Source organism: Equus przewalskii, chromosome 9 (assembly GCF_037783145.1).
Source record: "Equus przewalskii isolate Varuska chromosome 9, EquPr2, whole genome shotgun sequence".
Taxonomy (NCBI): domain Eukaryota; kingdom Metazoa; phylum Chordata; class Mammalia; order Perissodactyla; family Equidae; genus Equus; species Equus przewalskii.
The window spans coordinates 11,509,252-11,581,340 of NC_091839.1; the positions used below are offsets into that span (position 1 = coordinate 11,509,252).

The 72,089-nt window shown below is 40.8% G+C and overlaps 1 protein-coding gene and 1 pseudogene across 1 annotated transcript; both read right to left on the minus strand.

The window, feature by feature from the left end:
- Positions 1 to 1,412: 1,412 nt before the first annotated feature.
- LOC103562354 (cytochrome P450 2G1-like) lies at positions 1,413 to 23,585 on the minus strand (annotated as a pseudogene).
- A 1,226-nt stretch (positions 23,586 to 24,811) lies between these two features.
- On the minus strand, positions 24,812 to 33,740 carry LOC103562355 (cytochrome P450 2G1). The gene is made up of 9 exons (XM_008537384.2): positions 33,561 to 33,740; positions 32,811 to 32,973; positions 31,324 to 31,473; positions 29,964 to 30,124; positions 29,540 to 29,716; positions 28,640 to 28,781; positions 26,787 to 26,974; positions 26,523 to 26,664; positions 24,812 to 25,412 (listed from the first exon to the last, which is right to left on the minus strand). The coding sequence occupies exons 1-9, from the start codon at positions 33,738 to 33,740 to the stop codon at positions 25,231 to 25,233; spliced, it is 1,485 nt and encodes a 494-aa protein (XP_008535606.2). The 3' UTR covers positions 24,812 to 25,230.
- Between the last annotated feature and the right edge of the window lie 38,349 nt (positions 33,741 to 72,089).

Below are 72,089 nucleotides of genomic sequence, written 5' to 3' on the forward strand. Positions count from 1 at the left end.
ATTAGATGAACCTGCAATTTAACACGCTTCCAGGTACCCTAAGGCTGTAATATTTGACTAATTCAATAGTCCTGCCGGAACTTTGAATCTTGAGGAAGTAACACAAAATGCAAATACAATTAGGAAGTTGTCAAGAGTGGCAGCAAAGAGTCAAGTGCCCCATGGCAGTGGTGGTCAATGCCCAAGGTTGTGGAGTAAGGGGCAGCGGCAGTAGCAGTGAGCTACTAGATAGCCCTTGGCTGATACATTCTGGTTGTTACCTTGTCTGGGCTTCTCTTCTTTTCCTACTCATATTCTGAGCCTGGGTCTCTAGAAATCACAAAATAATATGAACTTACCGATGACTTTAGTAACCAGTACCCTTATATACTTAAGTAGCCATGGTCAGTTCCTGTCTCCTAAAATTACAAATCCATTTATTATGGGAGCTCATGTACCCAGGAGATGTGAGGTTAAGAGAGAGATTCTGAAGGATGAGGTCTCATGCATGACCCTCTTTCTCTCCCACCCCACATCTAATTCATCAGCAAACACTGCTGACTCTCTCTTCATAGCAGATTCCTAATCCACACGCTTCTCCCCTCCCTGCCTACATAATTGGTATCTGCTACAACCTCCCTCCTATCTATTCTCCATGTAGCAACTAGACTTTGCCTTTTCAAATATGTCACAATATGTCACCCTATGCTCACCAGGAAACACACATCTCACTCAGGATAAAAGCAAAAGTCCTGACTGAGACCCACAAGGCCCCATGCAATCTGTTCGTTTAACACCCTGCCCTCATCCCATTCACTCCTGCACTCTTCCTTCCTCCTCCACTCAAGCCGCACACATCTCCTTGTGGATTTTTGAACACACACACAGAGCCTCCTGCCTTATAACTCTGCTGTTTTTCATCTCTTTGCCAGAAACACTGTCTTCCCAGATATCCGCATGACTTGCTGCTCCACCACCTTGTGAGACCTACGCTGACCATCCACTTAAAATGTCAATCCTGGAATCTTCACTGTTCTAACATACTATATTATCTACTTATTTATTATGTTTATTTTTCATTGTCTCTCTCTCCCACTAGAATGAAACTCCTCAAGGGTGGAATTTTTGTCCGTTTTGTTCACTGATGGATCCTGAGTACCTCAAGAGTGTGCTGTCACATGTTGGGTATTCGATAAATATTTGTTGGGTAAAATAAAATATGAGGTAAGGCTTTCATTAGCTGAGCAAATGGATGGAGCGGGGAAAATTTTGAATTGGAAGTTGTGATAGAAGTTCGGTCTAAACCAGGAAGGTAGGTTTACAAGGGGAGATGACTGATGGAAGGGAGGGGAAATGGGCCAGCAGGATGGTTGAGAATAGAGTGTTACATGGGGTGGGCCGCCAGGTGGGGAATCTGTGGTGGTGGACTGATAGGAAGGCTATTTCATAACAGGAATGTCTAAAGAGTCATTTTAAGTTGTTTTCTAGGCCCTTCAGTGATGTTACATATAACACACAATAAACCTGCTATGCGCAAAGGTCTTGATATCCTGGCTGCTTTTATTTTATTTTATGTGGGAGATAATAATAAGGGAAAAGAATCATAAAGTACATTTGGGTCAATATGAGTGTGGAAGCACAAAGGGACAACATAAAGACATAGAATCTACGACAAGAATTTGCTGGAAACACAAAGCCAGGGCAGAGGTGATGATGAGAGCAAGTCCTCCAGGTTGTTGTTGAAATCTTGGACAGGGCATTGCTTTTCTACTGGACGTAGAAGACATACAGCTCTATATTTTCAGGTGACTCCTGCTGATCTGTAGTCACATGACAATAGCAATAGTGCCTTCTCTTAGGCCTGTTGTTAGAATTTAGGGATATGAGGAGGGGGGGGTGCAACTGCCCATGTGGGCAGAGCTCTGTTCTCAATGGTTCCTTCCGTGACTGGTAGCAGGCACACAGTGGGACAGGAGGCATAACTCATAGGTGAGTGGGATGATGGCAAAGTCTGAGACCTGGACTTGATGTGTATGTTTGTGGGTGACACCAGCAGGTATAGGGATAAGTTCTGAAGGATGGAGATAAGGTAGAGGAAGAGTTCCATGTGGGCCATGGCCTTGCCCGTGCAGCTGCACTTTCCTGTGAGCATAGGGGAGTGCAAGAGTGTCACACTTGCACAGGGTAATAGAGGCATGGGAAGCGTTCTGGCCCCATCACTCCTCTTAACTTCAGCTGCCTCCTCAGCATCTCTGGGGTCATGATAATATACACTTTATAGTGTCATTATAAAGACTCAGTGGGTTCCTATATTTAATCCTTAGGTAGGATCTGCTGCTTAAAGGGACTCTACAGGTGGCACCTACTTCTCTGAGGGCTCTGATTCCATCGGATTCCAAGATGGAATAGGTCTAAAGTATCCACAGATTTGAAGGTTCTGTTCATTTCAATTTCTTAAATGTTTATAAAGTGCCTAATTTGTACCAGATACTGGTGAAGAGTAAAAAAGAAAGCTCACACTTAAACAGTACTTACGTAGTCACCCTTCCAATGGTTTGGAGAGATCAATCTCCATTTTACAGCAGGCAGCTGAAATAACTCACCCATGGCCTACAGTTTGTAAGTGGTGGGGTGGGGTCCTGGTTCCTAACCACTGCACTGACTCCCGTTGCCACAGGATTACAGTTAAATTACCACTGTACTGAGATTTTATCCCATGGGTGCAAACCATGCTCACGGGGAAGGTATACCTTGCTACTTGTGCTTGTATGGCTTGCATACTTGAAATGCTTTTAATGTTTTAAAATGGTTGAAAAATATGACAAGAAAAATAATATTTTGTGACACATGAAAATTAAATTCAAATTTCAGTGTCTACTGAAAAAAGGCCTTCTGGGAACCCGGAGTGTCTCCATTTAAGTTTTGTCTTTGGCCACTTTTGTGCTATACAGCAGCAGAAGTGAGTGGTTACAACAAAGTATACCCTGCAAAACCTAAAACAGTTATTATATGGTCCTTTACATAAAAGTTTGCTGACTCTGATTAATGCTTTCATTGTTGCAATTTTGTTTTCCTAGTGAGCCAAGTCAATGATTCTAATATCCTATGATTCCAAGATTCAAAAGTTTATGATTTTTCTATAGCTTATGATGCTATGAGTCAATTCCTATTCAGACCTGGACGTCAAATACAGACATGGTTCTGGGGACATAACTAGCATATTCCTGGAGGAAACTCAGACCATAGAGACCTACCAGAGCAAAAAAGCACAAAGGCTTCAGTCTTCTTGAGGTGACCTTGCCTGTCCAGGGAGTGTTGGGGATAGACGGCACCTGGGCAGCGGAAGTATTTTGGGTCTTTGAGGACGGAGGCAAGCAGGGGAAACACATTGGCGTCCTGGGGTGAAGAAGGGGGCAGTTAGAAGAAACCAGTGTTAGAGTATGAAGTAGGGAAACAGGAGGAGAGAGAGGTGATTGGAGAAAGAGGGGGTGACACTGAAAGTGCAACTCCAACTTAGGAAGAAAGTAGCCTCAGAAATTAGTGTCCTCGGAGACACTGTGGGGAACTCCCATGGGTGCAATGTTGGTCACTCTCTGTATCTCATGGATCACAGCTTCTCTGAAGACACCTTGATGCAGTCACCCACACTTTGGGCACAATGTGGTCCAGTAGCCTGGTCAATCTCTTCAAGGATCTTGGCTGGAAGAGGTCAGAATTCATAGGACAGAAGGTCACAGTGATTATACAAAATCCATTATGCAATAACCAGGACACTTCCTGGCACAAGGAAAGCTTCCAGTAAATATCTGATTATTGAAAATAGTAAATTCAGACTGGATAATGAAGATGAGGCTAGCATAGTTGAGTGGATATGGGTTAGTCTCTCCCATCATCTCTAGCAGGAGAAATCTAACAGCTTGCTTTTAACTATGTTGGAAGGTAGACAAGTTAAAATTGGAGTTTTTTATTTAGCAAGATATTGAGTTTCCTCATTAATAGTTACTCAACAGACCAGACTATCACGTGTTGGAAATGGATTTTATGTGAATCTGACACCAAGTAGAAGGTTATATTAAATAGCCTTACTGTGCTGAGAATCCAAAATTCTGTATTCACTACATCTTGAGGTCCTAAAGTTGAAAGAGTCTAAGGCAGTGGGTTTCTAAGTTTTCTATAGTATGTCTTCCTTCCCGTTGGGAGTGGGAGACATTGGGGAGCGTCTCAAGAGCAGATCCTAAGATTCTGCCTCAGGATGCTTCCCCAGCAGCAGGAATCCATAGTAGAGGGTTGAGCTCACTGATTTTGTGTCACCAAAGGAGAAGTTGAAAGTGGTGAGGACCAGGTTCTTGAGGTTTAATTCAGTGCAGGGATTATTATTATCGTGAAAATGAAGAGGATAGTAAACATTTTCTTTATTTGTCTTCTTATGCCCTCCCTATGTTCAAGGAAGTACTTTATGAAAAGAAAACAGGTGGGTAAACCAACTTAGTGTCTGGGAAAGGATGTTCCAGGTAGAGGAGATAACCAGAGCAAACATCCTGAAGCAGGAGGATATCTGCTGTGTGAGAGGAACAGAGAGGAGGAGGCAAGTGGTTGGAGTGAAGTGAACAATAGGGAGAATAGTGAACAATAGGGAGAAGAGTGGAGTAGAAAGCAAAGTGCCTTGGAAAATTTGGAAGTTGTAGGACATGAGGGTATATAATTCTAAACTTCCAAGTGTTAAAGTTGTCTTACATAAAAATATAAATTTCTAAAATTTGAATATTCTAAAGTTCTATGAGTATAAGTATTAAGCTTCTACATTTCTAAATTCTTAAACATAAAATTTCTCAAATTCTATGACACTAATGTTATTATTCTAGTTTTCTTCAGTTTTAAGTCTCTGGTATATATAATTATAAAGTTTTAACAATGGAACAGAATAGAGAGCGCAAAAATAAACCCACACATATTATTTATGACTGATGAGTCAAAAATATACAATAAGGAATGGATAGTTTCTTCAATAAATAGTGTCTAGAAAACTGGTCAGTAACATGCAAAAGAATGAAACTGGACCACTATCTTACAACATACACAAAAATAACTCAAAATAGATTAAAGACTTTAATGTAAGACTTGAAACCCTAAAATTTCTAGAATAAAACATAGGTAGTAAGCTCCCTGACATCAGTCTTGATGATGATTTTTTTGGATTGACACCAAACGCAAAGACAACAAAAACAGAAATAAACAAGTCGAACTACATCAAACTAAAAAACTTCTGCACAGCAAAGGAATCCATCAACAAAATGATCGTGCAACCTATGGGATGTGAAAAAATATTTGGAAATCATATATTTGACATGGGTTAATATCCAAAATATATAATGAGCTCATATATCTCGATAGTGAAAAGCAAAACAATCCAATTAAAAAATGGGCAGGGGGTTTGAATAGAACTTTTACAAGAAGACATACACATGGCCAACAGGTACATGAAAAGGTGCTCATCGCTGAACACGAGGGTAGCGCAAATCAAGGCCACAATGAGGTATCACCTCACACATGTTCGAATGGCTATTATCAAAAAGACAAGAAATAACAAGTGTTGGTGACAATGTGGAGAAAAGGGAATCCTTGTACACTTCTGGCGGGGATATAAATTGCTGCAGCCACTAGAGAAAATACGTAGATTCCTGAAAAAATTAAAAATAGAACTATAGTATAATCTAGCAATTCTACTTCTGGTTATTTATCTGAAGGAAATGAAAACAGTAACTCAAAACAATTTTCATCCTCATGTTCATTGTAGCATTATTTACAATAGCCAAGACATGGAAAAAATCTAAGTGTCCATCATTGGATGAATAGATAAGAAATGAAATATATATATAGGGATATTATTCAGCCATCAAAAAGAAGGAAATCTTGCCATTTGAGACAACATGATTGGATCTTGAAGGCATTATGTGAAGTGAAATGTGTCAAACAGAGAAAGACAAATACCATATGATCTCACTTATTTGTGGAATCTAAAAACCAAACAAAAGCAGAGCACAGAGGTGCAGGGAAACAGATTCATGGTTGCCAGTGGCTGGGGGTGGGAGGTGAGCAAAATGAGTGATGGGGTCAAAAGCTACAAATTTCAGTTATAAAATAAATAAGCCATGTGGGTATAATGTACAGCATGATGAATATGGTTAATAATACTCCATTGTATATTTCTTCTTTTTTTTTTTCCTAAAGATTGGCACCTGGGCTAACAACCATTGCCAATCTTTTTTTTTTTTTTTTTTTTTGCTTTATCTCACCAACCCTGTCCCCCCGTACACAGTTGTATATCTTAGTTGCAGGTCCTTCTAGTTGTGGGATGTGGGACACTGCCTCAACGTGGCCTGATGAGCAGTGCCATGTCCGTGCCCAGGATCCGAACCCTGGGCTGCCACAGCAGAGCACACGAACTTAACCACTAGGCCACGGAGCTGGCCCCATGTTTCAAAGTTACTAAGCGAGTAGATCTTAAAAGAATTTATCACAAGAAAAAAATTTCTGTAACTCTGTATGGTGATGAATGTGAACTAGACTTATTGTAGTGGTCATTTCACAATACGTACGAATATTGAATAATTATTTTGTACTCCTGAAATGAATATAATGTTATATGTCAGTTATATCTCAATAAAAAAAATTGCAGGATGAAAAAAATTTTAAGATTTGATAGTGACATCAATAAGACATAGGAAGAATAGGAATAGAAAGCCTTGGACTCCTCTTTTCCCACAGATACATCAATTCAACACCAACCCAGGGATCAATTCAATTTATGAGAAATCCAGAAACTAGCCGAGAGACTCCTGTACCTGGATGAGTGCAACACCAGTCACTGATAAGAAATTGAAAGGAAAATTGGAAACACTCTCTTGCCACAATCTCCCCTCCTGGCACATCACCACATGATCAAGAGGGAACCCTTAGTTCTCAGACTCTCCCTGAGAATAGAAGGAGTTGGACTGCACACTTAGTGCCCCAAATTTTCTGGGTGCTACCTGAGGAGCTGGCTTCTGTGTCACCCGCATCAGAACACCATCAGGGCTTGGCATTTGCTAGTTCCTTGGGGGCCACAGAGAACAATGCGGTAGTTTGAAGTAGCATGCAAGTACTCACCACAGCGCCCCCTGTCTCAACGAAGAGTGAGTGGGAGAAGAAACAAACTCCAGCTCCCAGCTTCTCCCTGCAGATGGAAAGAGTTGGACTACAGATCTGAGGCCCCACATTTTCTGGTGCTGCTGAGGAACTGCCTTCTATCTCATCTGTCTTGGAGCACTGACAGAGCCTGAGATACACTAGTCCCCTAGCAGCTACAGAAAACAAACTGGTGGCTTGAATTAGCATGCAAGCCCTCAGCACAACTCCTCCTTCCTGCTCAGCATAGAATGAGCAGTTGATAAATCCCAGCTCCAAGCTTCTTTTAGAGGAGGGAAAGAGTTGGACTGCACATATAACATCCCAACTTTTCTTGGAACTACTCAAGACTGACTTTTGTCTCATCTGTCTTGGATTGCTGAGAGGACTCAGTATAAAATAGACCCCTGGGGGCCACAGCGAACAAAGTGGTAGTTTGAACAAACATGTGGGCACTTGTTACAGTTCCTCTCTCTGGCTCAACACAGAGTGAGTGGGTGAAAAAAACACAGCTCCCAGCTTATCCCTGGAGAGTGAAAGAGTTGGATTGCTCTTCCAGCATTCCAACTTCTTGGGGAGCTCCCCAAAGGAGTGGCTCCTGTCCCATCTGTCTCAGAGTGCTGAGGGTACTCTAGAGGCCTGAGGTCTTCTAAAAACAAAGACAGTGGTTTGGAGTAGCATGAAGGTTTGAGAGAACCACAGAAACTCTAGCCAGGTTGATTGGGGAAGATCTCTGTATCTAGCCAATCCATAAACACTGGGAGAGGTGGCGTTTTTTCCTAATGCATAGATACCAACACAAAGAGTCAAGGAAAGTGAAGAAAAATGATCCAAACAAAGGCACAAGAGAAAACTCCAGAAACTGAACACAATGAAACAGAGATATATGTATTACCTGACAGAGAATTCAAAACAACCATCACAAAAATGCTCAAAATGTGTACAATGCTCAAGTTGTACACAAAGTTACAATTTCAACAAAGAGAACATTTTTAAAACAACCAGGCAGAAATATTGGAACTACAGAATATAAAAACTGAACTGAAAAATTCAATAGAGGAGGTCAACAGCAGAGAGTCAGCAGAACGAATCTGAATTAGTGACCTCAAAATCAAATCATTTTAAATTACCCAGTTGGAGGAGAAAAAGAAAAAAAAATGCATGGAAAAGTGGGAAGTTAGCTTGTGGGATTTCGGGGAACCTATACAGTGTACAATATATGCATTATGGGAGTCTCAGAAGGAGAAGAGAGAGAGAAAAATGCAGAAAAGTTGTTCAAAGAAATAATGGCTGAAAACTTCCCAAATCTGTAGATGGAAATGGACATACAAATCCAGGAAGATCAAAGAACATTGAATAAGACAAACTGAAAGAAATCCACACTGAGACACCTTATAGTCACACTGTCACAAGTCAAATACAAAGAGAAATTGGAAAGTAGCAAAACAAAATTGAATTGTCATATGCAAGGGTACCTCCATTAGACTATCGTGTGGATTTTTCAGCAGAATCTTTGAATGCTTGAAGGCAGTGGGATAATGCAGTCAAAGTCGTGACAGAAAAACTACCAACCAAGAATACTATACTCAGCAAAATTGTCTTTCAAAAATGATAAAAATTTTTCCATGACAAACGAAAGCTGAGGGATTTCATCACCACTAGATCTGCCTTAAATGAAGTGCTTGAGGGTGTTCTTCAAGTTGAAATGAAAGGACGCTAAACAACAATACAACAGCATAAGAAAGTATAAAATTTGTAGGTAAAGGTAAATATATATACAAATACAGAAGACTGCATTGCTGTAATGGTGATGAGTAAAGCATTTTTAATTTTAGTATAAAGTTACAAGACAAAAGTATTACTAATAAATAACTAAAATACTTTAATAGATACACAATATAAAAAATGGAAACTGAGAAATCAATAACATGAATTGTGGGAGGGGGAGAAGTAAAACTGTCAAGTTTTTGTATGCAACCGAAGTTAAGATGTTACCAGATTATCATGGATTGTTATAAGGTATTTTATGTACACCCCATGATAACCACAAAGAAAATGCCTATAGCAGTTAGAGGCAAAATGAGAGAGAGAGAGAAACATGTCAAAGCATATCAATATGATAAAAAGGAAAACAATGAAACACAAAGGAAGACAGTAAAAGAGGAAAAGAGGGGCAAAAGAACTACAAAACAAACAGTATACAAATAACAGAATGCAATAGTAAATCCTTCCCAATCAATAATTATTTACAATATATATGAATTAAACTCCCCAATCAAAAGATATAGATTAGCTCAATGGATAATGAAAACAAGACCCAACTACACACTGTCTACAAGAGACTCACTTTAGATTTAAGGACGCGTATACGGTGAAAATGAAGGGACAGAAAAAGATATTCCATGAAATGATAACCAAAAGAGAGTAGGAATGGCCATACGTATATCAGAAAAAAAAAAGACATTAACTCAAAAACTGTCACAAGAAACAAACAAAGACATTATATAATGATAAAAGAGTCAATCTACCAAGAAAATATAACAATTAGAAATAAAAACGTGCCTGACATCACAGCACCTAAATATGTAAAGCAAACATTGAAAGAATTGAAGTGAGAAATAGATGGCAGTATGAAGTATGAGACTTCAATATCCCTCTTTCTATAATACATAGAACAACCAGACAGAAAATTAGCAGTGTATGTGAACAACACTATAGACAAAATGAACCTAACAGACATATACAACGTTCAACCCAACAACAGCAGAATTTACATTCTCTCAAGTGCACATGAAACATTTGCCAGGATAGAGCCTAGGTTAGGTCACAAAACAAGCCTTAAAACTTACGATTGAAATAATACTAAGCATCTTTTCAAACGAAGATGGAATGAAAGTAGAAATCAATAACAGAAGGAAAATTGGAAACTTCACTAAGAGGGGCAATTAAACAACACACTTTTGAACAACCAATGAGTCAAAGAAGAAACCAAAAATAAATTAGAAAATATCTTAAGATAAATGAAAGTGAAAACACAACATACCAAAATTTATGGGATGCAGCAAAAGCTGAATGAAGAGGGAAGTTTTTAGCACAAATGCCTACATTTACAAAGAAGAATAACTTCAAATAAATGACCTAACTTTACACATCAATGAACTAGAAAACGAAGAAAAAGTTAAATACAAAGTGAACACAAAGGAGGAAAAGATAAAAAAAAAATTAGAGCAGAAATAAGCAAAATAGGGAGTAGGAAAACAAGAGCAAAAATCAACAAACTAAGTTGGGTTTCTTTTTGAAAGATAGACAAAACTGACAAACCTTTAGAAAGATTAAATAAAAAAAGAGATAAGACTCACATAAATACAATCAGAAATGAAAGAGACATTACAACCGATAACAGGAATAAAAATGATTGTGTGACTACTGTGAACAATTATATATCAAGGAAATGGATAACCTAGGAGAAATGGATAAATTCCTAGAAACATATAGTCTAGTAAGACTGAATCATGAAGAAATAGAAAATTAAACAGATGTAAAATTAGTAAGATTAAAAATCTCAAAACAAAGAAAATCATAGGACCAAATGTCTTCACTGTTGAGTTCTACCAAAGATTTAAGGAAAAATTAATGCCAATCTTTGTCAAACTCTTCCAAAATATTTTAAAAGGCACACCTCCAAATTCATTTTATGAGACCACTATTACCCTGATACCAAAGCAAGACAAAGATATCACAAGAAAAGAAAAATGCAAGTCAATACCCATGATGAACATAGATGCAAAAATCCTCAGCACAATACTACCAAGGTGAATTCAACAGCCCATCAAAAGGCTTATACTCTATGATGAAATTGGATCTATCCCTGGGATGCAAGCGTGGTGCAACATATGAAAATCAAATAATGTGATACATCACATAAACAGATGAAGGATAAAAATCATGTGATCATTTCAATAGATGCAGAAAAGTGTTCGGTAAAATTTATCATTTTATGATAAAAAGTCTCAACAAACTAGGAATAGAGAGATATAACCTGAAAATTATAAAGGCAATATTTGAAAAGCCTGCAGCTAACAGCATACTTGATGGTGTAAAACTGAAAGCTTTTCCACTAAGATGAGGAAGAAGGCAAGGATGCCCACTCTCATCACTTCCTTTCAACATAGTATTGGAAATCCTAGCAAGAGCAATTAGGCAAGAAAAAGAAATAAAATCATTCAAGTCAGAAAATAAATTAAAATATTCTCTGTTTGCAGATGACATGATCTTATATATAGAAAACCTTAAAGACCCCACAAACAAGCTATTAAAATGAGTACATTTAGTAAAGATGCAGGATATAAAATCAACATACAAAGATCAACTGTGTTTCCATATACTAATAACAAACTATCCAGAAGGAAATTAAGAAAACTATGCTATATACAATCGTATCAAAAAGAATAAAATACCTAGGAATAAACTTAAGAAGTGAAAGACTTGTACATTGAAAAATAAAGTACAAAACATTGGTTACAAAATTAGAGGACACAAACAAATGGGAAGATATCTTGTGTTCAAGGATTGGAAAACTTCATATCATTAAACTATCCATACTACCCAAAGCTGTCTACAGATTTAAATCAATCCCTAAGACAACCTCAAGGACATTCTTTACAGAAATAAAAAAAAAATTCTGAAATTTATGTGGAACCAAAAAAGATCCCAAACAGCCAAACGAATCTTATTGAAAAAGAACAAAGGTGGAGGCATCACCCTTCATGATTTCAAAATATATTACAAAGCTGCAGCAAATAAAACAGTATGGTATTGGCATAATGAAAGAAATATAGATCAATGGAAGAGAATAGAGAACTCAGAAATAAATCTACTCACATATGGTCGACTGATCTTCAAAATGGTGCCAAGAATAGACAATGAGGAAAAGATAATCTTTTCAACAAATGGTGTTGAGAAAACTGGATATCTATGTGCAAAAGAATGAAATTGAACCTTTACCTTACAACATACACAAAAGTCAACTTAAAATGGATTAAAGACCTAAAAATAAGATCTGAAACTGTGAACTGCTACAAGAAAACATTGTGGAAATGCTTTATGAAATTGGTCTTGGCAATGATTTCATGAACATGACACCAAAAACACAGGCAACAAAAGCAAAAATAGACTAGTGGGACTACATCAAACTAAAAAGCTTCTGCAGAGTAAAGGAAACAACCAACAAAATGAAAAGGTAACCTACAGAACGGGAGGGAATATTTACAAACCATGTATCTGAGAAGGAGATAACGTGCAAAATGTATAAGAAAAACCTACAACTCAATGTAAAAAGCTGATGAACTGATTTTAAAAGGAGCTAATGTCTTGAATAGATATTTCTACAAAGAAGACAAACAAATGGCTAACAAGTATGTGAAAACATACTCAATATCATTAATCTTTGGGTAAATGCAAAGCAAACCACAATGAGGTAGCATCTCACATCTGTTAGGATGACTATTCTCAGAAAAACAAAAGACAGGTGTTGAACTTGTGAAGAAACTGGAACACTTGTACACAGTTGGTGGGAAAGCAAAATGTTGCAGCCAGAATTGAAACAGTATGGAGGATCTGGAAAAATTTAAAAATAGAACTGCCATATGATCCAGCAATCCCACTTTTGGGTACATAGCCAAAAGAAAGGAAATCAGGAACTCAACGAGATATTAGCACTCCTATGTCATTGGAGCACTATTCATTTTTTGAGATTCAAAGTTTTACCTAAAAATATTCCAAGAGTTTAGACTTTTACAGTTTCTATATTTTATCTCTAGCTGTAAGCAACCATGTAAAACTATAATTACTATTTTATCCCAAACAGGTTTACAAATAGTGTTAGAGTGGCAGGCATCATGAGATGAGAGGAAAGGATTGGGAAAGGAGAGTAGCACCTGCTAAATCTTGATGAGGAAGCAGTCAATGAAGTCCCAAGGGTTTTGGGGGTCAAGGGATGTTTCTTTGATCTTTACCTCAGAGGCAATGACGTCCTTGAGCTCCTCTATCAAGTAGTAGACACGATGTGCCATCCTGGCAAATATTGCACAATTCCAGAATACATGCCACAGAGCTGTGGGAACTAGGCAAAGGGAATTTGTCAGTGATGGGCACCAGGGGCCAGCATGGGTTGAGCCTGGAGGCAGACAGCTAGTCTAAAAGTCCAGCACTGAGTTTGAGAATTAGGTGAGTCCATTTGCTTCTTAGAGACTCAGGACTTATTTGTACTTTCCTCTAAATGTTTTGGGGAGGATTAAGTCAGGTATAGGCAGACGCTTAGTTAACTGAGGTTGGGGGTGAACTGAGAGGTAACCGGTGGGCACCTGTGGCCAGGGTGTGCTCATCTCAAGGAAACTCTTATTGGTCATCCACAGTAGCTTCAGGAATTTCTTGTCTTCACAGTTGAAGTGGCTTCCAAAGATGACAGAACTGATGCTGTTGCTGACAATAAAGCTCAGGAAGAAGCCTTATTGGGCCCCAGGTGATAGAAATTTTCTATGTTGGAAGCAATGATGAGCAGCATGGGATGTGGAATCATTTAGTTGTGGCTATGAGTCATGGCTTGGCTGCTTAGAAGAATGTGAGTCATTTCAATTTTGTGTGCTGAGTCTAGATTTCCCACAATGCAAGTTGGTTTAATAAACACTTCATTGGTTGATAAGGACTCAAAATCATTATGTGTGTTAAATATTTAGCATGGTGTCTGGCATGTGGTAAGCACTCAACATGGGCTAGCGAGGCTTATTGCTATTTTTTGTTATTCTTTCTATGCGTTTGTAGGAAGAGTTACATACTTGGGAAAGAAGTTCTGGTAAGGGACATAAAAAAACGAATGCTTGATTTCTGAGTCCAGCTCTACCACTGATGCCATTTGGTCTATTAAGAAAATTCCTCCCTAGGCGTCGGTTGCACCATTTGCAAAACACGATGCTGGTCTTAGCTCAAGGCATTTGGGACAATTTCTCCCACATAACTCAAACACTGACAAATATACAATTTTACAAATGACTATTGTGGGTATAAAGACATTCAAAACTTTCATGTAGATTTTCTTAAGCCATCCACAGAGCTCAGGTGAGAAGTCTCTGATTTAGAGAAATTTGTCCCTCTTTCACTCATTTATTTATTTTTGTATTTCTCAACCTCGGCATCTTTTCTATGTATACCTCAGTGTTTTCTAAACTTATCATTGGGCAGAGAGTGGACTTCTTTAAAAATGTAGTGAAACTTTGATTTTATCTGCACAAAAAGGCAGAAACTCATGCTTTGGCAAATTCTGCATGCAATTTCAGGGGCTCACAGACTCCCTGCCATGCAATGATTAAACTTTCTGGACACAAGGATCTTTAAGGGTCTTTCATCTTAACTTTTAAAATGGACCCTGACTGGGAAAATCTGTGAATGCTAAATTAATCTTTTCTCATCCTCTCCCAATCCAGAGCTTTCTCCCGCCAACACCTCTCCTTTGGAGACTGAACTCACTACAACCACCCAGTATGCTTGTAGCGCTCCACTTGTTGGCATCCATACCACTGGTGTTATGAAATTCTTCAAGCAGAAATCCAACCTCCTCCTGGATCCACTCCTCAATGCTCAGCTTTCCCATCTTGAAGTCTCAAAGGAAGGTCAGGGAGAAGTGTCAGAGAATCATCCATTGTTCTCTTTTAGCCAGACCTACACCTGCCAGAATCTCAGTTTTAGGCTCCTGCCTTCCCTTCTGTTTATGCCCAACCTTATGCTGGACGGGGAGGGTGCCAGAATAAGAAAGCTCTAGACTCTATTCTCAGTGAAGCCCCTTCCAACCTCCCCAGGCTCAATGGGGAGACCAAGTCATAGACTGAGGTTGGAGGATAGGGAATCAGGCAAGGAATGTTTCAGTGAAATCAAGGAGAGCTTCTCAGAGGACGTATTTGCAACTGGATAAATAATGGGCTAGATGCATTAGAAGGTAAAGGGAGGGATAAGTGCTATGTGAAGTACTCTGAAATGGAGAGACTTTTCTCAATACCACTTGGATTTTCTAGACATGCACATTTATGTACAGTTAAAATCACACTTGGATATCAATGTATCTACACTAAAGAAATTACCATGTAGTCAGAAACTTCCAGGTATGGAAGGATGGTTGAGTTGATATTTGTAAATTAATCAAAAGAGTGGGAGGAATGACCAATGTAAGTAAGAGTTTATGACTGGATTAAGGGACAGATGGGTGAGTGAAAGAGTAAATGGATGAGTAGAGGGGAAATAAGTGGACTGTTTGAGAATCAGATGGATAAAAGTTTGGAAGAATAGATGTATGGAAACATTAAGAGATTTATTAATGAATGAATATATGGACTAACTATGGATGGATTAATGGATGGATGGATGGATGGAAGAATGGAGAGAATGATGTGAGAGTATTTGGAATTGAAGGGTGTGGGCAGTTAGAGATGTATGCATAGGTAACACTAGACCAGGATCTACCTAAATGAAGGAGGCAGGTGCCTATGTGTAGTGGGTATGTGTGTGTTTGTGGAGGAAGGTTAGAAGTAACCTTGGCTGTGAGGATTTGATTGGGTACATAAATCATGTAGTTAATCTATTAAAAATGAGAACGGACATAACACAGCAGGTATTCCAGAGCCAGATGGTTTGGGTTCAATCCTGGTTCTCCCACTTACTCACTGTGTGATATTATCAAAACTTTCCTACTCTAAACTTCCTTATTTGAAATTCTATGATGCTGTTAATAGTTCCCTTGAAGGTGTCAATGTGCTAGTGAATGTTTAGTACTTATGAAAAATCTGAGACACAAGAAAGTGCATTACAAACATTTCATTTTTTATTTTTTTTGCTGTTGTTATCTACCATGACATTGGGACTTTTGCTCTATTGAAGGCAATTCTCCAGGACCACTGAGCTCATCTGCTCGGTATACCATGGCCTCCTTCACTGCTTCATGTCCACATAGAATAACTACTGGCTGGGGACCTATGTACATGGTGAAGACTGGGCCATATTTCACCCTGAGCTGGGTGCAAAGGAAGACAGAACAAGAGGAGGATTATTGACCAACCAAGAATTTTAGGGTGGAGACTCAGGGGGACACAGATGAGGAAAGGGGGATAAAGGGTAAGTCCTGATGTTGGAAGGACTATTGAAAAAGAAAAGCAGAGGAGCCTTGGCTCCTGTGATCCTGGGTGAGCCCTTTCCTTCCCAACATTTTCCCAAGCTTTAGTTTTCTCATCTGTAAAATTACAGACTTGGGTTAGACAAACTCCAAAGTCCATTCTTCTCTCTCTGAAATGCTAACCATCTAGAATCCTAAGATTTCATGTTACTGAATCTCAAAGTTCAACCTGAGTGTAAGAGGCCTTGTGTTTAAGAATTTAAGGTGCTGTAGTTCTAAAGTTGTGAGATTGTGAGAGTGTGAAGTTCAATTATACTAGAAGTCTACATTTCAAAGATTTTAATATTCTGGGACTCCATACTCTAGTTTGGCATGTCTGTGTTTCAAGGAGTCTGTGGTTTAGAAGTGACAAGCTTTTAAGTGTATCTGGCTGTAAACTAGTTTTTCTTCGGCCTGCCTGAGAGGAGAAGAGAGACTCAACCTGGTGCCGGTCAAGAGGTGTGTCCAGGGCATCATGTTCTGCCTGAACGGATTCTGGGAAATCAGCTTATACTGAAATCTGAACACCCCGGGATTAAAATTTTCTGGGTATGGACACCATCAGGGAAGAGATTGCGCTATCCAGGGGATGGTTATATAACCAACAATCACCATAAAAGGCAGATTGCATTCACCCAAGAAAACACCTTGCCCTTTCCCTTTTCTTCATATTTCTAGTCCTCAGGTCTAGACCTCTAAACTCTGAGGTGAGGTCAACTCCCAGTTTGAACATCTCTTTGTTAGTGCAGAGACAGTGGAACATCATTGTAGCTTAGTGCAATTAAGAGTCAAGCAGGGTTCAAGTCTCTGCCCTATCGTTTCCTCATTGAGTGAGTCACCTAATTCATCTCTGGGCCTCAGTCTTCCCATTTATCAAATAGGATAACCATACTGTCTTCCAAAGGCTTGCTAGGGAACAAGGATGACTCCTTTGCCTTTGCCAGACCTAACTCATCTGTTTTTTTTTTAAATATAAAAAAGGGAGACAAAGATTCAGAACACCAAGAGAAATATATCATTAGACAGCCCCTCCTTTTTCTACTCAAGATAATATTAAGTAATAATAAACCAAGATCACCTGTATTGGTTTATCTGACCTTTGCTGTTGAATCTGTGGAGGTGTGTGCATTTGTTTCCAAAATCTAAGATGTAGAGACCACTTCCCAGCCCTAATCTCAGGAGAGAAATCCAACCTGGCAGTTTGTGAAATGATGTGTTAATTACACAGATGTTCATTTTATTTTCTTTGAAGAGTTTGTTAATATATTGTACATTCATTTGTACATATTACAGGCTTCAAAAGAAATTAAGCATTGTATTCCTGGACCATAGGGGATATACTTAAACATCTATAATAAATCTGTAATAAACATCCATAATAAATAAACATTTCTATGAGAGGCTAAAATGATACACATTTGTTATACATAATTTAAACAACACAGTAAAGGATAAAGAAGTAAAAATAACTTCTATGGTAGATTAAATTATTGTTCAGAAATATTTGTTCCTTCTTTCCCACCATCCCGATGAACAGAGTGTATGTCCTCACACCTTGATTTGGGGATGGCCTTGTGACTTTCTTTGAGTAGCAAACGTAGAGTGATCACAGACTTGAAAAGCACCTGAGCGACTTCTGGTTTCTGGTCTGGCGTGTAAGGATCTCGAAAGTCATCACTCCATCCTAACAATGAATAAAAAGCTGAACAAAGTAAAAAAGCAACAAGTCTTCTTAGATCCAAGAAGTGAGGTCACAGCACAAAGTGTTGTCCCCAAAATTGGAGAGACTGACAGGCCAATATAGAAGATCACAACCCACCAGACTACAAGTCTCTATGGGCATCAGTGCCGGGGTAGGAGAATCTAGCTGTAACTGACAGCTAGGTATGAGAGGTTCATGGTGGGCCAATCTGAGAGATAAAAATTCCAGGGAGACTCGGTCATTGGGGGCCCCCAAACCATTGTGAGTTTTATCTCTGGAAGCTCTACCATGTTCTCACATTGAATATCAGGAAAATATCTTCATCCTTCTGGCAGAAAGACAGGGAAAGGAACTATTTTGAAATCCAACTGAGAATTCTGTTCTTAACAAATTCTGCCCTCAGAAGAAACTATTTAACCAGAGCCTAACCAGCTAGATTTTCTTTATCAGAGCCTAACTGACATAGGGAAGGGGAAATACCCAACACCAGCCCATTCTAGCCATCCTGTCCCACCTAAGTGGGAAGACAAAACCTGAAAAACACTTGTGAAGCTTGCAGTCCAGACACAGGCTCAATAAAGAACTGAGACCTAATCATAGGATCATAAAATGCCTCCCCCCTCCTCACACCTCACCACTACTTTACTAAAGGCCTATTTACAGCAGTTCTTTGACTGAGTCATCAAGTCTGGCTATCAAGAAAAAACTTCAGGATGTACCAAAATGCAAAAAGTAGTTTGAAAACACAGAACAAGCATCAAAACCAGATTCATACATGGCAAACATTGGAATTATCAGACCAGGAATTTAAAGCAACTATGATTATCATGTTGAGGCTTCTAATGGATAAAGTAGACAGCATGCAAGAACAGATGGGCAATGTCAGCAGAGAGATAAATGCTGTAAGAAAGAACCAAAAAGAAATGCTAGAGATCAAAGGCCTTGCAACATAAATGAAAAATGTCTTTGATGGACTTATTGGTACACTGGACGTGGCTGAAAAAAAGAATCTCTGGCAACAAAGGAGCAGAGGGCCTACAATGGAGAAAAGAAAGTCTCTTCAACAAATGGTGCTGGGAAAACTGGACAGCCACATGCAAAAGATTGAAAATTGACCATTCTTTTTCACCACACACGAAAATAAACTCAAAATGGATCAAAGACCTAAATATTAGGCCTGAGACAATAAGTCTTTTGGAAGAGAATATAGGCAGTACACTCTTTGACATCAGTTTCAAAAGAATCTTTTTGGACATTGTAACTCCTCAGTTGAGGGAAACAATAGAAAGAATAAACAAATGGGACTTCATCAGACTAAAGAGCTTCTTCAAGGCAAGGGAAAACAGGATTGAAACAAAAAAACAGCTCACTAATTGGGAAAAAATATTCACAAGCCACTTATCCGACAAAGGGTTAATCTCCATAATATACAAAGAACTCACACGGCTTAACAGCAAAAAAACAAACAACCCGATCAAAAAATGGGCAGAGGACATGAACAGACATTTCTCAAAAGAAGATATGAATATGGCCAATAGACACATGAAAAGATGTTCATCATCGCTAATCATCAGGGAAATGCAAATCAAAACTACACTAAGATATCACCTTACACCCGTTAGATCAGCAAAAACATCCAAAACCAAGAGTGACAAATGTTGGAGAGGTTGTGGAGAAAAAGGAACCCTCATACACTGTTGGTGGGAATGCAAACTGGTACAACCACTATGGAAAACAGTATGGAGATTTCTCAAAAAGTTAAAAATAGAAATACCCTATGACCCAGCCATCCCATTACTGGGTATCTATCCTAAGAACCTGATATCAGAAATCTCAAGAGTCCGTTGCACCCCTATGTTAATCGCAGCATTATTTACAATAGCCAAGACGTGGAACCAGCCTACATGCCCAGAAACTGATGATTGAATAAAGAAGATGTGGTATATATACACAATGGAATACTACTCAGCCATAAAAAAAGACAAAATTGGCCCATTCACAACAACGTGGATGGACCTCGAGGGTATTATGTTAAGCGAAATAAGCCAGTCAGACAAAGACGAACTCTATATGACTCCACTCATAGGTGGAATTTAGTATATTGATAAGGAGATCTGATCGGTGGTTACCAGGGAAAAGGGGGGGTGGGGGGAGGGCACAGAGGGGGAAGTGGTGTACCCACAACATGACTAACAAAAATGTACAACTGAAATCTCACAAGGTTGTAATCTATCATAACATTAATAAAAAAAAAATACCTTTCAAAAGTTTCTTTAGTCACCAACAAAATGAAAGTACCTTCACATTTTACTACAGAAATGCAAGATCTTTTGCTCAGTGCAGAGATAAATCTTAGACAGAATTAAGTCCACCATCACCATATATATGCCACAACAGCAATATTTAAATAAGAGTACACCACAAAAGAACGCATAATCTTTAGAATAATCCAAAGAATGGGATTTCAAAATAACCTTTGTAATTTAAAGCACGGTTGACAAAGTTGTTTTAAGATAGTTATAGAACAGCTGGTCTAATTATTGTGTCAAGTTTCAAACCTGGATTGGTCGGTAGAAGAGCTGCTCTAAATAAGGCTGTTGAATTCTGTGGAAATTCTCTATGGGGCTGCAGTACAAACTTCTTAGATATACGTTCCTACAGATATTTGCCACCTTCTCAAAATTCACTCCTGCTACCAACATGAAAAGGACAGAGAAAGCCAAAACCTCCAATAAGTATATATCACTTGTCACATGGTCATCTACACCTTACCTACTTGAAAAGCTTCTTTCAAGCACCCCAATTCTGCCTTTCAAGCACCAGCCCTTAAGTTCATCAGCATCTTGAACTTCACTGAGCTGAGTCGCGTGCCATGGCTGAAGCTTCCATTGTTTTTAAGCCACCTAGTTTGTGATGCTTTGTTATGGTATCTAGGAAGGTAACAGCCCTAGGAAGCTAATACATCCATCAACAGATGTATGGGTAAACAAAATGCGGTATATCCATACAATGGAATTTTATTCAGCCATAAAAAGGAATGATAGCATGAACCTTAAAAACATTATGCTAGATGAAATAAGCTAGACATGAAGACCATATATTATATGATTCCAATAATATGGAAGTCAAAAATAGAGAATATATAGAGACAGAAAATAGATTAGTTATTGCTTAGAGTGGGAGTAGGGTGACAGGGCAGGGGAGAGATACCTAAAAGGTATGAGGTTTATTTTTGTGGTGATGAAAATGTTCTAAAGTTGACTATGGTGATACTTGCATCACCTATCTATGAATATACCAAAAGCCACTTAACTGTATACTTTAAACTTTTTTAAAGAAAAAAAAATCCACTGCAAAGAAAATGGCCTGTCTGACTCCTATATCCTGATTGGTTCTTCCTACTAGTGACAGTATAAAGATGACTGACTCACCTAATTTCTGAGAAGAATTTACTCCAATAAAACAAATTATTTTCAGGAAATAAAAGGGATATCAACTCCTTCAAGCCTGTCTCCTACTACCTGCTGTCACCCCAAACCACTTGAGTCTCTCTTATTCCATCATATCTTTTGACACTATGTCCTGTGTTTCCATCAGAGCCCTGATCACTCTGGGCTGTCAATGCCCAGAGATGAGTCAATCTTCTTTGCTGTACTGTTAGTCCCAAGTAGTCAGTAAATGAATCTATCCTGGCCACCGTTATGTCATCAGGTCCTTCACAGGGCCCCACTTGGAACAGGGACCTGTGTTGAATGATTACAGTACCTTATAGCCCTCAGAATTTCTAGGAATTTCTAATGGGCTGTCCTCATCGATGAAAATGAAGGCTCTTTTGAAGGTGTAGATCTCTTCAGTGCTTTACCCAGAGAGAAAAGTTCAGCAATTCTCTCTCCTGCTTCAAGTATTAGATCTGTACTTAAGATAATTTGAGAAAGGTTTTTCACAGCTAAGAAACGTTTGATGACCATTGGACTGTATGCTTTAAGAGTATTTGTAACTGTTTGTAATGCTATGTTTATGGAAGGAGTACCAAGTCTTTAATGATGAGTGCTTGTATGTTTGTGCCTCTGGCAGGCATGGAGAATCGCCACTCAGGTCTCCCTTCAAGAAAGAACTTGCTATTCAGCTTCAAGGAGTGCAGTGAACTGACAGCCTCCAGCAGCAGCACCTTGAGTATCCACTTCAGCCTGGAGCAGAGTTCAGGCTCCCCCAAGAAATCTTCAGCCAGTGACGGAGGACACCTGGGGTACAAGCATGACCATTTCTTTCTTCTTTTGTGTGAGGAATGTCTGCCTTGAACTCAGATCTGTGGCAGTCTTTCTCTACTTTGTATTTGGGATGCCTCCACAGCAAGGCTGACAAGTGGAGTAGGTCCACGCCTGGCATCCAAACCTGTGAACCCAGGCCACTGTCGTGGAGTACACTGAACTTTAACCACTCAGCCATGGAGCTGGGCCTCAAGGCATGATCATTTCTTGCCCAACATGAGACATCTCTAACAGCAATCTTCACTTCAGAGATACCCATTGGATGGATTGCAGGTCTCTTATCTCTGCATTATGGTCTGAGTTGCTCCTTGCCTAATTCTGCTTCCTCCCTTCTTTCCTTTCATGGATATGGTGTCAGATCTGCATCCTAGTCTGAAGACTTTTCCTGAACCATTCTTCTTGTACTTCTCCATCTTTTGTATTTCACACACATTGCTCTGCAATAAAATCATGCACTCTTAACTCCATTTAAGCTTCTGCTTCTCAGAGGACCCAATTCACATAATGTGCATCATGGCATTTGTTATGCATTACATACCCAGTCTCAAAACTCTCTTACAATTTTGGAAAATTCCCTATTGTATCTCTTCATCATGAGAAAGTCTTTGCCTCCCACCACAAAAGCTGAAGGAGCCGTTGATTCTTCCTCCCAACACCCTGAGCCCTAAGGCTTTAACTGTGACAATGGCTTGGTTAATTGGATCATCCTGCCTGGAACTTTGATTCTTGTCTAAGGAAGTGACACAAAAGCACAGACACAATTAGGAAGTTGTCCACAGTGGCAGCAAAGAGTCAGGAGTCCCATGGCAGTGGTATTCAGTGCCTAGGAATAGGTGGGGTGGCAGTGGCAGTAGCAGCCCCTAGCTGGATGGTTCTGGCCATTATCTTAGCTGGTGTTCTCCTGGCACAGTCTCTTTTTTTTCCTACTCATATTCTTTGTCTGGTTTTCCAGAATTCCCATTGATTTTGTGAGCTAACCAGTTGCCCATCTGTAGCCAACAGGCTTTACTGCTTAAAGTGGCCAAATTCATCTTATGTTGATTAAAAATAGCAACCCTGAAGTGTTACTGGACCTGAAGGTCTCTGGGGTAGGGGTGTGGCTAGACTAGAAATGGTAAAGGATGAGCTGTTATCCCTGGAGTGACCCCTGAACCTTCTCTTCCTCTCACACCTGATGTCCAGTACATTAGCAAATCCTGCAACTTCAGACATCACAATAGATTCCCAAATCACCAACTTTTCCCCACCTTGACTGGTTCTGCTGTGTCTGAGCCAACATCACCGCTTGCAGTAGCCTCCTAATTGGTCTTTGCTTTTGTTCATTCCCTCTCCCTCAGTCTACTCACCATACAACAGCTAAAGCGAGCCTTTTAAACATGTCAATATATGTCATCCTATGATCACCAGCCCCCAAAGACCTCCATCTCACTCAACTCCTCATTGAGGTGCACAAGGCCCCATACAGTCTGACCTTTTAACTCTGTTCCCTCATCTCACCTAATCCTACACTCTCCCTCCCTCCTCCACTACAGCCACACATGTCTCCCTGTGGATTCATGAAAACACAGGTGGTCTTCTGTCTTATGACTTTGCTTTTCTTTTTTTTAAGATTTTATTTTTCCGTTTTCTCCCAAAAGCCCCCTGATACATAGTTGTGTATTTTTAGTTGTGAGTCCCTCTAGTTGTGGCATGTAGGATGCCACCTCAGCATGGCTTGATGAGCGGTGCCATGTCTGCACCCAGGATCCGAACCAGCGAAACCCTGGGCTGCTGAAGAGGAGCGCATGGACTTAACCATTTGACCACGGGGCAGGCCCAACTCTGCTGTTTTCAATTGTTCTGCCAAGAACACTCCCTTCCCAGATATCTGCACAGCTTGCTCCTCACTACCTTGTGAAACCACCCATGACCCCCAATTTAAAATTCCAATCCTAGAATTCCCTATCCCATTTACCTACTTTGCTGTTCCTATATTCTGTTTACTTATTTATGATGTTTATTCTTAATTGTCTACCTCCCCCACTAGAATTTAAGCTCCACAACGGCAAGAGTTTTGTCTCTTTTGTTCATTGATGGATTCCAAGTACCTAGAGATTGTGCTGGCACATATTGGGTATTCAATAAATATTGGTTGAATAAAATGAAAAATGAAGGATGGTTTTCATCAACTGAGCAAGTTGACGGAGTTTAGAAATGGAATAATAGAGCCGTGGGTGATTTAACTATTCTTCAAAATGGATGGGGGAGTATTTGGAACTGGAAATTGAGACAAGAACAACTAGAAAACCATGTTTAGCAAGTGAGATGATGGGGGAGGGAGAGGTAATGAGCCAGCAAGAAGGTTGAGGCTGGGGTATTACAAGGATGGCCCACCAAGTGGGAAATCTTTGGTGGTGAGCTGGCAGAAAGGATAGCTAATAACAAGGAAGTCAAAAAGGCCATTTTACGTTGTTTGCAGTGCCCTATTGACGTCACACACAATACCCAATAAACTTGCTACAGTGGGCAGTTTTGAGTTCTTTGTTGCCTTTTTGGGAGTGGTGAATATGAGAATCAAGGAGAAAGGATTGTGACTCACATTTTGGTCATTATCAGGGCAAAGACAAAGGAATAACATAAAGACATGGAATCTACAGCAAGAATTTGGTGGAGGCAGAAAGCTCAGGTGGAGGTGATCCGTGATCTGGAGGATGAGAGTAAATCCTCCAGATTGTTGCTGAAATCTTGAACAGGGTGTTGTTTTCCATTGGATATAGAAGATGCAACTCTATATTTTCAGGTGACTCCTGCTGACCTGTGGTCCCATGACAGTAGTAATAGTGTCTTTTCTTAGGGCTGTTGTGAGAATTTAGGGAGATGAGGAGGGTGGGAACAGAACAGGGCTCTGTTGTCTGATGGTCCTTTCTGCTTTCAGTAGGGGGCTCTCAGCGGACCATGAAGCAGAGCTCATAGGTTGGTGGGATGTTGCCAAAGCCCGAGACCTTGGGCGTGATGTCAATGTCAGCAGGCGGCACCAGTGAGCGTAGGGAGAAGTTCTGAAGGATGGAGGTGAAGTAGAGAAAGAGTTCCATGCGGGCCAAGGCCTCACCAAGGCAGATGCGCTTTCCTGTAAGCACAGGGGAGGGAGGAAAAGTGGGTCACACTTGCACAGGATAATGTGGGCATGGGGAGAATTCTGGCCCCACCACCCGTTTGAACCTCAGCTGCCTCCTCAGCATCTCTGGGATCATGATAATATGCACTTTATAGGGTCAGTATAAAGACTCAGTGGGTTTCTATACTTAGTCCTTAGGTAGGGTCTGCCACTTAAAGGGGTCAACACATGGCAACTATTTCTCTGATGGCTTGGATTCCATCAGATTCCAAGATGGAATGGTTCTAAAGGATCACGAAGTTGAAGGTACTGTTCATTTCAACTTCTTAAATGTTTACAAAACGCCTAATTGTTGCCAGATACTGCTGAGGCAAAAGAAAAACAAAAAACAAGAAAGAAAGAAAGCTCACATTTAGTGCACATAATTGAGTCACCCTTCCAGTAGTTTGGAGAGATTAATTTCCATTTTTATAGACAGGCACCACTATTTGTAAGTGATGAAGTGGCTTCCTGTTTCCTAAATACTGCATTGACTCCAGGTTCAATGGGGCTTACACCTAAAATACCATTATTCTAAGATAAATGTCATGGATCAGCAAGCTACTGTTCATTGGACAAATTCTCCATGCTGTCTGTTTTTGTACTGCCTGCAAACTAAGACTCTTTTAGCATTTTTAAATGGTTGGAAAAAATCAAAAGAAAGTAATATTTTTTGACACATGAAAATTAATAAAATTCAAATTTGGGTGTCTATAAATAAAATATTTTGGCATCACAGTCCTACTCATTCAGTTACGTATTGTCTGTATCTCTTTTGTGTTACCATGGTGGAGGTGAGTAGTTCAGACTGCATAGTTGAGGCAGAGACTGTATGGTTGGCAAAACCTAAAACATTTACTATTTAGTCCTTTAGAGAAAAAGTTTTCTGACCTATGTTTAGTGCTATTATTTTTGTAGTTATCAGAGTCAATGGTTCTAATCTATGATTCTGGGATTCTAAGATTTTGTGATTCTATGAAATAGCATTCAACTTCCTATTCAGATCCGAAGGTCAAATACAGACCAATGGTTGGAGGGCATATCCAGCATGTTCTTGGGGGAACTCAGACTGTAGAAACCTACCAGAGGAAAAAGGCACAAAGGCTTCATTCTTCTTGAAGTGACCCTGGTCATCCAGGAAGTGTTGAGGATAGAAAGCATCTGGGTAGCGGAAGTATTTGGGGTCTTTGAGGACCGAGCCAAGCAGGGGAAACACATCAGTACCCTGAGGTGAAGATAGAGGCAGTTAGGAGAAATCAGTGTTTGAGTATGACATAGGGAACCAGGAGGAGAGAGGGGTACAGTGTAAGGAGAAGAGGTAGAGTGACACTGAAGGTGCAACTTCACCTTGGGCAGAAAGTAGCCTCGGAAATGAGTGTCCCGGATGACATTATGGGGGACACCCATGGGCACAATATCTGTCAGTCTCTGTATCTCATGGATCACGGCATCTGTGTAGGGCATCTTCACCCGGTCATCCACACTTGGGATCCGGTGTGATCCTATCACCTGCTCAATCTCTTCATGGATCTTGGCTGGAAGAGACGAGAAAACATAACAGACAAGGACACAGAAGGTAATTCTTAAGGCCAAGGTTGAGCCATGAGTTTGTATCTTCAGCACCTGTGTACCCTGAGGGAGTAGGCCATATTTGTATGGATTGCCTCTTTACTCGTATACCTGACACAGTGGTGTGGCTAATAAATACTCACCAGACCACTGGGAGGCACATAGCCTGGAGCTTTGAATGCCAGCTGGGACACTGATCTTTACTTTATTTTATTTTATTTTTTTGCAACTTAGGACCTCAACTTTAATTCATTCAAACAGAGCCAGTGGTCACAAACTTTAGAGGCAGACAAGACCTGAATTCAGTCCAAGGCTCTGTTTCTCACCGACTCTCACCACCATTGGCAGTTTATTTCTGTTTCCTCACCAAGAAAAATGGGAATAATATTAACACTTAGGTCAAGCATTGTTGAGCAGAAAGCAGTGAGGAACTATGGAAGACTGATGAGCAGGGCAGTGTCCAAATGCCAGCTTGGCTTTCATACACAGATTTTTGACAGGATGGAAAAGAGACACAACAGTTGATGAGGACAGGAATGGAGCAAATGACAGCAATTATGTGACAGTGATTAACAGCACTATTGGTACAATTACCCCTCTCTCGACTTCCGGTTGAGTGACCTTGGGGCAAATGACTTTATCTTCTGAGCCTGTTACTTCATCTTCAAAACAGATGTGATGGTCTAACAAGCTCATAGAGTTGGGAAATTTACATAAAATCCAGTACGCAAGTGACTAGGACAGTGCCTAGCACATAGAAGAGGTTCATTAAATATTTGATGATTTAGATTAGTAGAGGACAACTCTTCCGTCCTTTGTAACAGGAGAAATTCTTTGGCTCACTTTGAACTGCATTAGAAGGGAGAGGGACCAAAATTGGGGATTCTCCTTAAGCAAATAATGAGCTACTCATTACTGGAGTTACTCTACCAGACCAGATTGGAATTTATTGGAGATAGATTCTATTTGATGGATTCTATTTGATTCTGGCACTATAATTGGCTAAATAATGGCCATCAAAGATATCTGCCTCCTAATCCCTGGGACCTGTGAATGTTACCTTACATGACAAAAGATATTTTGCAGAAATCATTAAGTTAAGGACTTTGAGATGGGGAGATTATCCTGGATAATCCATGTTGGCTGTAAATATAATCACAAGGCCCTGTATAAGAGGGAGGCAGGAGGGTCAGAGTCAGAGAAGGAGATGTGACAATGGAAACAAAGAGAGATTTGAAAATGCTATGTTGCTGGTTTTGAAGTGGAAGCAACATCATGAGCCTGGGAATTGAAGGAATACAGTTCTAGAAGCTGGGAAAGGAAAGGAATCAGATTCCACCATGGTTTGACCCAGTGAAAGCCTATTTGAACTTCAAAACTCCAGAATTATAAGGTAATAGATTTATGTTGTTTTAAGCTACTAAGTTTCTGGTAATTTATTACAGCAGGCATAAGAAACTAATACAAGTACCAAGAAGATAATTAAATAAAATCGCCTCTCAAGCCAGAGATTCCAAGCTTCCATATCCTTAGGGTCTAAAGTGTGAAGAGTCTAAGGCCATGGGGTTCTGAGGTTTCAAGATTATGTCTTCTTTCCTGCTGAGAATGAAAGTCACCAGGTGGACACTCACCTTCCACCTCAGGGTACTTCATCATCAGTAGCAATCCATAGCGTAATGTAGAGCTCACAGTCTCTGTGCCAGCAAAGAAGAGGTTGAGAGTGGTGAGGACCAAGTTCTTGAGGTTGAATTCCGTGTGGGGATTACTTTTATCCTGGAAATGAGAGGGATAGTAAACAGAATCATCCTCTTCTGTCTTTATCTTCTTACTTTCTCCCTGTGTATAGGTTAAGCCTTTGTGAAAACACAATCGATGGATAAACCAAGAGAGTATCTGGGAGAGGAAACAGCCAGAGTGAAGGTCCTGAGGCAGGAGTGTGCCTGGTGTATTAGAGAAACAGCAAGGAGGAGACCAGCCTGGTTGGAGAGGAATGAACTATGGGGAGAAAAGAGTAGAAAGAGATTGTCTTGTCAGATTTGAAAGTTCCAGGATATTAGGGTATGCAGTTTTTATCTTCCAACTGTTGAGGTCTTATGATAACAAATGCATAAAACTTCTAAAATTCTATGATACAGAAGTATTAAGCTTCTAAATTTATGTATCTCTAAGACTATAAACTTTTAAGTTTAGTCTCAACTCTTAAGTTTAAAGACTAAATGTCTAAGCTTCCCAAACTCGAAGACTCTAAAGATTCACTGTCCTTTTCTACAGTTGTAAGTCTCTGGCATCTATGATTAGAAAGGTGTAAGATTTTGTTTCCATGTTCCTCAAATGTTTACATTGAAAGTTTATTTTAAAAGTATAAGAGTTGGTGCCTTTAGGGTGTTCATATCTCATCTATAAATAAAAGCGAACCATGTGAAACAATGCTTGCACTTTTATCTCCAACATATTTACAGATGAGGTTAAAGTTGTAGGCACTAAAGATTGAGGAGATAAGAGAAAAGTGTTGGTGGAAGAGGAAGAGGTACCTGGTGCATCTTGATGAGGAAGCAATCAATGAAGTCCCGAGGGTTTTGGGGGTCAAGGGATGCTTCGTTAATCTTGACTCTAGAGGCAATGAAGTCCTTGAGCTCTTCTATCAAGTAGTAGATGTGATTGTGTCTTCCTGGCAAATATTGCATAATTGCTGAATACATGTCATATAGCTGTGGGGAATAGGCAAAGGGGTCAGTCAGTGATGGGCACCAGGGGCCAGCATGGGCTGAGCCTGGAGTCAGATAGCTAGAGTCTATCCAGCACTGGGTCTTAGAACTGGTTGAGGCCATTTGCTTCTTGGACACTCAGGATATATTGATACTTGCCTCCCAGGGATGTGGGGAGGATTAAGTGAGGTACAGGTGGGTGCTTAATTAACTGAGGTTGGGAGTGGGTAGAGAAGTGACTGGTGGGCACCTGTGCCCAAGGTGTGCTCATCTCAGTGAAACTCTCATTGATCATCTGCATCAGCTTCTGGAACTGCTTGTCCTCATAGTCGAAGCGGCTTCCAAAAACGATGGCACTGATGACATTGGAGACAGTACGGCTCAGGAAGAAAGTGGGGTCGATGGGGGCACCTGGGTGATAGAAATTGTTTACGTTGGAGGCAATGATTAGGTGCATGGGATGGGGAATCATTCAGTTGTGGATATCAGTGATGACTTGACTGCTTAATAACATGTGAGTTACTTCATTTTTGTATTTTGAATCTAGATTTCCCAATTTACGAGTTGGTTTAGTATCCATTTTACAGGTTCACGGGGATTCAATATCATTATCCATGTAAAATGCTCAGCACAGTGCATGGCATGTAGTAAGCACTCAAGAAACGCTGGTGGAGCTCAATCAGTAGCTTTTGTTATTAGTATCTATTTGTATTTGTGCTGGAGAGTCACAGATTTTGGAAAGAAGTAGTGGTAAGGGACACATAAAAACAAGGACAGCTGGATTCTGTCTGTTTCTACCAACGATTCCATTTGGGCTGGTAAGAAACTCCTTCCCATGGCCTAAGCTGCACCATCTGCAAAACAGGATGCTGGTCAAGTCACTTGATTTGGTGACAATTTCTCCAGAATAATGCATATATTCATAAATATACAAAGTTGCAAATAATTTATGGGGGTGCATGGACAAAGCCCTTATGTAGATTGTTTAGCACGCATGAAGCCCAAGTGAGGAATCTCTGATTTAGAGAAATTTATCTTTATTTCTATCTATCCATTCATCTCTGTATTTTTCAGCCTCTCTGTCTTTTTAATCTTTTGGCCGCAGTGGATCCAGACTTTATTTTTGGGCAGGGCCTGGATTCCTTTAAAAATATAATGAAGTGGATATAGAGTTTCAGATTTGCTAAATGAAAAATTTCATCTTTTTACAACAATGTGAATATACTTAACACTACTGAAATGGTTAACATGGTAAAATTTTATTTTATGTGGTTTTTACCACAATATGTGTATGTGTGTGTGTGTAATAAAATTTGATTCTATCACCAGAAAAAGTCATAAACTCTCATATTGCCAAAGTCTGCATATGATATCAGGAGCTCACAAACTCCCTGAGATCCACTGACTGAAGTTTCTGGACAAGTGGTCTCCAAGGGTCCTTCATGCTAACTTTTTAGTTGGAACCTGGCTGGAAATCTCAGTAAATCCTTCATCTTTTTCATCCTCTTCCATTCCAGAGTTTTCTCCCACCAAGGCCCATCTTCTCCTAAGTGAACTCTTTACAACCACTGAGTCACCTTGTAGCCCTCCCCATTGGGACACTCACATACCCTTGGTCTTCAGTAATTCCTTCAGTAGGAAGCCAGCCTCCTCCTGGATCCGTTCCTCAATGTTCCGCTTTCCCATCCCAAAGTCCCGAAGGATGGTCAGGGAGAAGCGTCGCAGAATCCTCCATCGTTCTCCATTAGCCATAGCTAGACCTGCCAAAATATCAGAGTCAGGATCCTGCTCCCCTCCCCTTCCTGTGCCCAACTCTGTGCTGGACAAGGATGAGGATATATTATGAAAGCCCTAGACTCTGCAATCAGGAAAGCCCCTCCCAACCTTCCAGGTTTGATGGGGAGACTAAGGTTCCCTTCCTACAGGACCCTCAAAAACAGTCCTGGCTGAGGTGGAAGAAAGGGAATCAGTCTAGAAGTGATCAGGGGAGATCAAGGAGAGTTTCTTACAGGAACGAGACCTGCACTGATAAGACTGGATGGACGCATTGGAATAGATAGAATTCCATGTACGGTACTCTGGAATAGGGAGATTAGTTCAATTTTCTATATAATACTTGGATTCTGTAGACATACACTTACATCTACACAGAAGCTCACACCTATACATCAATATGCGTACACAAAAGGAGTTTCCATGTAGTAAAAAATATTTAGAAATTACCAAATTTACATGGATTGGTGAGTTAATGCCTGGAAATTTAATGAAATGAATTTGGGTGGATTCAAGAATGGAAGGGAGGGTTTGTGACTGGAATGACTGACAAATGGATGGATGACTTTAATTGATGGCGGAAGGGTTAATAGATGGTTTGAGATGGATTTATAAACGGTTGGAAGGAAGGATGGATGGAAAGATTAACAGACAGATGAATGATGGAAGGGTTAATGATTGGATGGATGGAAGGACGGATAGACGGGTATATGGAAAGTTAATTGATAAATGTATAGATAAGTTGGATGGGAAAACATTTGTATAGAAAGACTAATTAGTGAATGGAGTTTGTGGTGGATGTATGCATCAATGGAAAAGAAGATGAACAGAATAAAAGGTTTAGGGATAGATGGATGGATGGAAATATGGAAGGAATGGTGTGAGGCTGCCTGGAATTGAAGTTGTGTGGCCAATTAGAGGTAGATGTATGGGCAACAATAGAAAGGTATCTACCTAAATAGAGGAGGCAGAGACCTATGGGTTGTGTGTGTGTATGTGTAGGAAATAAGAAGCCAGGTTGGCCACAAGAGCTTCAGTGCATACACGAAGATGGTACTTGATCCATTAAAAATTAGAACACGTGTATTGCAGCAGGCACTCTCGAGTCAGATGGTTTGGGTTCAAAATCAAATGGTTCTACCACTTACTGTGTGATATTACCCAACTTTTCTTGCCTTCAGCTTCCTCACTTTCAAAATTATTATAATATTAATAGTGTTCTCAGAGGATGCAATGCAATAATTCTTTTAGCATACTTATCAAAGAAGCTGGGACATAGGAAGTGCATTATAATCATTTTGTTTTTATTATTTTTGTTACCTACCATGACCTTGGAAGTTTCTCTCTATTGTAGCCAATTCTCCACGGCCACTGAAATTGTCTGCTTGGTCTACCAGAGCCTCCTTCACTGCTTCATGTCCACATAAAACAACTACTGGCCGGGGACCCATGTACACGGTGAAGACTGGGCCATATTTCTCCCTGAGCTGGGAGTGAGGGAAGACACAAGAAGAGGGGGATTATTGGAGGACCAAGTACAGACCAATCATGAATTTTTAGGAAGTGAAGATCTCAAGGAGATATAAATGTGGGAAAAACATAAAGGTGAGTCATAGTGTTCGAAAAGCTATTAAGAAAAAGGCACAGAGATTTTGTGATCCTGGGCAAGATGCCCCAAACCTCCACAAGCCTTACTTTGCTAATCTGTAAAATGATGGACCTGGATGAGATGAACTCCAAGATCTGTGCTTCTCTCTCTGAAATGCTAAATTTCTACAATCCTATGATTTCATGATTCTGAGTCTCAAAGTTCTAAGACAATCTGACTGCAAGTGTTCTTGTGTTTAAGGATAGAAGTTACTCTCATTCCAAAGTCCTGAGATTGTGAGAGTCTTAAGTTCCAATGTGCTAGGAGTCTGTGTTTCCAAGAGTTTAAGATTCTGGAATTTCAGAATTCTAAGGTTCATAAAATCAGTTTTCTAAGAGTCCGTGTTTTAGAAGTCAGAAGGTTTTACATGTATCTGTCTATAGGATTAGTTACTACAGGTCTATCAGAGAAGCAGGGCAGACTCACCTTCATGAAAGACTGAAAGGTGGAATCAGTACGGACTTGCAACAGGTTCCCCAGGAAAGGTATCGGTGTGGGACCTGGGGGTAGCTTCCCTCCCTTGTTGATCCGTTTCCAGGCGATGAGGAGGAGCAGGCAAGACAAGCAGAGTGCCAGAAAGATGGTGAAGGCTCTTCCCAGCTCCATGATGCCAGGTCGAGGGGCTGTGTCTAGAGCCCCAGATCCTGCCTAAATATGTTCGGGGAAATCAGCTGTGTGGAAACCTGAACACCCTAGGATTGAAGTTTTGCGGGTATAGATGCTATCAGGGAAGAGATTACTTTATCTGGTGGGGTGATCATATATCCCCTAATCTTGCACCTGAATAAAGGTGGGTTGAATTAATTTAGGAAAATCTACTGAGGCCTTTCCCATTTCTTCATATTTCCAATCCCCTTAGTTATTCACCCTCAGTTCAACCTCTAGTTCAACTTGTCTTGGTGGTGTGTCAGTTGAACATCATTTTTAGGCTATGGAGTCTAGGAATCAGACAATCCGGATTCAAATTCCAGCTCCATTTTTTCTTCATTGGGAGAGTCACTTAACCTTCTTGGCCTCAATCTCCCCATCAGCCAAATGGGATAATCATAAAGTTTCAGAAAGTCTTGCTAGAGAACAGGAATGACTCCATTATCTTTGCCAGATCATAAATAATCACTTTTAAAAATAAAACAGTAAGATGAAGATTTAGAATAGCAAGAGAAATAACTTAATCAAAAGAGTTTTATTTAACAAGTTGCCTTGTTTATGCTCAAGGTGGTATTAAGTAGTAATAATCAAAGATTACTTTTATTGGTTTAACAAAACTCTGTGTGTGTGTGTGTGTGTGTGTGTGTGTGTGTGTATGTATGCACTTTTGTTTTCAAAGTCCACGAAGTAGAGACTACCCTTGAGCCCTAATTTCTAGAGGGAGAGACCATCTCTAAACACAGCCTAGTGATTAGTCCCTGTAATCATCTAAATAAATAGTTTTCAACTCTTTTTGTACCAAATATTTGTAAATCTTATTTACTTTCCGGAAACTAAATTCCCAGGTGTTATAATCTACTTATACATATTATGAAAGAAAATCCAATGCCATTCTCACGTATCCAGATTCTCAGAGTTAGCAATTGAATCTCTTGGGAAACCAGCAGCTTTTAGAAAAAGGCTTAGCTGGCTGGGCTGAGGTGTCCTATGTCCAAAAGCAGTAACAATTCTTGGAAAACTGAAAGACTTACACAGCACCACCTTCTGGATCTTGGATCTTGGATCTGTTGCTAGGATGTCTTTCATGGGGTAAAAGTCAGCTCTGGGGCGCTTCCTTCAACTATCCCAGCTTCGCCTCTCCCTTCCATTCTGACCCACCCCCCTAGACACTCATTCAGGGCTAATCTCTTAGTTATCTGTGATGGTGATGGTTGTGAGTTTTGTTTTCCCATTCAGACAGAAAAGGAGAGAGAAGGCATCCTTAGTACAGTCCTTCTCACCATCCCACTCTAGGCAAGAAGCTAGAAGTGGAGGCACTTGAACTAAAAGATGGAAGTAAGTTAAAAAGGAAAAATAATTGTGAGAACCCAAGACAGAGAAACACAAAGAGAGGCAGATTATGCCAGATATTGTGTGATGGAGATAGAGATCAAGAAGGAGAGAAACAAAGAGAAAAGAGAAGTGCAGAGAAACAAAACCAGAATGAGATCAAAATAGAGCAGAGAGAGAAAAAGAGAGAGAGACAGAGATTGAGCCAAAGTTAGATACCAACGAAGACACAGAGACAAAAGGAAATTAAGAAACAGAGAGAGGGAGATACCATCAGAAGGAAATAAAACAGAAAAATAGTTTCAGTGAAACAGAGCTAGAGACTGAGAAAGAGACATATGGCCAAAGAAGAAGAAATAAGAGGAACCCACACAGCCCTCTCTCTCTCAACTGAAAAACCATTGACTCTGAGGCAGTGTTACCAGACCTGAAGTGAGTTCACTTACGTGATGTGCAGCAAGCCAATCTCTGACACTGGGCGTAGTGGAAGAAAGTAGGAATTTTATTTTTGCACAGAGCTGAGCAAGGAGAGAGGGTAGCTACTTCTGAATTCCCAAACTCCCCAAAAAGTTAAAAGGAAGGGTTTTTATTTAGGGTTTTAGGTAGAGGAGGGGGAGCATATGGCCTTGCTGGTTGGAGCTTTCCCACCAGCCTGTCTTTGGCCTTGAGACTACTTGCAGAGAGGAGGAAGCCTGTGGCCTTGCTGGTCAGCAGCTTTCTCACCAGCCTGTATCTCTTCGTGGGGAGGAGATAATGAATCCAGGTGCTTGTCCTTGGTGGTGTCTGTCTCCATGGAGGATAGTGGATTCTGGAGCCAGGAAGCCAGAGAGTAAGCAGGGAATGAGTGTTTTGGTTTTAACCCCATATATACTGGGTTTAATGTGGGGAAACTGATATCAGGGTCAGTATCAGCAGCAACCCAAATGGACAAAAAGTCAGAAATGGAGATGGCCAGGGAGATGAAAGCAAAGAAAGAGAGAGACAGAGAAGAGACAAACCCAGGGCAAAGTGAGATGGAGAGAGGGTGATTTAGGTTCCATAGGGGGTGTGTGTGAAATGGAACCTGGATCATTTTATGCCTAGTCACATGTCCCTCTGTCTGGGACTAAGACATGCTGTGATTCTGCCAGGAATGTCTTTCTTTCTTTATGAAGTGTCATCTTTGTGTCAGGCATTGAGTTGTGTGCTTGACAAGCAGGGTATCTTCTAATCCAAACAACCAGCTTACCAGGCAGGGCACATGGTCAGAGATGACTTGTTACTGTAAAGCAAGTCTTCTTATAACCTGGGGCTGATGGATGAACTTTGGGGGATTCCGTGTGACTCCCTTAAATGGTATGCACCATTAGGCAATACCTTACCTGTCAGGAGAAAAGGCATCCAGATGTGTTGAAGCGCTTGGTAGTATAGTTCTCATTGCCATCTCGTTTGATACATCAATCCATACCTGACCATATTTGAGAAAAAGTTTATATTTCAGAAGCACCCAGATGTCCCCCAATATCTGTTCTCCCTTCTTCCATAGTGGTAGAATTCTATTCAGCCACATGGCTATCCAAAATAAAAACTACATTTCCCAGGCTCCCTTGTAACTGAGGGTGGCCATGTGCCCAAGTTCTCACCAATGAGATTTGAGCAGAATTGGTGCACGCAACTTCCTCTTAAAGACAGGGGACGAGTTTTCCTCCTGAATATTTTCCTTTTCCTACTGATTGGAGTGGGATGTAGAGATGGGGAGGACTGCACACTAAGGAAGGAATAGCAACAATATGGAAGGAGTCTAGGTCTTTGACACCATTGAAGTACCTGGCCAGTCCTGGATTGCTTACATGGAGCCATTAAGTGGAAGAAAATTAAACTTTCATCTTGTTTCACCTCCTTTAAACTGTTGTCTTGCGTCTTTGTTATAGTCGTTAACCTATATCCTACGAATTGCAGCTGCTATAGGTAAAGAATGCTTGAAAATCATTGAATCAGGGAAGTGTTCGTCCAGCTACAAACATTTCGTTACTGTATTTTTGCCATATTTGAGTACCACCCATATATTTATTTAGTGTTTCTTTAAATTGACTCTCCTTTTTAAGAACTTAAACTTATTTATGTAAAATGGAAGCTTGATATCTCTCCCTTTAAGAAAATTGGCTATCCTCTATTATGACTAGAAAATACCTGTGTATTAGATATCTCATACTATATAACAAAACACCTCAACACTTAGTGGCTTAAAACAACAACAATCTGTTATTCTCCAGAGTTTCTGTGTGCCAAAGTCATTTAATGCCATAATCTCGTGTTCCCACCAGGGAGTCTTCCAACTTCTCCATATCTCCTCTCACTCCCAGGCTCTAGCTTGGGTTCTCAGCACTTGAAGAGAGCTTAGAAAAATTTTTAGTTCAGAGTTTCTCAAAAGGGACGAAATGCATAATATGGCCCAATGCCAGCACAGAGTGTAGACTATCAGTTATGAGGTATTGCAAAATTCCTTGGAGGGAGGATGTATGTATGGAATTGGATATTGCCAGTGGTGATAATAAAATTACTTAACAAGTGATGCAGCAGAAACAGACAGTGGCTGGAGATGAAGGAGGGTCCTGGAGGACACATTAGTTGCTGAATGGGATATTTGTGAAAGTTGGTCCTGAGGAAGTGTCTGAGTTAGCTATTTACCAACCTCTGTAAAAGATGCCCTTAACAACTCGTACAACCACATCGGCATGTAAATGCTGAATCCTAGTCCTAGGCATTGCGCTCCAGAAATTCCCTTCCACCCTGGGCAGGTATCTCAGCAGAGCTTGATGTGGAACTTGTAGGTGACGGGCAGTGGTGTGGTGGAGCTGTTTCAAGAGCTGACTATTAAACATTTAGGAATCATGTGAGCTGATTTTGAAACACAATCGTTGATGATTAAATCATCTAAACTTAAAATGGAATTCATTATATTTGTAAAAGAAGGTCATAAATACTCAAAGCTCATCACTTCTTAATAATTTTGCCATTACCTGTGTTCTTGAGGTTATTTACCCCTATTTGTATCTGTATGGTGGAAATACTATATGATGGTGTGGTTCTGTATGTCTCTTCCCAATTTCATGTTCAGTGACATCAGGTTTGTTGGTTGCTTGAGACTGGCCATGGTGAATGTATTTGCACCACAAAATCTCTACAAATCAGGACTTTTCCCACTCAAGAGGTGGCTGTTAAACCTTTACCAGCACACCACTAGTGGTGCATTTCCAAAGCTGGAGATTTGGACTCAGGGTGAATGTTGGCAGGTGATCCAAGGGAGCACAGGGGGAGTTACTCAGATGCTTGCTGATATCAGGAGTTCCACATGAACTGCGTTTCCCCCAAAAGTCTCTATCTTCCTTTTGGGGGAGGCAATGGAGAAGAGCACTCAGTTTGGGCTCAGTAGGCTCTGTTGTTCATGTCTCAGATAATGCCATACAGGGAACAGCACTCTATGACTCTGGAGACTGACAGTCATGAAGACTACAGAAAAGTGAGCCTCCCTCTCTGAGCCTCTCCTCATCTGTATTTTGGAGATGATAACACTTCCTTTTTAGGGTGTTTGAAGTTTGGGATAACAAGTATGTGAAACTCTTAACATAGGCGTTGGCAATTAATGAAGAGCTCAAATGATGGAGGGCTTTTTGGACGGTAAGATGGTTATAAAATAGCATGGTCCTAATACTCCCTGAGAACAAGACTTGGGCATTATCTATGCTTCAGTTTCCCCATCTCGAAAATGGGCCAAGTGATTATTTTGATATTCTAGGGTTTGGGGACAATTCAATAAATTATGGCACCCAGCAAGCATTTAATAAATATTTGTTAAAATGAAAATTAGACAGAGTGCTGCTAGGACAATGGAGCTGGGACCAGGAAAAGCTGAGTGGAGAAAGAATGTCGTTTCTCATTCCCCTCACCATGGAAACTTGGAGAAATCTGTTGGCTTCCTTTTTGGCTGCAGTAGAAGGAGGGTACCCAGAACTGAATTTTTTCTAGGGAGTTAAGTTAAGTGAGTCTTGGAGATCTTCATGCATAGTCTGAGAAGGCGCATTATGGGAGGTGTTTTGTGGGATGGTTCCAAGACAGAGATAAACAGCCTCCCCAAGCTACCATTTTTCCAAGGTCCTGTGGTTCTCAGACTCTGTTGTTCTAATATTTTAAGATTCCAGAATTCTATGATTTTAAGTTTTCAGTGGTCTATGGATTCTTCAAGCTGGGGATAAGATTCTTCCAGCTTGAGAAAAGTGAGGAGCTACGGGGACAGTATTCGGATGACCTTTTACCTCCTCCTAGACATTTTGATCAGGAGCAGGAAGCTACAGCCAGTGCATAGCTGTTGCTCTCAGTTCCAGCCAAAAGAAACTTGTCAAATCTTAGGAAGCAAATTCTAGAGGGTGAATTTATCATAGGGGTTATTCTCCTATTGAAGAGTAGGAAGGATAGTGAACGGAGCTTTTGAATTTCTTTCCTCCTGCTAAGAAATATTATCCAAAACCTGGAAATAAGGAAAATATGATTATGGAACTTTTTCATGTCAAGCTAAGTATACAGTCAAGTGTCACTTAATGATGGGATTGTCATCTGAGAAATGCATCATAAGGTGATTTCATCATTGTGTGAACATCATAGAGTGTACTTACACAAAGCTAGGTGGTATAACCTACTAAACACCTATGCTCTATGGTACTAATCTTATGGAACCATCGTCATTTATGCGGTTTGTCATTGATGAAAACATTGTTATATACTACATGACTGTATTTTCTAACGTGCCCTTGTAAAAATAATCTCATTCCAAAATGGAATGTCACTTTGTTTATACAATTGATCAGGGTCTAAGCATTTTACAATTCTGTAAAACTCTTAAGGCATGATTACTATCTTTTCTGTTTGGTAGAGATGACCGTTCCCTCAGTAAAAAAATGCAATAAAATTAGACATTAACCAGTTTTTTATTTAACTTAGCATTTCTTGTCTTTCTTTTTTGAACTATAAAATCCTTGTGTTTTGTTCATCTTTTGAACCAGCTTTGTTTACATCTGGTTCCCTCATTAATGAATTAAATAATCTTTGACCTATGTATGACATCTATTTTGAGAATTATGTTTTTATCATTTTGAAAATTGTATTGTTTCTATATTTCTCCCCTTTTCTGTCGCTCTTCCTTCCTTACTCTCTCCCTTCACCCTTTTCCCCCTCCCTCCATTCTTCTCTCTTTTCCTCATTTCTTTCTCTTCCTCCCCCTTCTTCTCTTCTCTCTTTCAAAGACTCTCCCCCTATATCTTCCTTCTTTCATCATTTATTCTCCCTTTCTCATCTCACCCCCTCTCTCTTTTTGTCTTTCCTCTCCTTTCCTCTCTCTATTTCTTTCTCCTCCCCCATCCTCCATCCCTCCCTATCTAAAGTGATGTAACATGTGATGACAGGAATACCAGGAGAAGAAGACAAAGAGAGACATAATGAGACAGTGGAAATACTAGAAGAAATTATGGGTGATTTTTTTCCTCAAAGGTAATGACAAACACCAAACCCCAGATACAAGAAGCTCAAAGAATACCAACAGGGTAAATATGAAAAAACCCACATGTAAGCATTAGGTGTCTCAGGAAACCTAAGACAAAGAGAAGATTTTGAAGGCATCCAGGGCAAAAATACACCTCACTCAAGAGGAACAAGGACAAGTGTTATGGCATACATCTTGTTAGAAATCATGCAAGCAAGAAGATAATGGGGTGACATCTTTAAAGTGTTGAAAGAAAAAAAACTGTCAGCCAGGAATTCTATATACAGTAAAAATGTTTTTCCAAAATGAAGGAGAAATGGGGAACTGTTGTATAATGTGTACAGAGTTTCAGTTTGAGATGATGAAAAACTTCTGGAGACGGAAAGTGGTGATGGTTGCACAGCAATGGGAATGTACTTAATGCTACTAAACTGCACACTTACAAATGGTTAAAACGGTAAATTTCATGTTGTGTATATTTTAACAAAAATTTTAAATGAAAGACAAATAAAGACTCTTAGACAAAAAGAAGAGGGGAGGATGGAGATTCACTGCCAGCCTACTTTCCCTAGAAGAAATATGAAAGGAAGTTCGTCAGTCAGAAGGAATATGATTAAGGTCAAAACTTGGATCTTCACAAAGACATGAAGAGTTAGAGATGAAATAAATAAAGCTTCAATATAATATTTTTTATTTTGTCCTTTCGTTTTTAATTGCTCCAAAAGCTACTTTAAAGTAATCACATTAACAATGTGTTGGGTATTTATAGCATATTAAAAGTGAAACATGTGACAAGAATGACACAGGAGATAGGAAGGAAGAATTGGTAGTATATCATTTTAAGTTTCTTTCATTGCACATAAAATGGTATATATTTATTTGAAAATGAATTCCTATAATTTAAGACTATACATTGCCCAAGGCAACCAATACGAAAATTTTAAAAAGAGATATAAATAATATGTCACATGCAGAAATAAAATTGTGTCACAAAATATGCTCAGTTGAAATCAGAGAAGGCAGAATAAAATGCAATAAGAAACATAGGATAATCCAACAAATAGAAAACTGCTAGCATGATGGTATACTTCAATACAAATAAATCAATAATAAGGTTTTTAAAAAATATTTTTAAATGTTTTAATTGAGGTAACATTGGTTTGTAGCATTATATAAATTTCAGGTGCACATCATATATATCAATTTCTATATAGACTACAACATGTTCACTAACAGTCTAGTTGCCATCTTTCACACTACACATGTGCCCCTTTACCCCTCTCACCTTCCCTCACCTCCCTTTCCCTCTGGTAATCACCAGTTTGTTTTCTGTAATTATGTGTTTGTTTGTTTATTTTCCACATGTGAGTGAAATCATACTTTATTTGTCTTTCTCCATCTGACTAATTTCATTTAGCCTAATACTCTCAGTCCACATTGTTTCAAATGGCAAAATTTCAGCTTTTTAACGGCTGAGTATTATTCAATTGTGTGTATGTATATATATATACCACATCTTCTTCATCTATTTATCTGTTGGTAGGCACTTAGCTTGTTTCAAAGTCTTGGCTATTGTAAATAATGCTGCAATGAACATAGGGGTGCGTATATCTTTTTGAATTAGTGTTTTCATGTTCTTTGGATAAATAGCCAGAAATGGAATAGTTGGATCACATGGTAGTTCTATTTTTAATTTTTTGAGGCATCTCCATACTGTCTTCCATAGTGGCTGCACTACTTGACATTCCCGCCAACAGTGCACGAGGATTCCCTTTTCTCCATGTCTTCTCTTGCTTGCTATTCTTTTTAATAGTAGCCATTCTGGTGGGCATGAGGTGATATCTTATTGTGGTTTTGATTTGCCTTTGCCTAATAATTAGTGATGTCAAGCATCTTTTCATGTGCCTGTTGGCCATCTGTATATCTTCTTTGTCCAGATCCTCTGTCCATTCTTTTCATTAGGTAATAATCAGTTTAAATGTGAAATGCACTAATTAAATACACTGAATACATTAGTTAAAAAACAGAGATTGTCAGATTAAATTAAAAGCAAGACTCAAGTATATGTTGTCTACATGAAACAGGCTTTCAATATAAAGGCTTAGATTAATATGATCAAAAGAGTGGAGAAACATGTGTCATGCAAACCTAAATCAAAGAAAGCTGGAGTAGTATATTAATTTTGGACAATATAGATCTCTGAACAAAGAAGAATACTGAGGATAAAGAGAGACATTACGTAATGAAAAAGGAGTAAATTCTCCATGAAGAAATATCAATCATAATGTGTATGCACATAGCAACAGAGATTCAAAACACACAAGACATAAATTGATAGATCTGAAACGAGACATAGACAAATCCACAATTATAGTTGGAAACATCAGCATTCCTCCCTCAATAATTGATATATCAAGAAGGCAGAAAATAAGTAAGATTATAGATGATCTAAACAGCCCTATCAACCAACTTAACCTACGTGGCATTCATAGAAGATTCCATCCAACAATAGCGGGACACTTTCTTCTCAAGTAAACATGGAACATTCACTAAGGTAGACCATGTTTGTGGCTATAAAACAAATCTCGACGAATTGAAAATAATAGAAATATATATTCTGCATTCTTGGACCATGAAGAAATTAAACTAGAAGTCAATAAAAAAAAAAGGATACGTAGGGGCCGGCCCCATGGCCGAGTGGTTAAGTTCGTGCCCTCTGCTGCAGGCGACCCAGTGTTTCCTCGGTTTGGATCCTGGGCGCGGACATGGAACTGCTCATTGAACCATGCTGAGGCAGCATCCCACATGCCACAACTAGAAGGACCCACAACTAAGAATATACAACTATGTACCGGGGGACTTTGGGGAGAAAAAGGAAAAAAAAATCTTAAAAAAAAAGATATGTAGAAAAATTAAATATTTGGAAATTAAACAACCCACTTCTAAATAACCCATGGGTCAAAGAGGAAGTCTCAAACCTAACTAAAAAATATTTGAACTAAATGAAAGTCAAAATTTGTGGAATGCTGCTGAGATGGTGCTTAAAAGGAATTTATAGCATTGCAGGAATATATTAGAAAAGGGGAAAGATCTAAAACCAGTAACCTAAGTTTCCATCTTAGGAAACTATAGAAAGAAGAGCAAATTAAATCTAAAGCAAGCAGAAAGAAGGACATAATAAAAAGTAGAGCAGAAATCAATGAAATTGATAGTAAGGAAAAAGCAGAATCAATCAAACCAAAAACTGATTCTTCTGAAAAGGCTAATAAAATTGATCTAGCCAGGTTAATAGGAAAAAAAAGGAAGAAGACACAAATTATCAATATCAGGAATGAAAGAGGGGACATCATTACTGATCCACAGACATTAACAAGACAATAGGGGACTATTACAAACAACTTTATGCACACAAATTTGAACCGTTAGATGAAATATACAAAATCTTTGAAAGACTACAAAAACTCACAAAAGAAGAAATGGATAAACTTAATAACCTTATGCTTATTAAAGAAACTGAAGTTCTGGCTGAAAATCTGAAAAAGAAGAAGAAAACTAAAGGCTCAGTTGGTTTCACTGATGAGTTCTACCAAATACTTAAAGAAGAAACACCAATACTAAAGAGCCTCTTCAAGAAGAAGAGGGAGGACATTCCAGTTCATTTTATGAGGCCAGCATTACCTTAATACTCAAAACAGACAAAACACTAAAAGAAAAGAAAACTACAGACTAATATCTTTCATAAACATAGATGTAAAAAACATTAACAAATCAGATCTGGCAATATATAAAAAGAATACTACATCACAAAAAATCAATGTATTTAACTATATTAATAACTAAGGAAAAATATGATCATATCAATAGATGCCAAAATAGCTTTTGACAAAATTCAACATCCATTCATGATAAATAAGCTCAGCACATTAAGAATAGAAGGGAACTTCCTTAATCTAATAAAGGATATCTATGAAAAGCCTACAGGTAACATCATACTTAATAGTGAAAGACTAAATGCTTTCTCTCTAAGTCCTGGAACAAGGTAAGGATGTTCTCTTTCATCAGTCGCATTCAACATCATAATGTCAAGTCCTATCTAGTGCGATGAAGAAAGAGAAAGAAATAAACAGCAGACAGGAAAGGAGGAAATACAACAGTCCTCATTTGCAGACAATATGAATGCCTCTGTAGAAAGTCCTGAAGAATACACAAAAAATTGGAGCTAATAAGTAAATTTTTCAAGGTCACAAAATAGGAGGCTAACATACAAAAGGCAAATGTATTCCTGTACACTAGCAATGAATAATTGGAATCTAAATGTTTTGAAAAAATGCTCTTTAAGTTAGCACCAGGAAATGAAGTACTAAGTTGTAAATATAACAAAATCTGTGCAAGATCTATGTTCAAAAATCTATAAAATGCAAAGAAATCAAAGCAGTTATAAATAAATTGAGAAAAAGACCATGTTCAAGAATTGATGACTCAATATTATTAAGATATTACTTCTCTTCAATTTGTTCCATAGATTTAATACAATTCCAATAAAAATATCAGTAAGACTTTTTGTAGGTATCAACAAGCTGATTCTATCATTCATATGGAAAGGCAAAGGAACTAGAAGAGGCAACACAATTGTGAAAAAAACAAAGTTAAAGGAGTGATATTCCTGGATGTATTTACTATAAAGATACCGTAATCAAGACAGGATGGTATTGGCAAAAGGACAGACATATAGATCAACGTAAGAAAATAGTCCAGAAACAGACCCATACAAATATAGTCAACCAATTTTTGACAAAAACCCTTGCAATGGACAAAGGATAATCTTTTCAAAAAATGACGCTGCAATAATTGGAAATACATATGAAAAAACCAAAAGCAACAACAACAGAAAACATAGATACATATCTCGCTCCTTATACAAAAATTAACTCAAATAATATCATAGACTTTAATGTAAAATGGAAAACTGTGAAAGTTATAGAAGAAAACATAAGAATAAAATCTCTGTAAACTTGGATTTGGCAATGAGCTTTTAAATACAACACCAAGAGCATACTTCATGAAAGAAAGTTTAGTAAGTTGTGCGATATCAAAATTAAAAATATTTCCCTGTGAAAGACACTATTAAGAGAATGAAAATATGAGTCACAAACTGGGAGAAAATATTTGCAAATCACACCTGATAAAGGACTTCTATGCAAAAATTGTTTTTAAACCTTAATTATTAAAATGGGTAAAAGATCTAAACAGATAATTCATGAAGAAGATATATGAGATGTATGTATATCTAGAAAAATCAACATTTGTACACTGTAATGGAGACCACCAATTGCCCCCTAAAATCTGCAGCCACTTTCTTCCATAACAGAAACCCTAATTTTTTGCTGGGCACATGGCCATCTAGAGTTGAATCTACATTTCCCAGCCTTGCTTTCAGCCAGATGTGGCAACATAACTAGGTTCTGGTCAACGGGACATAGCAGAATGGTCATGTGGCATCTTCTTGGTATTTCCATCAACGAACACAGTTTACATCCTTTACCCTCTTTTTATTCTATTTGTTTCTGATAGCTGTCATGTGGAATCAATGGCTGGAGCTCCAGCAGTCATCTGGCACCATGATGTAATCTTGGGAATGGAAAACATACATACTAGAGCAAGATGGAAGAGCCAGACCCTGTGGAGCACCAAACTAACCCTGAACGAACAACTTCCAAAATGCCTGGAATATGGAAGAGAATTAAATGATCTTACTAAAGCTCCGGTTGTTATTTTTTCCTGGTTACTTTCAGATGAACCCATCCCCCACCACATACAAGTGTACATATGTAATGAACACAAAAGGAATGATTGGCATACAAGTGACCACAGCCAATTCCACCTGAAAAACTTAAGAAGGAGAGAGGACTGTAGGAGACAGTAACAGAGGTGGATGTGTGGGTGCTCAGACCCATGAGAAAAACAAAGAGAGCATAAGACAATTTATAATTCCAAAGGGGCTACTCTGGCCAAAGCACCAGCTAGGCATGCAATGAAGGCATGAAGGCCAATTGAAGGGGGTAGTCGGTGCAAAGCAGAGTGATGAGGGAAGAGATGGTGGTGAAGGAATGGCATGGGGGTGAGGCAATGTCTCCAGAGAATTGCAGAGAATTGATGCAGTGAGGAAGAGAGAAAAGGAGATTTCAATGAGATCCTAAGGACAATGTGCTTGGATCCTCAATTAAGTCAGCTAGCTGCTGTAACAAACAATCCTCAAATCATATTAACTCAACACAGGAAGGCTTATTTCTTACTTGTATAAAACACATGCTGATGTTCCTGATCCTAACCTAGCTGCTACAAGGGATATTGGGAAATGTAATTTTCTTGTGTGCCCAGGAGGAGGAAACAGGATTGACAAACACTTAGCTAGTCTCCGCCACAGTGCCTTTTTTTCCACAATCTCTTCTTACTGTCCTGATAGAAAGGCAATAACAGTTTCAAGTTATTTTTCATTCATTTTGGAGGCAGGGTTATGCTTTTTTGAATGTGACACTATTCCCAAACTGGACTGCATGAATATTTATGCTCAGCGGGTTTTGCATCTAATTTTAGAAAATTCACAGAATCTGTTAATCCTAGCCATGGTCCCTGGGTGAAGATTTCAAGGGCAAGAAGAATTTTAATGATCTTTCTTGTGAAGAGTCAGCCTGGAGCCCCAGCTGGTGATATCCAGGAACACCCAGCGCGACCTACCCTAGAACTCAAACCATCCCACACTCGATGGGACCCATATCATGTGGTTTGAGCTTCTCAGGGCTGACCTCTCATCCCTGTGTTAGTTTCCTAGGAGTGCCATAGCAAAGTACTACAAACTATGTGACTTAAAACACAGGAATTTATTCCTTCACAGTTCTGGAGGCCAGATGTCCAAAATCAAGGTGTCAGCAGGCCATAATCTCTGAAGGCTCTGTGGGATGATTATTGCTTAACTCTTCCTAGTTTCTGGTGGTTTCTGGCAATACTTCGGTGTTGCTTGGCTTGTGGATGCATCACTCCAATCTCTGCCTCCAACATCACATGGTGTCCTCCCAGTGTGTCTGTGTCTATCTGCACATGGTGTTCTGCTCTCTGTGTGTCTCTCTGTTTTCTCTTCTTATAAAGACACTAGTCATTGCATTAGGGCCCACCCTAGTCCAGTATGACCTCATCTTAATGTTAGTAATTACTTCTGCAGAGACCCTATTGCCAAATAAAGTTACATTTTGAGGTTCTGGGTGGATATGAATTTGGAAGCACTATTCAACTCAGTACAATACCATATGCTCTTCTCATCCTTTACTGGACCCCATGCACACAATCTCCTGGGACATCTCTAACAGGAAGCCAGCCTCTTCCTGGATCTGTTCTTTCTCCCCCAACCTCAAGCTTCCAGCAAGCTAAGAAGTAGCAAAAGAATTTCCAGTGCTCCGTCTTGACCAGAGTCATACCTGCTAGCACCTTAAGGTCTGTTTTTTCTTCCCTTTACCCACAGGCCAGGGATGGGGACGTATCACGAGTTATCCTGGGTCCTCCTTTTAAGGGGCTTCCTCTTTCCTTCATGTCCACAGTCCCACAGTGAGCCATGTTGTAGGGAGAGTGGAGTAGGGGCAGCACCAGCCTCCTGTGTCAGACTCTTGTGAGGCGCCTTCTTCCTTACACCTCTTTCTATCCCTCATTGGATAGAGAACAGCTTTGGATGCTGAAATGTGGGATAAGAGAGGACTTACAGTAGAGAATGTGGGGTCTGGACGTTCAGGTGGGTGATAGGGAATGAGCATATGTGTTTTAATGAAACTGGGGTGTGAGTGATGATGAAGAGCCCAGCTTAGGTCATCTGGAATGGCATAGAGGCCCATTTCTCAGTCTTCCTGCTGTTTTTTTCTCCCCACAAGGGCCCAGTTCATTGTTCTTTCCCTCCCTTTTTCTTTTGTTCTAAAGAGGAGACCCTATGCCAACCTCTCCCCTCCTAAAAAATGACTCAGTGAGAGGATCAGACTGGGAGGAAGGGCAAATGAATCAATCAGTTTGGAATTTCTTGACGAGAATGACATATATAAAGGGGAAATGGATTTTTAGATGGATCAAAGCTTGTAGAGGTGGACGAAAGTAAGGACTGAATGATGAAAAGGAGGAATGGATGGGAGGATGGATGGTTGAATAACTGGGTGAGCGGACAAATGGAGAGAGAATCATTGGATGTAGCTTGATCAATGGATAAATTAATGACAGGATGAAAAATAGACGAAAGTTTGAAGGTACTGGTGAATGGAAGGATGAATAAATAAATATATTGATAGATAGATGAGAGGATGTAATGGAAGAAAGAGTGAATGGATGGTTAAATGGATGCATGGTGGGAAGGAGGAGTGGAGGAATGTATCGGAGGACAAAGGATAAAAGAATGGATGCTATTGGAAGGGAGCATAGCTAGAGTTTCAGATAAGTTCCTGGTTGGATATGAATGGATGGAAGAACTCCTGCACAATAGAGAGACAGAGGAAAAGAAGGTTGAATGAGGGAGCTTGGAGGGGGAAGGCGTTTTGAACTTGGTGCATGGGCAGTGGGGGTGAATGGATGGATCTTAGAGTGTCAAGTCTTTGTGAGTATGGAGGTGTGTAGTTCCTATAGAATGTGGGTTGGCGGGACGTCCAACTAGGAAGTCATAAGAAGAAAGGATGTTGTATCTTTCTATATCAGAGACCCAAAAATAACAGTGGTTTGAGAAGGATAACAGTTTTTCTCTGATGTGTCAGTCTGAGGTAAGTAATCAGATGCTGATACGGCAGCTGCAATGCTAAGAACCTGTTTCTTCTGGCTTTAGCACTACAATTTCCTAGAGCATTGCCCTGACCCTCACAGTTGAGGATGGCTAACTGCCTCATATGCTGGGTCTGCATTCCAACCAGCAGGATGATGGAGCAGGGGATTGGAAGGAAGATTCTGGAAGTGGCAGACATCACTTTCCCTCAAATCTCACTTGCTCACAGTCTCAGTGTCACACCTAGCTTCAAAGAAAATGTAGTCTTTATTTTGAATGATCTTGAGCTCATATTTAGGGGTTCTAATACCAAAGAAAGAAGGGGTAAATGAATGTAGGGGAACAATTAACAGTGTCTGCCATAGGGATTGACTCAGAGCTGATAGGGAAACAAAAGGAAAACAATCTGCAAACAGCAGGGTTGATATCCAGCAGACACACTCGTTGTGGAAGTTTGGGACAGGGATTGGGGTCCCAGCCAAGCTCCCAGACATAGCATAGATGAATGCCTTTGGGCATCTTGCTTCTTTAGTTCACGTGCCTCCAGGTGGTAGAGATCACCAGGATGGACACATGGCATACAGGAAGAGGGTGGTGACCTCTCAGATCTCCATGGCATCAGGAAAAAGGAACTGCTCTTGGGCAGGGTCCCTGGTTACAAAGTTCTTGGGAATGAGCTTCTTCAGTAACCTGAATACCTTCAGGTTAAATTTCCTGGGGCTTAGGTCCCACATGGGAGCTTGCCATGCTGTGGAGTTTACATAAGTTCTGGGCTCCCTCTGTGCTCACCATTGAGTGTAAACTCACAAGGCCATTCTCTTGTCTTCATTGCTTCAGCCCTGTCTTCATTCATGTCCAAACCCTCCAATTTTATCCTTTGAGAGCACGTGCAAGATCGTGGAATGCTCTTGGGTCAGGGGGAATCAGGTTCAAGTCCTGCGTCTGCTGCTTTCTGGGTAAGTAGTGTTCTTAAACAAGACATCTCACTTCTTAGATCTCAGTTTCCATTTACGTAAAGTGAAAATACAATAAAAGTACCTCCCTTGCCAGGTTGTTGTCTAGATTAAATGTACTGAAAGCCATCAGCACAGTGCCATTGCCATTAGTTATTCCACCCACTCTCTAATTCAGGCTCTTCAGCCCTTTGCAATCTGTTCTCAGGGAGGAATTTTCTGTGCGTGGGGCCGATGGCTACAGCAGTGAGGCTGAGCAGTGGGCTGAGCATGGACTGAGGCAGATGGCAGGTAGTGGGCAGACTGCATGGACTATCAATTGGTTGCTGGTCCAGCAGAGGAGGGAAGGATAAGAAGGGATTGCCCGTTCCTGAGCCTTTTCTGTGTGCCAGCACTGTGCTAAATTCTTTGGTTACAGGTTGTCATGATTCATGTCTCTGTGTGTCATTCTCGTTTTGCACACAGAGTTTGGCTCACCAGAGGTCACCAGGTTCTCAAGGGGCATAGATAGAATTAACACACCATTCTGCACCTGTAGTTCCTCGAGGTGGTTTCTTGTGAGCGGGGTAAGGAGTTTTCTAGTGTTGCCGTGTAGGTGATTGGCTGATAAGATGCTTAATATATTTCTCTGGGGGCTGAGGCAGTAATAGACAGTGTCAGCGAGAGACAGAAAGAGAGAAATGGGGAGAGGAAGGGAGGGAGGGAATGACTGACTGGGACCAAGACAGACAGGGAGAAGGAACCAGAGAAAGCCACAGACACAGACAGAGGGAGAGCCAGAGCCAGAGCCAGAGATGGAGAAAGACACATAGAGAGAAAGGAAGAGAGACTGAGATAGAGAGACACTCACTCAGATGTGTAGACAAAGATAAAGAATGAGAGAGACCCAGAGATGTGGGGAAATCTAGAGAAGCAAGAAGTAGAGATTCAGGGGAAAGAGCCATTGCACTACTGAGAGACTGAGATGGAAGGTCAGAGAGAGGGAAAAAGAGACACAAAGGAAAGTAGAAACAGTCCAATGAAAAAGAGGGAGATGTGGCTGAGGCAGAACAGGGCAGCAGCAGGTAGGAGAGACATGATCCAATCGAAGGGGTAGGTGACCTGGCCAAGACCTGCCAGCTTGACCCAGGAAGCCTCATGAGCAGCCAGCACAGTCATCTTTACAGTACACATTTTCTGGCAGGCCCCAACAGACCTGATCTCTTTAAATCCCAATAAGTTTCTATGGTGATGATTACAGCTGATACCTCTAGAGCGCTGACTATGTCCAAGGCACATTCTAAGTACATTGCACACATCTCACCTAATCTCCATGAAAACAAGCCTGCACCATGAGGGCAACTATTATCTCCATTTTACAGAGGGGAGACTAAGGCAGGTGGAGGGGCTGTCACTTGTCCAGATCACCCCTCATAGGTAGGTTTCAATGCCCAGCTATCTGGCTCCAAGCTGTCATTTTAACTCCTGTACTACCGAGAGAGAGAAGAGTGGACTCTAGTGATGTGGCCCTCAAATTTGGAGAACTGAGGGATCTTAGCCTGATGTCTGAAGATTGATAGAAGGAGCCTATGAACACCCTGAAATGATGCAAGGTGGGGCTCCCTCGTGCCCACCTGGAGAAGCTGTGTGTTCAAGTTTTTTGGATCCCTAGAAGGCATAGCTTTTATTTATTCCACACATGGTTATTAGGAACCCCACTATGTGTCAGGAACTGTTCTGGAGGATAGCAGTGGTGGGCGGGTCAAACAATCACAACAGTGAATAATCAGCATGAATCCCTGACTCATGGAGCTGACATTTGGGTAGGAGGAGACATGATCAGAGCCTTTGTCTGATGCTCCTGGATTTTCCCTGACCTCAAGGCCTTAGCCCTTACTGTTCCCTCCCCCAGGAATGCTTCTCCCCCCACCCTCCCACAGCTGACTCTCAGAAGACATCTTAAAGAAGCCCTCCCTGACCACCCAATCTACAGCAGCCCCCACCAGTTAGTATCCATCATATTTCCTTGTTTAATTTTCTTGGTGGTGTTTATCACTAACTTAGGTCATTTTATTTATTCATTATGCTGTTGGCTTTTAGTCTGTCTCACCTGCTAGAATTTACAAACTCCTTGAGGGGAAGCCCTTGGTTTTCCTGTTCCTGGATACAGCTCCTGTGCCTACATTAATATGGAGTATGTGCTCACTAAACTTCTGTTGATCAGTGAAAACTAACTCATGTATCTTGCTCCCCATGTACCACTAGATGCTCCCAACTCCTCACATGTTAACTCAGTTAATCTCCCAACAACCCATGGAGGAAGGAATTTTAGATGGGGAAAGAGACAGAGAGCTTAAGGAACTTACTTAGACTCATGGAGCTGGATGGTTCAAACTCAGGCACTGTGGTTCCTGAGCCTTGTTCCCCACCACTCCACCCTGCTGGTCACCTGAGCCCACGCATTCCTGTCTCACCACCCGAGACATGGTGCGATGGGGCCATGGTCAGCCACGGCAAGATCAGATCTCTGAGTCTCTAGAGTTGTCCCGTTTGTACCCACAAGATTCTAGTTTATGGAGATGATTCAGGGACGAACTCACAGGGAGAAGCACCAGGGTGGGTCAGGAGGCAGAAAGGAGTGAGGGAAGGGATAGGCCATAGCCTTTACTGGAGTTTCCACGGAAGAGGCAGGACAAGATAAACAGCATAAGACTGGCTAGTCTGAATAATTCCGGTGGACTTTGGGTCATACGGGCTATCCCTAGTTGTCAGGCACAGGGCCCTGGGTTGATTTAGGGTAGGGAAAATATTGCCTTGGTGTGTGAGAGCTAAAGGGGGTGGTTAGGGGCGTAGACTCAGGACTGATGTGTTTCTACATGAAAGGCAGTTTCCCCAATACATTGTTTACTGTCTCTCACAGTCAGCTGGCTCTGGAAGGGGCAGTTTCTCACTGGTCAGCAAGGCCACAAATGCCAGAGCATCAAATACAGAAAATGAGAAAATATGGATAACACAATTTGCTCTGTGAAGAGTGGATGACAAATACAGAAGCTAAGGAAACACAGAACACGATTTGAAAACCAACTCCTAAACTATGGTGAATTGTCAGATTAAGGAATGCCAGTCTGGGAATCCTTTTGGGAGGGAGACTCCCATCCTTATATTTCATCAGAAATATTACAGTGCTGGGTGCTGGGGACACAGCAGTGAGCTAGACAGCCCAGGCCCTCTGTCACAGAGTCCCCTGGTCAGGGAGAGGGCCCTTCCCCTGGCAGGCTGCCTCTCTCCCTGTCTCCCTCCTGCTGACACAGGCACCTAGACTCACATCCCAGCCTCAGCCCTGTAGCCTAACATTTCTGGGTTGAGGGAGGCGTGCTTGGGGAGGATGGGTGTGAACCACCCATCTAGCTCAGGAGACAACTATGAGGAAAGTGGGGAAGGAAAGGAGATGAAAGAGACAGGAGGGGAAAGCAGCAGGCATGCATGCCAGGAGTTGAGAGGCAGGAGACAGGAAGGCAGGGAGGAAGAGAGAGAGGCTGGCTGTCCAAACCCCCTGAGATTTCAGCAGCATGGCCCTGACTCCTCTGCCTGTGCCTCTCCCTGATCCCAGCCCTGACTGCTCTTGACTGTCACTGTTTCAGGGTTAGATTGTATCTCCCATTGGACTGCATGCTCTGTGAAGGCAGGGACACAGGCTGCTCAGTATTTGCTGTGTCTGCATCCCTTGAAAGGCCACTCAAATATTCAGTAAACAATAACTTGATCAAAAGACAGCAGGCTACTGCAACACTCCATGTGAGAGGCCTGAGCTGGGGCTGTAATTGCAGGCAGAGGTGAAGGCAGTTGAGTCTTCTCTTCTCCTTCCTCCTCCCTCTATCCCTCCTCTCCTTCTTCCCGTCCTCCCTGTTCCCTCTCCTCATCACCACCAGCTTCCCCTATTCCCCACCTGGCCTGACTTCTGACTTCACAACCTCAGTTCCTGGTCCTGCTGTTAATACTGTTTGTTTGGAAACAACAAATGCCAAGCTTGGCGAGGCTGGCCCTTTCCCCACTCACAAAGAGATGTGGCCCTGGCAGGAGAGCTGATTCACGGGGTGGCAGGGAGGCTGGGCCCGGATAGCTCTGAGCAGATGACCTGCAGAGCCAGCTTAGCCAACCTGTGGGGAGGCTCCACCCCAGTCTTGAGCTGGTAACCCTGGGGCTCACGGGAGAGAAGTGCTGCAACTGCAGGTCCGGTTGAGAGGCGAGATGCCACAAGATGTTCAGAGTGCACCCAGGATGTTGCAGCCCAGCCTTTCTGCCTCTCTCTCTGGCTGACAGGATTTGCTCCGAGGAGGGGCCAGCATCTTAGCTTTTCCATACTGTCCTAGAAGGCCCATACTCAACCTCAGACTCCTACTGTCAGGCTCTCTCTCTTCTTTGGTTCTATCACCTCCTCTCTCCCTCTCACCCTCCCTCTCTCCATCTCTCTCTATCTATTTTCACTCTCTCTCTCTTCTATTTGGAGAAAAACTGCTTCAGTGGGCCCTTAAAATTTGTATAAAAGAAAAGCTGAGGATTTATTTAGGATCCAAAACATTTAAGATAATGAGGAGGAAACATGCTGAATGATAATATTTACCCCCCAGATGTGGGGATTCCTGTAGCCCATCCCAGTGGAGGAGATGTGCTGCCCCCACACTGGTGGAAGCATCCTCAGCCTCCTTCAGAATCCACCTCAGCTCAACAAAAAGAGCCTTTTACCAAAGAGGTCACATTCACCAATGGTTGGTAAGTTGTTGACTTTGTTAAAAAGGATTTTCAATAAAATGGAGAAAAAAGTAAAACTGGAAAGATGAAATTGTATATCAGGAAAGAACATGTCAATTTTACTCTTTCGCAATTTGTTTTTGTTGTGTGATTCAGCAGTTGACTTTCACTGATGTTGATATTCACTGTGCCAACTTAAATAGCAAATTTGCCTGTTATTTTGTCTGAAAATTAATTTATTTAAGAATACCCAAAGGAATTACAGTTCCAAATGTGCCAGCTATGGTAAACTCTAGGCAAACCCAGCAAACAAAGAAGGGGAGCAGCTTTGTAGAGAAAAAGGGGGAGCAGGGAGCGATAGTTCTAAAGGAAAGTCCCTTGAGGGGAAGTAACAGTTCATGGTGGTGATACCGGCTCAAAACAAGGTTGACCTAAGGGAAGCCATATTGTAGAATAGAGACCATGCCATAACTTTGAATGACCTCTGACTAACTAACCCAAGTGGCTATGCATGCTCCAAAAGATCCACCTACTCTGTAGATTTTATGACCCCAGCTTGTGCGTATACCTCCTAGCTGTGATAAGACGATAGCTTTGTTCTTTTGCATTCCCTAGGAATGTGATCACCCCTGAACAGAGAGTCTATGCTGATAGCCATCATCAACAAAAACTGAAAGAGGTGGTGTGGCAACTCCTGGGTCAACAATTCCTAACCCCTTCCCCTATAACCCACTGGCCTATATAACTACTTCAAGATTCTGTGCCCCCCTTAAGATGATTGTTTTGGACATTAGTCAGCCATCTTTCCCTTTGCTAGCAAGCTGTGATTAAATGCCATTTGTCTTCCCCGCCCCCCACCCCCATCTGGTGTCTTGACGATTAGCTTTTGTCTCAAGGTGAGCAGATCACGCCCTTTGCGTGGTAACAGTGGCAACAGCTTCGCTTTGGCTGAGCTGCAGTGTTTCTTGTCAGCTGGCTTGTTGCCAGGTAGGGAGAGAAATCTTCCTTTAGTAGTAAAGTAGTTTTACTTCTTATCCAAGATGTAAACCTCCATCTCTTCCTGTTTGCTGTAAAGGACGATGTGTGACAGGGCCTGAGAGCTCCCCCTACAGGGCTTCCCCACTCCAATTTAGTTGAAGTTTCTTTTATTAATTTCGACAACTGTGTGTGCTTTTATTTCATTCCCAGACTCATTTTCTTTTACTTTGGAGCTAATGCCAACTGTGTGTCTAGTTTTGAGTGCATAAAAATAGAATCAAGAAAGCACACTTATTTTTCATCCTTTTCTGGTATTTTATTTGTTTCTGTAGCAGCAATATATGCCAGTTCTTCCCATGTACAACTACAGTTTAACTTCTCCCTCTGCCCACTATTTCTTCTTCCGCTCCCTTCCACAGGTGTTGCTTGACCCCGATAGCACTCCTTAATAAACATCCTGCACCCCAAATGCAGAGTCGGCTTCCCAAAGAACCCAAGCTGCAATGGCCATGAACTGCACAAACACAGTCTTCTCTGTGTGTAGAAGTTAGTCATGTGCTCCCCTGGGAGAGCACACTGTTTTTGTGGGTGCATTCAGATATTCAAGACATGCTTACCACCTGCTGGCTATCTGTTATGTTTCTGTCATGTTGCTATATGCCACCTCCACTTCATACGCCACAGAGGAAACCACAGAGCGAAGCTGAAGGGGATTCTGAGACCTGGTACGGTTTGAGGAGGTCCTCAGACTACTGAGACTCCTCAGATGCTGCCAAGGTTCCTTGGCCTGGACTATGGTGTCCCAAGTCTCTCTATGGATTCAGGTGAGCCCAGGCAATAATCTCACCTCTGATTCCACTGTCCACGACCCCCGTTCCTGCCCTGACTCCTGTCTCTGGACCCCGATCAAGGCCCTGACTCGACTAGCACTGTTTCAGAGAAAATTTTTCTCTCCCACTGGACTGCATGCTCTGTGAGGGCAGGGACACAGGCTGCTCAGTTTCTTGTGTGTACAGCATCCCTTGAGGTGCTGTCTAATATTCACCAAACCACAACTTAACTAAACAGACAGAAGGCCGGGGCCAGCCCCACGGCATAGCGGGTAAGTTTGCGTGCTCCACTTTGGTGGCCTGGGGTTCATAGTTTGGGATCCTGGGTGTGCACCTACACACTGGTTATCAAGCCATGCTCTGGCAGGCATCCCACATATAAAGTAGAGGAAGATGGGCACGGATGTTAGCTCAGGGCCAATCTTCCTAAGTAAAAAGTGGAGGATTGGTATCAAATGTTAGCTCAGGGTTAATCTTCCTTAAAAAAAAAAAATTGACAGCAGGCTACTGCAACACTCTAGGGAAGAGGCCTGAGCTGGGGCTGGAGAGGTGGGCAGGGCTGAAGGCAGCTGACTTTCCTCCTCCACCTTGTTCTGTTATCCCTTCCTCTCCTTCTTCCTTTCCTCCTCCTCCCCCCCCACCACCAGCTTCCTCCATTCCCCACCTGACCTGACTTCTGATTACATAACCTCAGTTCTGGCTACTGCTGTTGAAACTGTTTACTTTGGAAACAGAACAAGCACTGACCTTGGCGAGGCTGGCCCTTTTCCCAGGGGCACAGAGATGTGGCCTTGTGGGGGGTGGTGATGCATGGGGAGGCAGGGTGGCTAGGCCTGGACAGATATGATCAGGTGACCTTCTGGGCTAGGCAGGCTGACCTGCTGGGAGCTGCAGCTCTGGTCTCAGAGCTGGTAACCCTGGGGCTTGTGTGCCCCCTGGAGGAGAAGCACTGCAACCCTGGGCTGCTTGGGTGGGGAGATGCCATGGAAAGGTTAGGGAGCCAGGAACACTGCAGCCCCACCTTTCTGCATCTCTCTGGATGACAGGATTTGCCCTGAGGAGGGGTCACCATTAGCTGTTCTAGAAGACCCATACTCAACCTCAGACTCCTACTGTCAGGCTCTCTCTTTTCTTTGGTTTTCTCATCTTCTCCCTCCCTCTCTCCCTCCCTTCCTCTCTCTCCCTCTCTCTTTCTCTGTTCCTCTCTCTGCCTCTGTCTCTCTCTTCTCTTTGGGGAAATATGCTTCAGTGGGCACTTCCGTTGTTTAAAAGAAAAACCCAGGACTTATTTAGGATCTAAAACATTTAAACCAATCAGGAGGAAACACTCCGCGTGATAATCTTCACCCCCTAGATGTGGGGGGTTCCTGTTACTCATTTCAGTGCCCACACCCTGGTGGGAGCATCATCAGCCTCCTTCAGAGTCCACCTCAGGTCAACAAAGGAGTCTTTTCTCGTAGAGGACATGTTCACCACTGGTTGGTAAGCTGTATCCTTTTTAAAAATGATTTTAATAAAAAGAAAACTTGGAAAGTGAATTTGTATATTTAATGTGTCAATGCAAATAATCCATACTGAATCTTTAAATCAACATTGGAGTGAGTTTGTTATGAACCACGTCTGAGGACTATAGCCCAGGTCCATCTATCCCCAAAGAAGGGAGAGCACCAAAGAAGTGGGCTGTACGTGGTGGCTACATACCGCCTTGGAAAAAAGAGCATGCATTAAATATGTTAGGAGTGTCCCTTTTACAACAGTCACGAGGTTGCTTTGTTGGCACAGCAGATCAGTGGTCACAAGTTGAGGACACCAGGTCAGTAATTAATCCTAATTTTCTAGGAAGAAATGCTTATCTTTAAGTAATTATTGATATGTGGGAAGATCCATCTCTATCTTTAAGGGCATCATTCTTGTCTTTGGGACATTGTAAAAGCAGATGTACAATGCATGCTTAACAGGCCACGCCAGGACCTTTCAGAAAAACAAGTCAACCTGAATTAATTATAAACAAAATGTCTTCCATGTTTACGCACAACATTTTCTATTGCTTTTCATTTATTTATCCATTTTCCTCTTTTGATCAATAATGTTCTGATAGAAAGCATTGATGATGAAAATATTGTCCCTTACTGCCAGGGCGGTTGCTGCCTGCCCTGAGTCCATCATGTCTGTCAGTACTAGGGCTTTATCTCATTTATTTGCTCAGTTCTCCATGTTGGGGAGAAATAAACAAGTATGGAAGTTGTATTAACAGAGGAAGAATTTCACAGATTTTTCGATTAATTTTAGATTCTTGCAGAAATGCTGTGCATATGCTTTTACATGACTCCTCATGCTCACGTTGTTGACAATTATAGAACCGGTACAGTAACAATGATGACAAGTCGATAGTTGAAAAGATTCATTTTAAAATGAGTTCTTTGGCATAGTCATTATCAGAGAAGGAAATTCATGCAGGGTTGTAATATTCATTGACCACCTCAAGTCGCTGAGCAATCATTACCATAGCTTGCATACCAGTCTTACAAAACTGAGTAAAGAAAATGGAAATTAGTTTGAATATTATGGCCAATACAAGAATTCCAAGGAGTAATAGAAATAGTAATTGCAATCTAGACTGACAAAGGGAAGCAATAACTGAAGGGTATTGATCCAGACAAATCAAGACTGGCTGTAGAATCACTTAAGACAATCACCTAGTTTTTTAATGTGCTTTAGCAGAGATGACACATTGGAAGATTCCTCAGGTACGAAAACACAACCTTCAGCTTAAATGATCGCACATGTACCACATTGGGATGCTGTTAAAATACCTAATGCCATTCCTGCTTGACCATAAATAAGGGCTTGTTGAGTAAATTTAGTCAGGGCTTCTATAAGTGATATGATATAGCTGTGAGGTGGCCATACCAGTGGAACACTGAATGAGCTCATGTGACCTTAAAGAGAGGGAGATTGGCAACAGATGGTAGCTCAGGGTGAATTCTTTCCTGCATCCAAGTGGAGTCAGGGTGAAGTGTTCCAGCCATCTGTGCTGTAGCCAAAGCCAGAGGTTTGTTCCACATAACCATTGACTTCCATTAGGAGCTACCAAATAAATGCCAGTGTGTTCCAAATCAATCACTTTCTTTAAGTATGATAGTATCATGAAAACCTTAAATGGAACAACTACAAAACATGTATATGGCTTAAGCATTACAGAGGTGTAAATGAAGATTATAAGATTGGGAATACAAGCCTTGTCCAGAGTCTTGCGACAGCTCTCTACCACAGATGTCATCTTCTTTTCATCTTGATTTGGAGATATTTGCATTGGTCGGTTGAAGTTGGGTATCAGAAATAGAAAATGAAACCCTCTCAGATGGAGAAGACTTTTTTTTTTTTTTTTTAAAAAAACCACTCTTCTGCAAGTAAAGGCCTCAATTCAATATGAGAACATACTGATCATTACAAGACATGTTTAATGCTTAAGATGGTGGCATTTGAACAAAGCCCAATTGCCATACCTCAGAGGGTCCCTTGGGAAGGGGAAAGTGGTCTTGAGACTCATCTGTAAAACAAATTAGATAATAGAATGCAGTCATGGCTGTTACCACCTGTGTTTCTGGAAATAAGGTGGCAGGGTGAAGATAGTAAATAATATTTACCTTTTAAATATAATAGAAGAAGTGTTATCATCATTTACCTGACAATGCTTCCCATGCAATTTAGCATACCAAACAAGCCTAATTAGTTTAGTATCTCCCTCTTTATAGGAAAAGAGAACAATCTTGTTTAAGTCCCAGGGGCCATCTGAAAATTCTCAGAGAAATTTTCAAGTCACAAGAAAGACTTCGCTTTGGATATGAATTTTGGGGGAAATTGTCAAAAATATCAAAAAGTTTTAAAACACTGAATCAAACAAGATCAAGTATTTGCTGATCAATGTGTCACCATGAAATAAATGGTCACTGTGAAACAATGCTTAGTTATCCATTTAACCAAAGTGACAACAGAAGATGTTAAAGGCAAATACAGAAATTATTTTGACAAAACATAGAATTTCTGTCTTTAGGTAGATTTACTCAAAGGAAAAGAAAAGCTTTTAGAATTTCTTTATCAACAGCAGACTAAAAGTTCAAGAAAACTATCCTTTTAAGCAAAAGAAACCAAATTCTAATTTTTATACCAGCTTATTTTGTCTCCAGATTAAAATGTTTTTCAATTCAGAATTAAATACTCCAATTTGATGAGGTTTTAATGCAATATCAAACTGTCAGATCATAATATATACTACTGCTGGTAATAATGATAATAATTTGTCCTCTTGCCTTTAATTGGTAACATTTTTCCCTAGAGTAAAAATTTTGTATTTATAAATTGCTTACTTACAAAAATTAGAGATAATTGTAATCATCATTCTTACTATTTTTTTATTGCAGTAACATTGGATTATAACATTATATAACTTTAAGGTGTGCATCGTAATATATTTCTAATTCTGTGTAGATTACATCCTGCTCACCACCCCAAAATTAATTACAATCCATCACCACGCATGTGTGCCTATCACCCCTTTTGCACCCACCCTGCCCCATCCCCTCTGGTAACCACCAATCTAATCTCTGTTGCTATGCGTGTGTTTGTCGTTGTTTTTATCTTCTACTTATGAGTGAGATCATATGGTATTTGAGTTTCTCCCTCTGACTTATTTCACTTCGCATAATACCTTCAAGGGCCATCTATGTTGTCACAAATGGCCAGATTTCATAATTTCTTATGGTTGAGTAGTATTCCATTATGTATATATACCACATCTTCTTTAACCATTTGTCCCTTGATGGGCAGCTAGGTTGCTTCTAAGTCTTGGCTGTTGTGAATAATGCTGCGATGAACATAGGGATAGAGGTATCTTTATGCATTTGTGTTTTCAAGCTCTTTGGATAAATACCCAGCAGTGGGACAGTTGGATCATATGGTAGATTTCTTAATTTTCTGAGGATACTCCATACTGCTTTCCACAGTGGAAAGCACACTCCCACCAGCAGTGTACGAGGGTTCCCTTCTCTCCATATCCTCTCCAACACTTATTGTTTCCTGTCTTGTTCATTATAGCCATTCTGACTGGAGTGAGCTGATGCCTCATTGTAGTTTTGATTTGCGTTTCCCTGATAGCTAATGATGTTGAACACCTTTTCATGTGTCTATTGGCCATCTGTACATTTTCTTTGGAGAAATATCTGTTCAGATCTTTTGGCCATTTTTTATTGAGTCGTCGGTGTTTTTGTTGTTGAGACATATGAGTTCTTTGTATCTTTCTGATATTAAATCCTTATCTGATATATGGTTTGAAAATATCTTCAATATGTAAGTCCAAGATCAGGATGCTGACAGATTCAGCTCTTGGTGGGGGCCCACTTCCTGGCTTACAGATGGCTGTCTTTTCCCTGTGTCCTCACATGGTGGAGAAAGCAAGTTCTGGTGGCTCTTCTGCTTATAACAGCACTAAACTCATCATGGGTGCTCCACTCTCATGACTTCATCTAAACTTACTTTCTTTCCAAAGGCCCCATCACATTGGGAGTTAGGTCTTCAATCTGTTAATTTAGAGGGGACGCGAACAGTATGCCATCTTTATTTTCCAGGTAATCTCTTGAGACCTCATATGCCTGTGTTAGCAACAATTCAATATTTGCTTCTCCTTCCCAAATTGTCCAGCAATCTAGGGATTTACTCATAAAGGTGTCAGTTTTAATCTGAGAAGGCGAGCAAAGAGAAAATGGGATTGTCTCATGGGTTCACATCTGCCTTCACTCCCGGGGATGTTCATGTTGGGAACTTCCTGGGCAATGGCTCCTCTTCTTGTCTCAGTCAGGCTCCAGCGGGACATAGATGGCACACTCATCGGCCTTAACCAAAGGGAGGTTAGTGGTGAGCTTACCTCAGATGTGTGGGCAGGATGAGGGGAACCACCAACATCTGGTGGAACACTCAAGAGAGTGAATCCCAGGAGGTGAGATCATGGGGATCACCATGGAGTCTGGCTCCCACAGCATCCTTCTGCTAAATTATCACTGACCTGCTTCTGGCCTGCAATGTGGAGGTGGTGGCTGGACCTCCTACAGCTGACCTGAGCCATGAGGTGACCTTGAGAACAGTATCACAGTTCAATCAGGGAAGAAAACTCCATGAGGAGTATGGAATAAGAAATTTATTATAAGGGCTAGACTTTACACAATGGTGGGAGGGACTAAGAAGATAAAGGTCTGATTGGGGCATCAATGAATCAAAGAAAGGTCACTAACCAGCACTGACATGAGTGAGTCAGGGCTTGCAGAAATCTGGAAGCTAGGCACATGCGCTGTTAGAGAAAGACCATGAAGGGGGCTGATGAGGAATTTCTCTAGAAGATTGTTCGCTTTTTGGCCTATCATCCCTGTGAGTTCACAATGCTGTATCAGGTAGTGGGCATGGGGCCAATTTTGATCAGTCAGGAAGGAGAGATGGATGCAGAATAATAAGATCGAGGGCCAATTAGAACCCGTCAACAACTCTGCATCTGTCTCCCACTGCCTCTAACTTATGACAATCTTCCAAGAAGAATGGCTGCAGCTTCACTCTGCCTCCAAAATCTTTCACATCCTCACTTCTGGATAATTCTTATCTGGAAGCAAGCAGGGAAGTGACACCAGGAAGAAAAAGCACAACAGAGGACTAGAAGACATTTGCAAAAAATGGCAGATGAGGAAGACAGAAGACACTAAGTACTTGAGGATTTCATGGAGTTTTCATCCTAGCTCTGGACTCTCCACCCTGAACACCCTTTATGTGGGAGAGAAATAAGCTTTTACCATGGTCAATTCATTCTTATGTTTGGGTGTTTTCATTCATACAGCAGAACCTAATCCTAACTGACACATCAGTATCGTTCTAATATATCCCTTTTCTTGCCTATGTCAGCTCAATTTGGCCTTTTGTCCATTGAAATCCAAAGAATATTGATCAATACAGCCTTGAAACATGGTGACAGGAGTTACAATTAGTAAGAGTTAATAGCACTTACTACGTGCCAGGCACTGTTCTAAGCACTGTGCAAGTAATTCTGATTTAATTCTCAGAGCAAATCCAAAGAGGTAGATTTTATTTTTATTCCACGTAAAAGAGTGGGAAACAAGACACAGAGAGATTGAGCAACTCGCCCAAAGTCACGCAGCTAGGGAGTGACAAAACTGGGATTTAAACAGAAAGATTGGCTCCCAAGTGTTTTTATAACTGAGGTGAGGTTTATAGAACACAAAATTAACCATTTTAGAGTGAACAATTCAGTGGCACTAAGCATATTGATAATGTTGTGCAAGTACCAACTCTGTCTAGCTCCAAAACATTTTCATCACCCCAAAAGGAAACCTTGCACCATTAAGGGGTTTCTTCTCATACCCTCATCCCTCCTGGCCCAGGTAGGTACCAATTCACTAGCAACACATGTCTTGTGTCACTGCCTATGCTTTTGTTTTGAATTTCTCTCTCTGCCTCTCTCTCTCTCTTTCTTTCTCTTCTCTGTCTCCTTGTCTTTCTATCTTCCCCTTTCTGGATCATTGTGGAATTTCTTCAGCTGCTTGATTCAGTGTTCTGCTTATCTATCCAGAAATCCCATAGGGTGGGCAAAAACTCATAGAAGAATCACCTAGACTTTTGGGTGGTAAGGGAGCTCCTTAGGTGGGGAGACGAGGGTTGGAAGAAGAGAGAATAGTTTGCCTTGCTCCTCAGAATTAAGTCACTACCTTCTCCTACCACCGTCCCTCCCTGCATAACTCTGAGCAAACAAATTCTTCTTGGCCTAACTGAATACTATTGCTGCAATCCCAGGGGGAAAGGGAGGATGTAGAGGCCCAGAACAGACTTACTGTGTGGCTTTGGAAAAGACTTTTCTCAGATCTGGGCCTCAATTTCCAAATTCTAAGAAGCAGAAGATGTTCCAATATTACGACATTTATTAACATGAGTCATTACATTATCAGGTGAAAGAGGAAAATCATATGATCTTATTAGGGGCAAGGCAGTGTTCCAGGCACTGGGAATGCCACAGAGAGCAACGTGGATGCAGCTTCTACTTACGTGATATTCTGATGCTCATAGCTTAGGGGCAGTACACAACAAACAAACTAACAGGTTTTTGCAAACACAAGGCTTTTGCTAGTGAGTGTGTAACAAATAACATAAAATAAGAAATTAAATGTACTCAGGAGGGCTACTTTAAATAAGTTGATTCAAAGAAAAAACTCTTCTAAAGAGAGCGTTTATGCAGAGTTCTGGAGGATGAAAGAGAAGCCACCTGGGAAATAAAGAAGGAAGGGAACTGCAGGCAAAGGGAACAGCTAGTACAGTGGTCCTCAGGCTGGAAAGGTCTTGGTATATTCAGGAAACAGAAAGAGGGCTAGTGGGACTAGAGTGTGGTGACATGGTGACTGAAGGCAGAGCAGCAGAAGAGGACAAGAGAGAGGTAGGAGAGGACCAGGTCACAGAGAGTTTTGTAGGCCACGGTAAAGAGTTTGGGTTGCCATTCTTTGCATCACTACACTCAAAAAGCAAAATCTAGGTAGGAAATACTTGACTGATCTGATTGGGGAATATGCTTGGGGTATCTTGATTGACAGTCCCAACAAGACTTCATCTCAGTGGGGATGGCAAGCTATCCAGAGCTAAAGACAGGTGCTGTTACCTGAAACAGTGGGAATGGAAGTTGGCAGGACAAAAATACAAGATACCCATTATACTACTGCAGTGGTACAAGAGCTCCACCACCAATTTTCCAGTGAGAAAAAAATGCGTCTATATTTTGTAATGGTAGCGATTATTTGAAAATGATGTCAACATGAATCTCTCTTTCTTCCAGGCTCTCTGCCATCTCAACAGTGTTTATAATTGGTTTCTCCCTCTGTCTGCATGCCCGTCCTCCTTTTTTCACATAACTCCTTCCTCTCCTGAGTCAGTTCTTGGGAGAGGATTGTGGATCTCCACAGCTTCAGGGCTGTGAGAAAGGTCAGAGGTCAGAAGGGCAACCCCTCCTTAGCACCACAAAGAGAAACCTGCAGTCCCTCCCTTCTCTCCCAACCCTTTTTAACTTTGTGGTGGTTTTTAGATAAGCCCACAAATTCTGTGACACATCACCAGTCCAAAGGTGGAGTGTGATGCCCCTTCTCTTGGATATGGGCCAGCCTTACTGACTTCCTTCTATTTGACTCCGGTGATAAAGAGTAATTGGATTGGTGATTAAGCGAAGCCTACCCAAGATATTCTCCCTTTTTATTAAGCCCAAATCAACTGACTTGGGACCTTAGTTACATCTGCAAAATCACTCTGCATTTGCCATGTTCTCTGGGCTAGATCCAAGTCACAGGTTTCAACCTTACTCTGTTGAGGGAAAACAAAAAAGTCCCCTGGTATCCAGGCACTGATCTGTCACTCATAGCTGGGTCCTGTGTTCTCTGTTGAACACAAACGACTTCATGGAACATCAGCATCAGACACAGCCAGCCTTCGACCAGATCAAGACAGAATCAAACACCACTCCATAATGACATCTGAACACAGAGAAAACATAAATAATGTCCAAACCACAAACTATCAAATATCCCCTTCTCCAAGTTCATGTGAGTAACTGCTGCTTCTTTACCAGTTAGATACCTTTTGCCTCACTATAGTCCACTTTCCTTGTACATAAGAGTTAAGTTGTCTGTATTAGTCAGCTCAAGCTGCCATAAAACATACCATTGACTGAGAGGCTTAAACAACAGAAATTTACTTTCTCACAGTTCTGGAGGCTGGAAGTCCAAGATCAGGGTGTCAGCATTTTTGGGTTCCTGTGAGAGCTCTCTTCCCAGCTTGCAGAAGGCTGCTTACTCACTGTGTCTTCACATGGTGAGGAGAGAGAGAGGAGGCTCTCAGGCGTCTCTTTTATAAGTGCACTAATCCCATCATGAGGACTCCACTGTCACTACCTCACATAAAACTAATTATCTCCCTAAGGCCTCATCTGCAAATACCATCATACTGGGGGTTAGGGCTTTGACATATGAATTGTGGGGGAGGGGACACAATTCAATCCATAGCCATAACCAGTCATAGAATTACCCCTGTTTCCTGGCAGTATACGTTCCAGAGCAACACCTCATTTCCTTAACCCCCCTCCAATCACCTAACACAGACTCAAATCCTATAATAAATTCTTCCTAACACCCTTTTACTGAGATGCACGCTGTCCCACACGTGTGACTTCTTTCTCAGTGCAAGTCATAAACTCAACTTGTTCAACTATAGATGTGTTCCTGGTGGTCTTTGACTTGAGGGCATTGACACTGTCTTAGGGACAATTTACTTGCAAGAAACAGAGAGTGAGTAAAAGAAATGCAAGCAAAAAGATAGAAAGGAATTTCATGGAACACATTATGGAAAAAAAGTTGTATCTCAGTCTCTCTTTCTCTGAGGACTGATGGCCTCTTGCTTTGCCTCTCTCAATGTGCCTACTTATACTCCTCTCTTTGGATCAACTTCTTCTCCTTCTTTTTTCTTTTTTTGGTTAGGAAGATTGGCCCTGAGCTGACATCTGTTGCCAATCTTCCTCTTTTTGCTTGAGGCAGATTATCCCTGTGCTAACATCTATGTCAATCTTCCTCTGTTTTGTATATGGGATGCCACCACAGCATGGCTTGATGAGCAGTGTGTACGTCCATACCTGGCATCTGAACCTTGGACTGTCAAAGCGGAAAGCACAAACCCAACCACTATACCTCTGGTCTTCCCCTAGATGAACTTCTTATACAAGATTTAGACTTGTGAGTTCACAAACTATGGCTTGACTGTGTCTCTGGCTTTCCTTGGCATTGTTACTCACTCAAGCAGACCGACTTTTAGTTCACAGTGTCAAAGGAGAGAATTAGATTGGCCCAACCCATGGATCTTTATTGTAACCTCACCATGTCAGGAGATCATCCTTAGTATAAACCACTGTGATCAAGAAGGTGAGGTAATGAGTAAAAAGTATATGATTGCATGAACATCCCTTTAGCTGGGGCTATGGGGTGGATAATTTCAAAATGTCCCTTTGAATAAAATTTGGTCAATCTCATTGACTGCCCATCCAACCTCTAGGTAAGTGTCTTCATATTTAGTGCCCATTTGAAAGCTATGGACAAGGAAAACAGGGTCACATGATATAAATCATGGAAACTTATGCAGAAGAAGCCGACCAGCCCTTTTGTCAGAGGCAGATACAGAGATTTATGGCTTCCTCTCTAGTAGACTTTGCCAAGTACCTTCTGGACTCTCTCCTAAATACTGAATTCTTCAGAGATGCTAAAACTGTTGGGAGTGACAGGAAAGAGCTGGGTATGGTGGTCTGCATTGACCTCAAGTTTGGACTCTGGCAAAACCAGATTGTTGAACGCTTAAATGAATATTTGAATGAGCAGATGAAAAAAATGAATGACTTATGAAGAATAGATTTATGAAGTAATGTACATGCCAAAACTGGTGGAAAGGGTGGGCCCTTGGAGAAGAGTCACTACAGAGGTAAGAATTGGTTGAAGCTCTTAATATCTTTCAGTACAGGTGATGGAAAGTGACTCTGCTATATTGAGCAGAGAAGGATATCTTGGAAGGATACAAATGAGTCATGGAACCCATTGTTGCTGCTGATGCCGAGTAAATCTGACCTGCAAGCATTATATCCTTCCTTGTATGAGTCACTCAAGACTCAAAGTCCAAGGAGAGAGCACTGATGAATACAGATTAGATCATGTCTCGACATGGGCTGAGTAGGAAAAAAGACTTATTCCCTGGGTTATCCTGAATTGTACCCAATTTTCCACTCTCCTGTAACAGGATTACACACTCACCTTGTTTGCCATATAACTTTGCAATATCTCTCATTGTGGGCAGAATGTATATCTCAGCCCCAGGTAAACGGGGCTTCAAAATGTGACTTGTTTTAATCAATGGGATGTAAGCAAAGGTTTTAAATGTGCTGGTAAAGGTTTGGTAGCTTCATACACTGCTGTTTTCTGCTGTGATGATCATGCCCCAGGTAGCTGCTTCCCATCAACTTGGGCCCCACAATGAAGGACTCCAAGCTTTCCATTGGATTCAGGTCTTAGTAAAAGAGTTTCCTGTTTCCAGGTAGAATATACATTATCTAATCAGCTAAAGTGTAAGTGTAATGTAGTACTACATTGCCTGGCACTTGAAAGATTATTTCACTCATTCACTCATTCATTCATTCCTTGTCATCTTCCTGTGTTTCTTTGTCTTTTCCTACCACACTATTCCTCACTATTTCCCCTCCTTCTATTCAGCTCTTTCTTTCCTTTCCTCCTCCCCCTCTCCTTCCTCATCTCACTACTCTTCCTCACATACTCTTTGCCCCTGCGTCTGTGTCACTATCAATTCTCTGACACCAACTCTGCATCTTTCTACTCCATTCCATTCTGACACAAACTACCTGGAGCCAGCATCAGACTCCACAAGTTTAAGGGCTCCATCCCAGAAAACCGCCGCCACTTCAGATGCCACTCACAAGTTCCAGGTGTCCCAACCACCCACACTTCTGCCCATCTGGCCACAAATTCAGGACTTCTTATGACCCCATCAATAATACACTAATTCACTAAAACACCTCGTAGAACTCAGGAAGTATTATAGTTAGGATTACAGTTTTATTGGAAAGGATACAACACAAGAACAGCCAAATGAGGAAGACACACAAAGGGCAAAGTCTGTAAGGGGGATGCAGAGCTTCTATGTCCTGTCCTTGTGGAATCTGGGCACCCTCCCAGCACACAAATATGTTCACCAACCAGGAAGGTCCACTGAGCCTTTCCATCCAGAGTTGTTTTCAGGGTTTCATTACTCATGCCTGACTGATTAATCATGGGCCATGTGATTGAACTCAGTCTCCAGCCCCCTTCCTCTCCGCAGAGGTCAGGCTGGCCCAAAGCTCCAAACCTCTAATCATGTGGTTGGTCTTCCTGGTTGACCAGTTACAGTCATATCCAGGGACCCACCATGAGTCACCTCATTAGCATAACAAAGTCCCAGGAACCAGGGACAGAGACCAGATAAATTTCTTTTCATATTGCACCTCTTTTTCCCCTATTCAAAATCTGTTAATTCCTTTACCATAGGGAGACTTAATAAGTAGTGAAAAATGGCCTAAAGCCTCTCCCTGGTCCAGGAGGAAAAATCAGTCCTCACCTGAACCCCTAAGTGTGGAGGGTGGACGTGGTCTGCTTACCTTGAGGGACCAAATAAAGGCTAAATCCTCCTCAAATGTCTCTTCCTCATCCAGGCAGTGCCTGGGGGAGAAGATGGTTACATCTGACAACAGTGAAGTCATGAAGGACTGAGCTCAAGGTATAGTATATACTGGGGTTGAGAGAAGACCCTAGGAGGGATACACAAAGCCTCCTTCTAAAGAAAACCCTCGGAGAGAACCGTCAATGTGCTTGAGTGAACACAGGAGTATCTCACTGAATTAAAAACCTTCATTCCCAAGTGACTGAGACCTTTGCTCTAACTAATCCTCCACACACTTATTCACTCCCTATCACTGCCAGCTCTGCTCTCTTTTCATACCATTGATCACTGTCTGCCATTATATTGTTTATTAATTTTCTCCCCCAATTGATGTCAGTTCCAACAGAATAGGGACATCTCCCTGATTATGGCCTAACCTTTACCTCACTGCCCTCCCTGGTCCTCAATAGGCACTCACAGAACCTTCATCAAGTAAATGCTGGTGAACTTTGTAAATTCCCTTCACATGCTTTGGGAATTTTTAAGCTGTAATCAAGTGCTGTTCTATTTTGATATGTTCTGCACGTGAAACTAAAGCCCTTTGTAAATGGTAACTTCTTTGTGAACATTGCAAAGGAGTTAATAAAATATGTACATTGTAAAATGGAAAATCGCTTTATAACAATGCACTCTGCTAAGACATTTTGTAAACAGAAAAATTGTTATAAACTACAAAATGCTTTGTAAATGACTCAGCATTTATAAAGACTCTATCCTACATACCATCTAGAATCCTGTCAATGTTAAGGTGCTTTGCAAATTTAAAAATACTTTGAAAACTACAAAATGCCTTGTAAACAAAAAGGAGGTCTGTATACTACAGAATACTCTGTAAACATCACAGTGTTTTGCTAAAAGCAAAGGATTTTTTAAAATGCAATGTGATCTATCCATATTGATTTGTTTTGTAATTATAAAGTGCTCTTAAACTGCATAACACTTTTTAATTTAGAAAGATAAATAAATTACTGTATGTTTTATAGTAATCAAATTATTTATGAGACAAAGCCTCTTACACAGTGTAAAGAACTGAGCTCACTCACTGAATAACCAAGTAATTGTGAATTGCAGCATGTTTATCAGTGGTAAACTGCTTCCTTAAGTACATGATTTGTTAATTACAAAATGATTCTAACTGGTATAGCCTTTGAAGAAGCCAACTACCTCAGAAATAGTCTTGAGTCTTCTGACGCATTTTGTTGTCAAGTGACTAGAGAAGTGCCTGGCACAGAGCAGAGGCTTAGTAAGGTTGTTTTGAATGAATAAATATCTTGTAAACCCTAAAGTACTTTCTAGATTCTAAAATTACTTTAAATATTAGCCCATGAATTACATAAATTGTACTATAGATTATACAGTATGAGATTTTGGTAGTTAGCAAGGTGATTGCAGATTGCAATGTGTTTTGTCAGTTTTAATGCTCTTGGACATCTACAAGACAGTGCATTTTAGGTTGCTTTGGAAGATTCTTAAGAGCTTAGAAATTGCCAAACATTTCATTTCTAAAGACCTGAGTACACACTGAAGTGGTTTAACATGGACAACTGCTTATTGAAGTATAAAATACTTGGCGAACTGTAAAATACTTTTAAGACAGTGCATGATTCATTAAGTCAATTCATTGGTGAAATGATTTGAAAATGACAAAGTATTTGTAAATAGCTTTGTATATTTCACAGTTAATTTTAAAACCTACGACGCTTAACATTTTAAGATATTTGACATGCTAAAAAGCATTTGGAAAAAAGAAAGAATCTTGTAAAAATTATTCTAAATCATGAAGTATTTTGTATACAAAAAACGTGATTTTGAAATGCCAACTACCGCATCCCATCATAAAGTAGTTTATAATTCATAATGTGGCTTGTA

Coding starts and splice junctions, on each gene's coding strand:
- LOC103562355 (XM_008537384.2), bottom strand. CDS start 33,740: ATGGAGCTGGGAAGAGCCTTCACCATCTTTCTGGCACTCTGCTTGTCT. Junction 32,974..33,560: donor CCTTTCAGTCTTTCATGAAG/GTGAGTCTGCCC, acceptor CCTCACTCCCAG/CTCAGGGAGAAATATGGCCC. Junction 31,474..32,810: donor GAGAAACTTCCAAGGTCATG/GTAGGTAACAAA, acceptor ATATTTTGGCAG/GTCTAGCTATGGCTAATGGA.